Raw genomic sequence first — 69853 nt, 5'->3', positions numbered from 1 at the left:
AATTGTCCAGGTTGTGGTGGGGATTTGGGGACAGGAGGCACCTCACTGCCTCTTGTCTCCCAAAGAGTTCTTCCCCTCCTGATGGGATTTCTGATAAAACACAGCGAGAGCCTCTCCTCTCTAAGCCCATAAATCCTCCCCTAACCCGAAAGGAGCACCTGGGGAATCTTATTATTAAAAAAACCACCTTATGAATGAGTTCCCAGCCCCTCAGCTCCAGAAAACCTGGAGCCTTTCAAGGCTGGCTCTGTGCAGTGGGGAATCTCAGCTCCCCGAGCCCAGGGCTGGGGCTGAATACAAATCAGCTCTGAAGGGCTCCAGCTCTGCTGTCAGCCTTAAACGCAGTAAATCTCAGGCTGGAGATGTCTATTAGCCTCGTTTATTAGAGTTGGGAGAGAAAGGGAAGAAGGAAAAGCTCTCAGAAATTGTGTTTTTAGGACTCTCGCCGTGCCTGAGAACCCAAAATGATAAAATGCTGCTTTGGGAGGCACCTTTGGGCTGAGGTTTTAATAGGAATAATCCAAAACCAGCAGATGATTCCTTTTCTTTCTTACTTACTTTCTCCTTTCCTTTCCTTTCCTTTCCTTTCCTTTCCTTTCCTTTCCTTTCCTTTCCTTTCCTTTCCTTTCCTTTCCTTTCCTTTCCTTTCCTTTCCTTTCCTTTCCTTTCCTTTCCTTTCCTTTCCTTTCCTTTCCTTTCCTTTCCTTTCCTTTCCTTTCCTTTCCTTTCCTTTCCTTTCCTTTCCTTTCCTTTCCTTTCCTTTCCTTTCCTTTCCTTTCCTTTCCTTTCCTTTCCTTTCCTTTCCTTTCCTTTCCTTTCCTTTCCTTTCCTTTCCTTATTACTGATGCTCCAGTCAGACCCACACAGGTGTTAAAGGCCTGGGGTTTTGGGTAGAGCAAACCAAGGCTCTAAAAGTGTTTGTAAAGATATTTTTGATCATTTTAATGAGCTTTTTTTGCCCCTAAACATCTCCTGCAAGCAGGAGAGGGTCACCAACCCCACGTTTGTCCTGCATCCTGCCCTGGCTGATGGTGCACACCAAACCCTGTGGTGCTCACAACCCCAGTTCCTGCTCAAACCCACCCAAAAAGGAGGGCTCATCTTCTGAGCTGCAAAGAGGAGGATAAAAAAGCCCCTTTCCCTGATGTTTCCCCTCACAACCTCTGGGTTTGGTCCCCCCCTTTCTCCTGGGGTGGCTGAATTTCCCTGGTTTTTCAGCTCCCAGGAAAATCTCACCCAGCTGAGCAGGGCTGGGGGAACACCCACAGCTCCCACAGCTTTGGGAGCTCAAGAAAACTGTTTATTATGGATTTTTTTTTCTCCCAAATGGGCCCCTCAGAGGTGTTTTTCCCAAAGTTTTCCACTCTCCCACCTTCCCTCTGGAGCAGAGGGAGAAGGTTGCCAGTGCAGCACTTCATTTACAACATAAAATGAGAGTAAAATCCTGTCCTCAGGCTTGTGAAGTCCTGTCAGAGACTGAATTGAAATACAGAGACTGAATTGAAATACAGAGCCCCAAGTCCCTCTTTTCTTTTTTTTTAGTATTTAATTAAGGTCTTTCATTCATCATTTACATCCCCCCATCCTCAGTAATTTATGAAGAAAGAGGGAAATCAAGTTTCTGGCAAAGATGCTGATAAGTGTTTTCTGAAGGCAACAGATTCTTCTGACAGCTCCATCTCTGTTGAAGATTTCCTTAACCCATTTTTTTTTTTTTAATGACACAGCCACTTTTTATTTGCTTTTTACTAAAGGGAGTCCTGCCAAGTTTATTAGAAATAAAGGATGTTCTGCACCCCATTGTGCCAAAGTCTCCCTGCTGCTCCTGACTCTGGTGCCCAGTTCTTTGAGGGGGACAGAGAGATGGGTTTTGTTAAATTTTTGGCCAAAAATAAAAGAAAACCAGTGAGGAAGAGACAAGTGTGGAGTCCCTGTGGTGGCTCTGGAGTCTTTCAAGCCTGGCTGTGGCAGTGCTGGTGTGCACCAAGCTTTGGGTTCCATAAGGATTCCTGTCCTGGGTTACAGTGTAGGATGTGCACACAGTATTTATTCCATCCCCATCCCCATGAGCTGTTGGAACCAGGTGGGGCAGTGTTTTCCCAGGCCCCTCCTTTGGGCTCTTCTGCTCATGGCCCATCAATGCCTTGCCCAGGACTCACAGGGAACTCCCTCCAGGAGCTCTCTCTGTTTAATGGGCCATCAAGGAGCCACTGCACGACTCCTCATCCCATTGGGAGATGCTCCCAATGCCCAGGGGGAGGAGCCAAGCATTCCCACCTGGAGAGAATCTGGGATTTGGGACAGGACAAGCAGCCCTGAGCCACTGGATTCCCAGAGGAGCAGAGCTCCCAGACCTTTCTGTGGGATCACTGCTTCAGGAAGAGCCCCTCACCTGGACTGCTCCCCCCACCCTGCTCAGGGTGTGTTCTGACTCTGGCAGTGCTCCTTTGTGTTATTGCATTGATTTTATTTTATTTTTATTTACTTTTTTTTCCTTTCTTCTTATTAAATTGTATCTCTGACTTGGAGTCTCTCACTTGTTTTGCTTTCAAACCATGACAATTCCTTCTAAAAAGGGATTTATAACTCTGCTCCCACCTCTCCTCTGGTCACCAGAACCAATTATCTCCATGCAGATAATTTAAAAAGGCACCCCCAGGAAGGGTGGGGAAAAGGGAAGGAACCAGCTCAGGTGCAGCCAGGCCTGCCCACTCCCCTGTTTTACCCCTTGAACCTCCACACACTCGGGGAGAATCATCTTTGGAAGGTGATGAATCGCATCCCCTCCCCTTTGTTTGTCTTCCCGGGAGAGAATCCGAGCGTTTGTGCGGCTGTGAGAGCGAGGGGGAGGCTCTGAGCCCTTCTCAGGGTGTCACATCCCTCCAGGCTCAGCTTTGACAAACCCTCCATCCCCACCCGCCTGGATCCCTTTTCCTTTACAAAATCTCATCCCCATCGCTCCTGATCCTCTCTGCTGTTTGTCTCCCCTGCCCTGCCTTCCCCAGAGAGGACCCTGGTGCTGGCTGGGGAAAATCCAGGGGTATCCATCACTGTCAGAAAACTGGGATATCCATCACAGTCAGAAGATCCAGGGGTATCCATCACCATCAGCAGGGAGGTGCTGGGGTTTTCACAACTCCCTATACACGTTTTTGGGCACCCTCCTTGAAAGTGAACCTCGTTTTTCACGCTCCTGCTTTTCCACAGCCTCAGATCCGGGTCCGTGATGTGCCCCGGCCTCCCCAGAGCTGCAGCACGGCCATGGTGTCTCTGAGCTGCCTCCCTGCTGCTCTCATCCCTCCCAACAATCCACTACTGAATCCTCCCTGCTCTCATCCCTCCCAACAATCCATTAGTGGAGGAATTAAATCTGAAGTGTGTATGTGACCGTCCTCCCGATTTGCAGGGGCTTGGCAGGAATAAATAGAAGCTCCTACTCCGGGCTTGTGGGTAGTGTGGCCATCATCCCAACCTGCCCTGACAGCTCTTATCAATTATTTGAGCCTCTATCAAGGAGAAGAAGCTCTGTGCCCTGATGGCAGGTGTGCTGGTGCCCAGCCTGAGGGCTCAGAGCCACAATCCTGCGTCCCCTGTGCCAGCTCTGCTGAATTCTCTCCTCTGTGTCACCAGCAGAATTCCTTATCCAGCCCCGCTCCAGGAGTTCTCCACAGTCACCACAGCTGTGCCTTGTTGGTGGTGGCAGGATAAAGGGGATGAGGGAGGAGGGGACAGTTCTCTCCCCTGGGCACGGGGAACAGAAGATGCTCTTCCCTCCCTCTCCCTGTTTAACCTCCTGCTGCTTTTGGCTCTGCCCAGGCTCCCGTTGTGCAGCTGGGGAGGAGAGAACAGGGGGAGGAGATGGGGGAGGCTGCCGCATCCTTGGGCAGTAATAACTTATTTATTTCCAGATTTGAAAGGTGTGTTGGCTCCGTGGTGGGTCTGAACACACGTGGGGTGGTGAGGGCTGGAGAGGAGGAAAAAACCTGCATTTTCTGGCTGGGTTTGGGAAACACAGTTAAAATGGTGAAAGGGGGATGTTTAGAACAAGAAAACAAGGCTGGAAATACAAACTTCTGGTTCTGCAGCGTTGCTGCAAAGCCCAGCTCAAATTGAGAGAGAATTAAGCCAAATTTATGACTTTTGGGAGGCTCTGCTCAGCCCAGCTGGGCTGGAGCTGCAGCTCCCCTGCCCCAGGTTGAAGGTCTCAAGAGAACCCATGGAAAAAAAAATAAATAAAAAAAGAAGAAGAAAAAAGCCATTTGTGTTATTTATGATGAGCTGCATGGATTCAGTAGCCGGGCTGTGAGACTCAAGTTCCCCTCTATCTCTGCAGATTGTCCTCCAGGGCTGGGCTGGGGGAAGCACAGCAGCTTTTATGGCTGCTTGGCTGAATGTACCTGTTCAGGAGATGAATAAAAGGCCACTTTTCTCCACTGCTGTCAGCCAGGCTCCTTTTACCAGCGAGTTTTTTTGCTCATTTTTGTCCTGACACTTAATAAGAGCTTTAGCAGGCAGAAACCTTGTCGTGCATTTGCTGAAATAAGCTCCTGCTCAGTAAAGCCTGAGTGTTAAGGCAGCACTTAAACCAAGACAGAGGTTTACGTGAATTTTGGAGCAAAATGCTCCAAGATCCCCAGCCAGGCTCTGTCTCACAATAAAGCACTGCAATTCCCTGCTTTGGAGAGGTGGTTACATCTCACTTTGTGTAATTCAGTTTCCCTGCAGTTGTGCCATAAAATGTTCCCCCTGTTGTTAATGGGCTCCACAATTTACCCACCTGAAATGGGCTCATTTTGGGGGGATGAAACAGTGGATTTTGTTCTTGTTGCTTGTTTTGTGCTTTGATTTTCGGTGTCCTTGGGGCATCCTTTGAGCTCTCAGTGATCACAGCCAGGCCCTGCTGGGAGGGACAGGGGGTGAGCCAGGGCAGGGAGGGCTCTGAGCATCCCCTGGCACTGGGATTTGCTCCCAGCAGTGATGGATGGAGGGAAAATGCTGGGAAAAGGGCAGCAGGAGAATTTGCCTTCCCTCAGTGCCTCGTCGAGGTGAACTCACTGCTCCTTTACCTGGGGCAGGAGTGGTTTTACCCTGGGAAAGGTGGGAGCTGAACCTCAGGGTGTCTCAGGGAGGAAGGAGCTGTGGTGTGGAGCTCCTGGAGCAGGTCCAGCAGAGCCTGAAGATGATTTAGGGCCTGGAGCATCTCTGACAAAGAAAGGCTGAGGGATTTGGGACTGTTCAGCCTCTAGAGGGGACTCATCCCTGCCTGCCCCTGCCTGCAGAGCTCGCTGGGTTTAATTGAGCTCAGGCTCTCATTGGTTCCCTTTTTCCATTTTTTTTTTTTTTTTTTTTTTGGTACCTCATTACCCAGCAAGTCATTTTAATTAACACCATCTAATATGGGTTGAGATGTGTTTTGCAAATGTCAGCACTCTTTTTTTATTTATTTTTTTTTCTTCCCTCCTTTCCCCCCGCAGGCTGAATGCAGAAAGTTCCGAGTTCCAGAAACGATTCCAGTTGATTTAGCAGTGGTAAAGCAAGTCGTTAGCAAAGTGCTTTATGGAGCCATAAAGGTCCCTCCTGAGCCCTTTATGGGGTTCTTGGGGAAACTCTCTTTGTCACAGGGGGTTTTCCACTGCACTGCTCCTCGTCAGGTGAGGAAATGGGCCAGAGAAGGTTTGGGATTTGTGTTGGGGAAATCCTCCCCAAAACAGAGGCAAGGCTGATCCTGGTGCTCCATGGCCCCATGTCCTGGTGCTCCATGGCCCCATACCCTGGTGCTCCATGGCCCCACACCCTGGTGCTCCATGGCCCCGTATCCTGGTGCTCCATGGCCCCACACCCTGGTGCTCCATGGCCCCATACCCTGGTGCTCCATGGCCCCACACCCTGGTGCTCCATGGCCCCACACCCTGGTGCTCCATGGCCCCATGCCCTGGTGCTGCATGGCCCCACGTCCTGGTGCTCCATGGCCCCGTATCCTGGTGCTCCATGGCCCCACACCCTGGTGCTCCATGGCCCCGTATCCTGGTGCTCCATGGCCCCGTATCCTGGTGCTCCATGGCCCCACGTCCTGGTGCTGCATGGCCCCATGTCCTGGTGCTCCATGGCCCCACACCCTGGTGCTCCATGGCCCCACATCCTGGTGCTCCATGGCCCCATGTCCTGGTGCTCCATGGCCCCACACCCTGGTGCTCCATGGCCCCGTATCCAGTGCTCCATGGCCCCATGTCCTGGTGCTCCATGGCCCCACACCCTGGTGCTCCATGGCCCCATGTCCTGGTGCTCCATGGCCCCATGTCCTGGTGCTCCATGGCCCCATACCCTGGTGCTCCATGGCCCCATACCCTGGTGCTCCATGGCCCCATATCCTGGTGCTCCATGGCCCCACACCCTGGTGCTCCATGGCCCCTTGTCCTGGTGCTCCATGGCCCCATATCCTGGTGCTCCATGGCCCCATACCCTGGTGCTCCATGGCCCCGTATCCTGGTGCTCCATGGCCCCATGTCCTGCTCAGCCCAGGGTAGGAAACCCTCATTCCAGGGTAGGAAACTCCTGTGAGCACAGGGACCCCTCGAGTGTGAGATCAGTCCCTGACAGGAGCGAGGCCAGCTCTTCTCAACCCCACTGGGAATCTGATAAATCTGGCAAAGTCACTGGCAAAGCTCTTGGTGATCCCAGTTCCGTCTGACAAAGCTCCAGGAGCAACCTGAGCCAGTCTTACCACGAAATCCTCTCTGCTGAGCTGCACCAGTGCAGGGCACTGACACTTGTACACTACAACAACACAGGCTTGGAATTAAGAGGGCTGAAAAATATTTTTTTTATTATTTTTGGAACGTGTTTCTTTTATATCCTTTTTTACACAGACTAATTTAATTAGGAACAAAAAGACAAACGTCTTCAATTACGTTAGTCAAACTAAAAAGACATCAAAAAGAAATCCCTCCTAAAAAAAAAAAAACAAACAAACATAGTACAGTGATAAAAGCACTTCTCTTGTTTACAAAAAATTCTCTAGAAAAAAATTCTCAAAAAAACCCAAACATCTCAAACACAAAGCCAAAATTACAGGACAGCACCAGTTTGGAGGGACAGGAGGCATTTGCTGCTTGTCACCCATGGGCTCAGCCCTCAGAGGGTGAACATCAGGGACAAACCAGCCTGAAATCCTGATCAACCCCTCAAAACCCACACCAGTGTTGCCTGGAGTGATGGGAAGGTGTTTGAATGCTAAAAATTTAGATTTAAGATTTTAGTGTCTAGTAATACGTGTGAGTCAAGGTGGAGGATTTGGAGCATTGTCTGAGTCCTTCCTCTTCACCTTCTTCCTTCTTCTTCATGGGTTTAGGTGGTTTGGGTGAAGAAGGTCCACATTGCAGGCCTTGGGAGGTCATTATTGGGTCAAAAATATAAATAATACAGGTGTCACCTCGTTATTGGGTAATTAGCACTTAAATAACCTTGGGAAGAGTTAGAAGCTCTCCATTTTACCTCTGTTCTCTGACCTGCTGGTTAGTGCTCACACCTTGTGAGTCTGTAAATACTGTAAATAGATAAGAAATAATAAACATCCAAGCCCAAACTCAATCCTTCATTTCCCGTGTCTTCATCCTGATCTTGGCAGAGTAAGAAAAGGAGACAAAACCATCACAGGATTTTGGGTGTTGTCTGAAACTTTCTTCTTTCTTCTTCTTCATGCGTTTGGGTGGTTTTCTGTAATTGGGTGAAGAAGGTCCACACTGCAGGTCTTGGGTGGTCATTATTGGGTCAAAAACATAAATAAAACAGGTGTCACTTCGTTATTGGGTAATTATCTCTTAAATAACTTTGGGAAGAGTTAGAAGCTCTCCATTTCACCTCATTTCTCTAATTTGCTACTTAGTGCTCACACCTTGTGAGTCTGTAAATATTGTAAATAGATAAAAATAAACATCCAAGCCCAAACTCGATTCCTCATTTCCCGTATTTTTATCCTCATCCTGGCAGAGGAAGAAAAGGAGCCAAAACCATCAGTGGAAAAGGGGATCCGGCGAGTTCCAGCTGTCTGTGCACAGGGATGGGTGAACAGCCTCTCCTCCTGTCCCTGGCAATGCTGCACCTCCCTTTCTCCTGGTGTTCACAGGGGGAAAGGAAAATCATAACATGGAATATCTCCATCAGAAAGCTGCTCTGAAATGGGCCAGGTGCTCCCAGAAGTGCAGATAAAACCCTGCCAGGGGCCCAGAGCTCCTGAAGCAGTGCCCAGGGAGAGGCTGGCTCCTCGGGGTTTATTTAGGTCACTTTTGGAGCCAGTGTAGTGAATGATTTGCTGCTTCCAAATCCCTCCCAGAGCTGCCAGATCCAGGCTGATAAAGAGCAGTCAAGCTCCGTGGATAAAGTCCCCATTCATAAATCAGTAAAGGATCCTCCTCCTGACAGGGGTTTGCTGTGCCAGCCCACGGAGGGGTTTGCTGTGACATCTCTCCTGTTTAACGTGTGCACAGCTATGATTTCCAGCCTATTTTCCTGGGATTTCCAGAATCCTGGGCCTTTCAGCATCCTGAAATCCAGCAGGTGCTGCACTCAGTATTGTTGCCTCTCATCACCCAGAGGTGTGAAATTATCTGTCATATTTAATATTCATTCAGCAGAAAAGGTTTAATGCAGGCTTAAAGCACAAGGACTAGGATTTTCTTGATGTGTTTTGGAGTTTTGGGGTTTTTTTCCCCCTCTCTTTTGCCTTTGTACAACTTCCTTGGTTTCAGTTCAAGCTTCTTTAGGAGCAGACTCTTCCCCAGCACGGGTGAGGATTGAGGCTCAGGGTTTGCAGGATTCCTCCTTCCCCTCCAAGCTCATCCTGCACCATCATTTTGGATTCGTGGCTTGTAAATATTCCCTCCAAGGGAAGTGGTGGCTAAACATTCCCCTGTGCTGCTGGGGGTTATAGTTAAATTGGGAGGGTGCTGTGCCCACAGCCTTGAGCTTTCACCTCTAATTCTCATTTTTTAAAAGTGAGAATGATGAAATATGTCTCTCATTCATCTCTGACCTCCCTTTCATGGAATGGCAGAATTATTTGGGTTGGAAAAGATTTAAAACTCATCCCCTCCCACCCCCTGCCATGGGCAGGGACCTTCCACTATCCCAGGCTGCTTCAAGCCCCATCCAACCTGGCCTGGGACACTTCCAGGGATCACAGCCACAGCTGCTCTGGGCACCTGTGCCAGGGCCTCGTCACCATCACAGGGAACAATTCCTTCCCAATATCCCATCTATCCCTGCCCTCTGGCACTTTAAACCCTTTGACTGTTCCTGCCCCAGTTCTACAGCTCCAGGCCAGAGCATTGCAGTTGATATTTTAATGGGCTCTGGCTCTGATTCATCTAGAACTCATCAATCCCTGACCAAAGGTTTCCTGAGCATGAGCCAAGCTCAGTTCGGGAGTAGATAAACCCTGGGAGTGATGAGGAGGAAATCTCAGAGATGTTTCCCATCCCAAAGGGTGCCTGCCCAAGGCTCCCAATCCTACTCATCCCCCCCAAGGAGAAAAGGAGAAGAGCATCCACAATTCTTCTCTTTTTTTCCCCCTCCAGCCCAGCACCAGCTGCTGGGGGTTAAACCACAGCACTCTGTGAGAGCAGACAATGAGATAAAAGGGAAATCTGAGCAACTTTCTCCCAGCCTCAGCACTCTGAGAGTCGTGAGGGAGAATGTGCAAATGAGATTGATTTGGTTTTTTACAGGGGACTTGGATGATTTAATTCACTCCCCAGCCTTGCTGGAGCTCTCCCATAAAGCTGTGCTGAAAGCTCTGCTCGTGGGGAGGTCAGAGCAGGGAATTTTCACTATTTCCTCACCATCCACAGCATTCCTGGGGCTGCATCCCTCCCTCCCTCATCTGCAGCATTCCTGCTTTCCTGGCAATCCTGGTGATGCCTTGGGGAGGTTGAGCTGGAACAGAGACTGGACAGAGCTGGAGAATAAAGGAGAGATTTATTGAAAGGCCTTTAGGATACACCTTGGGCAGGACAAGACCCTGGCCAGGGCTGCACCCAAGGTGGACCAAAAATGGCCAAAAAATGGACACAAAATGGACACAAAATGATCAAATGGTCACAAGGTCTCACACTTTTATAGGTTTTGGTCCATTTGCACATTGGGGTTGAATTGTCCAATCCCAGCTCCAGGCTGTGAGGTCCCATCCTTCTCGTCCCTCCCTCCAGCCCAGCCTTGTTTGTGCTTTTGGGGCTGAAAGTTGTCCTTGGTGTGCAGCAGGAAAAGGATTTGTTTTGTGTCCCTGCTGTGTGCAGAGCTGAGTGACACTGACTGTGAGCTCAGAGCTGCACCCCTGGGCACCACAGAACCTGAAATACATGAAAGATAAAACTCAAGACATCAGTGGGAAACAGCAGAGCAGCAAAGGGCCCTGACTTGATGCTTTCCTGACTCTGCAGGCTCCTGTTTCCCCCCAAACCCTGGTGTGTGGGAAGCTGGTGTGAGGTTGCCACGATCCCAGGGACTTGTTGACACTATCTCTGGCTCCGTGGGGGTTTTTGTGCTTTTTGGAAAGAACAGTTTTTCTCCCTTGTGCAAATCCCAACCTTGACTCATCCTGCAAGACTTCCTCCTGTTTTTTCCATCTGCTGCTGCTCAGGTAGTTGGAATCGGCCCTGCTGCTTCCCTTTTTCCTCCCCCCATTCCTGGTGCTCAGGAATACTCAGAATCAGGCAAGGGAAAACTTGTAATTATGGGGGAAAAAAATCAAATTTCACAAATTCTCCTTGGATTCCACTCCCTTTCCTTCTTTTCTTTGTTCCTGAGCCATTAGCTGTGGCACTGCTCATGTTTTTCCACTCTAAAGGCCAACATGAAAAGCTTTTATTTTTTTTGAAGTGAAACGTGTGATTCCCAGGTAACAGCCCAGCCTTGAAGCTGTGGGTTTAAGAAAAACACTGAATACCTCATAAATCACGATTAAAACCCTGCCAGGGATCAAAGCAGCTTGGGCAGATTATTTAACCTTGAAGAAAGGGAAGTTTGGGAAATGTATTGAGGAAAAATTCCAGGTGGGAGAGAGGAATGGCTGGCAGGAGATGGGACTGATTCCATGTGCCCAGGGCAGGGAATAAAATCCCTTTGCCTCCTTTATTTTAGTGTTGGGATGGTTTTTTACTCTGTGTATGCGAGATGAGGGGTAACACTGGATTTACTGCTACTACTACTAAACTATTTATATACTACTACTACTACTACTAATAATAATAATAATAACAACAACAATAATAGTAATAATAATAAAAATAATAAAAAATAGGATTGGCAGTTCTCCAAAGCAAAATGGAGTCCAAACCTCTGGTTGAAAAATTCAGGAGCCCCCAAGGCTGAGTTTTGGGGTCTCCCAACCCCACTGAGCTGCTCTCCATCCTAAATAAACCTGTGAGGAGCTGGTGAGGGCTGTGCTGCTCCTGTCCCCATCAGCAGCAAATTCCCAGGAGCTGCTTCTTCCCCAGTTCCCTGTCAGACCCCTGGGCCTGGCTGATGAGCAGAGGCAGCAGGAGCTCAGCAAACTGGGAAAACTCCTCCTGGCAAAGCCTGATGTCTCTGGGTCACCTTGTTCACACGTTCAGCCTCAGAACCTGTTGGGTTTTTGCCATAAAAACCCAGGAAAATACAAAAGAGGGGCCAGTCCCCGAGGCCTGGGCTTGATTTAACACTCGTGGCTGCAAATATCCCAACTCTGGCCGGGGCTGCTTTTAATTGAAATGACAAAATAGGGCAACCACAGGGATGAATTACTGAAGGAAAAATGTTATATTTGCCTGCAGCCTGTTTAATTAAGAAAGGCAATGCATCAGGCCTGAAGGGTCCTGTCCCCTGTGCCAAGGCAGGAGGGGCAGGGCTGTGTCACCCTCTGTCACCCTCTGTCACCGAGGCCACTCTGCCAGGGACAGAATCCCCTCCAGCGCCTCCACTTGGCCTCGTCTGCTGCAGCTTTTCCCCTCGCTGCCCTTTTCTCTGGATAAACTCCTGCCTTCCCCCAGGCCCGGCCACCTGAGATGCTGCAAAAGGAGAAGGGGCAGCAGGCAGTGATCCCTCTGTCCTGCTCCTGGCCTTGCTGTCCTTATCACTCACCTGCTGGGTTATCTAAGATCTAAGGGACAGGACAGGTTGTCATTTTGGTGCTAGAGGTCTCCTGGATCTGCATTTGAAGGAGCTGAGGGTTGTTGGCTTTTCTTCCTGCACTGGGCCAGCACAAAGCAGCTCTCAGCAAGCAGCAGGAGGATTGAAAAGCAGATTTTTTTCATCCTGTTTGAATTTGACTTCTCCATCACCTCCAAGCTGGCAGGAGCATTTCCAGCCCCAAACTCATTGGGGTTTCCTAGATGCTTTTTTTCCCCCCCTGCTTGGTGGTAGAGTCCCATGGTTTCTTCCCAAGGGAATTTTCTGACTCTTGTTTTGGAGCAGGACAGTTTCTCTGAATAAACAATTCTTGACCTGCAGCTTGAAACGTCGCTTCAGCTGAACCCCAGTGCACGAGCCTGAGCTCCCCAGGGCCACCTCTCCTTTTTAAAAACACCATTTTCACATCTACCTTTAGCTCTGAACTGCCAGGATCACCCCGTTAAAGGCAGCACATCCCATTCCTGCTCCCCTGGCTCCACAGCCAGAGCTCCTGGGTGTTCCCTCAGCCCTGACACTTTTTGGTGGTTTATCTGAAGTTTTATCTCCCATGTATTTGATGTGTCTGTGGTGCCCAGGGGTGCAGCTCTGAGCTCACAGTCAGTGTCACTCAGCTCTGCACACAGCAGGGACACAAAACAAACCCTTTTCCTGCTGCACACCAAGGACAACTCTCAGGCCCAAAAGCACAAACAAGGGTGGGCTGGAGGGAGGGACAAGAAGGATGGGACCTCACAGCCTGGAGCTGGAACTGGACAATTAAACCCCAATATGCAAATGGACCAAAACTTATCAAAGTGTGAGACCTCGTGACCAGACAGCCACTTTATGACTATTTTGTGACCATTTTGGGTCTATTTTTTTAACATTTTATAACCATTTTGTGTCCATTTTGTGACTATTTTGTGACCATTTTCGACTATTTTGTGACCATTTGGCGTTCATTTTGTGACCATTTTGGGTCCACCTTGTGTGTAGCCCTGGCCAGGCTCTTGTCCTGCCCAAGGTGTACCTTAAAGGCCTTTTAATAAATCTCTGCTTTATTCTCCAGCTCTGCCCGGTCTCTGTTTCAGGTCAGCCTTCCCAAAGCATCACATTCATCATTAATTTCCATCCATGCTGGCAGCCCAGCAGCTCTCTCAAGGTGAGGGTTGGCAGGGCTCAGCTCTCTCGGGGTGTCTCGTGGCTCCTGCACCACGCTGGAGGATGAACTCATCCTCTGAGTCAGGCCAGGCGTGGCTGGTGCGGCTGCCAGCGCTCTGCAACCATGGTTACAAGGCGTGGAGGTGCTGGGATATTTGGGGCAGCCTGTAATTTTGGCATCTCCAAGAGATGAAAGGGGCGATCTGCTGGGAAATGCTCTCCTTCCTTGAGGTGTTTGGGAGAGGGAAGGTGTTGGGGTTTGTGGTGACAAAAATCTGCAAGTGGCGCCTTCACGCTCAGCGTAATTTGATTTTTTAATTCATTTATCACCTTTAAACAAAGAAGAAATACCCAAGAGAGGATTTTTCCTGCTGAATATGGGCTGTGGTGGGGAATGACACCCAAATGACCCACTTGGAGCCTTACTGGGTTCATCATCATCATCATCCACATCAAACCCATCCCTGAGTGACACAAAACCCCACTTGGCACAGAGGGCGAGGGAAGCTGCTCCTGGAGGTGCCTGGAGCTGGGAATTCTGTGCCACCAGTTGATTCAGCCACGCTGAGCCAGGTCGATAAAGGAGCCAGGCTCCAAAAATGGAATTAAATAATTATTCTCACTTTCTTTGACTCCGGGAAGATCCTATTAGAGCAAAGAGCCTGGATTACTGGCTGGCTGACATTTTCCTCTGAGCCTGTCTCCAGATTGGATTTAGCTCTTTTATCTCCTAATCCCCAGAGCTTTTTAATGTAGGAAGTAATGGCATCCAAAGGCAAATTTAATTTTGACAAGTAATCTGACTTCCTCTCCTTTTCTGGAGCGGGCTGTTAATCCTGTTTGCTGTCTGAAGCTGCATTATGTGGATGTATTTCAAATCCTCACCGCTCCGAGATCTTTCAGAGAGGGAGAAAAATAAGGGGAACTGCAAAGCTGGGAGCAAGGAGCAGTTCCTTATCAAACATTTCAAACATTTCAAATTGCTGCTGCTTTTATTAACCCCTGCAGCGCCCTTCAGCTGGGCTCTGTGCTTCCTTCTTTTGGCTCCATTGAAAGGGTTGGAATCACTCGGGGAGTGGGAATTGCAGGTTTTCTCCAGCTCTGCTGTTTGTGTTGTTGGGTTGGGGGTGGCCCATGAGTGCAGAGGGCTGTGACCCCTCAGGGGATGTCCCCCTGCCACCAAAACACCCCAGGATCCTTCTTTGGGCATCATCCAATGCCAAAACATCCCCAAACCCAATTCCCAGGCAGAGGAGGGGCAAAGGAGTTTCAAAGCCACTGATGTCAGCAGAGAAAACAGATTTTTTTTTGCTGTTATTCCATTTCTCAGGTGCCAGAGGAGCAGCAAGCAATTGAACTGATCATTGGGTAATTCCAACATTCCCACACCTCACAAATTCACACCACCCCACAACTATTTGAAAATCTCAGCCTTAAATAGGGTCTTGTCCTCCTGAAAAAAACTTTTTTTTATTGCCTGGGCCTGTCCATAATGTCCCTGTCCCTCTGCAGGCCTCAGCTGATTCCAGCACAGAAACACCAAAACCCAAACGTGCAGCTGGAAAATGAGATGAAATCTGTCTCCTTCCCACCTGCTTTAAACAAAAACACCTCAGCAAAAGCAGGGACTGAGAGTAAATGCAGAGTTTTGTAAATGTCAGCCTCAGAAACAAGGGGGAGAACTCGGGAGCCTGGCAGGGATGGGGAGGGATTGGTTTTCTACAGTGAGGTCAGGAACAAATGGGGTTTGCTGTGGGGTTTTTGGTGATGGAGAAAATCAGGAGAGTCAAATCACGGCCCAGGTGCCAGCACATTCCATCAGGCCTCAGAGCAGAGAGCAAGTGTACAACAGCTTCAGTTAGCAAGGGCTGGAGCAGTAAAACCACTGCCTTTTGCAGCTCCTGAGGGAATTTTCTCCCCTCTTTCCTAAGTCACCGATCCATCTTGTTCAGGTCCTGCCGCGGGAAATGGATGGTGGTGTAAAGGATTAGCAGCGCTCCAGGGAGGCAGGAGCCAGGGAAGGACACTTGGGCAGGACTTTTGTTTCCACCTGAGCTCTCTGGATTCAACGGAGCTTTCCCAACCTCTTATTTTTTCCTATGGAAAACCCCACCTTGGCCACCTCAAAGGGCATAAAGTGAAGGGCTCCTGCTGTGGAGCTGAGTGGAAGAGAAAATGAGAAGCTGCTGCCCTGGTGCAGCTGTAACCACCCCAAACTTGATGGCCAGGCCAAAATCTCCATCATGGACCAGGAATTTGGGGTCTATCATTGCTCTGTTGCTCTTTGGTCATTCCCAAAGAAAAGGGAAAAGCAGGAGCTGCACCCACAAAGATGCTCTGCCCTGGAGCTGAGGGAATCACAGCCAGATCCTGAGATTTCTGAGCCAAAATCAGAATCAAGGCACTAAAATCCCTCATTTATCAGCTCCCACCTTGGCTCCTCCAGCACCAGCTCTGCTCCTAGAGCCAGCAAAAAAAAGGGAATCCACTGGGATGCCTCCAGCAGCTGTGCCTGGTGCACAGGGCTCTGCACATCGGGGTTGGTGACAACCATGAGCCCTGGAAATGTGTCTCATCAGGAGATAAGGAGCAGCTGAGCCCAAACACCATGTAAGCCTCATTTCTCTCACAAGGCAGATTGCTCAGGCGTGAAATATCTCCACAATTCCCCCCTGGATGAGTGACTCCAGCCCTGACCCAGCACTAGGCAGCAAACACGGCTCCTCAGGAAATGATCTGAGCAGTCCAGAGCAGGCAGGGAGGAGAGGAGGGAAAACACTGGTTTTCCAGTGTCGCTGGGTGAGATTAATGGGGTTTTTCACCCTTGTTTTGGATCCACAGCCCCGTGGTGGGTGTGACATTTCCCTCCAGCTCACGTGTGGAGCCTGGGGATGATTCACCTCAGTCCCAAATCCCTTTTGTCACAATCAACCCAGCCCCCAGATTTTAGGACTGTTTCTCCAAAGCTTTTCCAAGTGTTCTTCAGTGCAGGACCAAACTCTTTCCCTGTGTTCATCCCTGATGGTCCCTCTCTGTGAGTGTTGGGAGTGACAGAGCTGGGGAGCACCAAAAAACCACAATAAACACAAAAAAATCAGTGCTTTTCTTTTTGATTACAGCATTTCAAACCTGCAACAGTCCAATCCAGTGTTAGAAATAACATATTTGTTTATTTGTTATTTCAAAGCCACTGATGTCAGCAGAGAAAACAGATTTTTTTGTTGTTATTCCATTTCTCAGGTGCCAGAGGAGCAGCAATCAATTGAACTGATCATTGGGTATTTCCAGCATTCCCACACCTCACCCCTCACAAATTCACACCACCCCACGTTTATTTAAAAATCTCAGTTGTAAATGGGGTCTCATCCTCCTTGTTTATCTGTAATAGATGAGGGTCATTGTAAACTGTTTATTTTCTGTCTTTGTTTGCTTTATCAAAACACAGAGCTCCTAAAACACCTCTGACTGTGGTATCCATGGACATCATGAGGGTGTTCCCCTTCCCTGGGAGGGTGGGGAGGCCCTGGCTGCCCAGGGAATCTTTGGCTGCCCCTGGCAGTGTCCCAGGCCAGGCTGGAGCACCCTGGGCCAGTGGAAGGTGTCCCTGCCCATGGCAGGGGTAGAATGAGGTGTTTTTAAGGTCCCTTCCAAGCCAAACCATTCCATGATTGCATTAATTCAGTAAAGATGAAAATGGTAACTGGGGTGACAATCCTGCCTTACACCCCCTGGTTTGTATTTTCAGGACAGGGTGTGAAGCTGGGTCAGGATTTCAATCCATGGGCAGTAAATAGAGATTTCAGCTGGACAGGTCAGTGCCAAGCATCTACAGAGGACAAGCTGAGAGAACCAAGGGTCCTGGAGGAAATGGATAAGAAATACAAATATTTTACAATGGCAGGAGTGAAAAGCAGAGAATAACCCCCCAAATCATTCCTGATCCAGGAACTGTTTCCCATCAGTGCATGAGCAGTGGGGGCCTGTCCCAGGGCAGGACAGGAGGTTCCTGGGCAGGGGTTGATTCCTGCCCTGGTTGGGATATCTGACACTTCCCCAGCTGTGAAATAACCTCTGTAGTGGCCCAGAACCAGCCAGCCCCAATGCCTGCCAGGGAAAAGAGCTTATCCAGGGCTGGAATGGCAAAGGCAGGAATCCTTCAGTGCAGGGCTGTGAAAAGGAGAGGCCGCTGCCTTTGGGGACAGATGGAGAGGAAAGGGAGACAGCAGGAAAAACCCACAGCTCCAGCCAAGCCATATGTCCAGTTACCCAGCCTCCTCCCCCTGAGATCAAGGCAATAACAGCACGTTCTTTGGAGCTGAGAAACCTCCTCCCAGGGCTGGGATTTCATCCTGTGCACTCTGCAGGGTGAGTGGCACACTGAGACACGTGTGACAGACAGCAGAGCCTGTCCCCATCCTCCCAGCCCTGCAGGGAGCACTCACAGCAACCTGCCTCTCTCTCTCTCTCTCTCTCTCTCTCTCTCTCTCTCTCTCTCTCCTTTAATCACTCGAGACTCAGGTGGTTTGGAGTCTCTTGCCTGTCACCCTGATCCTTTAGCCCTCTGATGATTGTTTACATATTTCTACTGGAGATTCTCACGCATGGAACATAAACAAGTGGATTGTTTCCTCATCTCTCTCTGTGACACATTGCTGGTTTGACCACTGGGGTCAGAGGAGTGTTCCTCTCATCTCCCAGTCCTTGATCAAATTCCAAATCCTATTTAAACTCCAAATTGTAGGAGCATCTGTGGACGTTGGGGACAAGGAACTTTGCAGAGCTGAGATATTCTAGAAACACGTGGGTTTATTACAAGGGTGGTGGGTAAAGAGGGCTTTGCCTTCAGCCACCAGCCTGGGCTGGAGGGAACCTCAAAAGAGAAAAGGGAGAGAGAGAGAGGGTAGAAGAGAGCTCAGGGGTAGAAACGGGGTAAGAGTAGGGAGAAGAGAGCAAGCAAGAGAATAGGGGAAAAGAGGGTGGAAAGAGAGCAAGGACCTTGTTACAATCCATTCTATCTCTTTTTGTGTTGAATATTCTAATTTACAGTGACCAACCCGTGCAGGATACAAAACCTACAAACTTTGCATGCAGCCTATAAGAACTACTACATTACCATATAATTTTATATTCTAAACTCTAAAGACTACTTTTCTTATGTACTTGTTCCCTGATGCTTTGGCAGGGTGGAAAGGCAACATTCCTGACTCCTTTTGTTTTCCTGTCCTTCAACCCATCTCCAGCTCATCACCGTTTTCCTGTTTCCCATGCCTCATCTCAAAGCTGGCTTTCATTTCTATTTCACTCACAGGTTTTACATCTGCAGTATTTCTTACCAGGCAATCATATCCATAAGTCCTTCCTGTCCCAACTTTCCCAACACCAAATCATAATAAACTGTCCTTCTTCTTCTTTTCCTCACTCCAGCCTGATGGTGAGTGTGGTTATTTCGTGCCGTGGAACAGCAACACTTTCCCTCTGGAAAGCCCCGAGCCAGACACAAGAATAAAGCAGAGTTGTCACTGTTAGGGACACGAAAGAACCACACACTCACCGTCAGGTTGAAGTGAGGAAAGAAGAAGAAGGAAGTTTATTATGATTTGGGGTTTAAATAGGATTTGGAATTTGGTCAAGGATTGGTAGATGAGAGGAACACCTCGCTGAGCTCAGTGGTCCATTCAGAAGTCCATCACAGAGAGGGATGAGAAAACAATCTACTTGTTGATGTTCCATATGTGAGAAACTCCAGCTCAAGGATGTAAACAACCAGAAGGCTAAAGGATCAAAGCAACACAGAGTCTTCAAGTTCACTTTTCTCAAGGTTCCTTGCTTTGTTTATTATTTATCTCACAATTTTCTCTGTGCCCAGCCAAGGTCTGTCCAGCAGCTCGGGCAGTGGGGACTCCTCTGGTGGGATGTCACTGCCCTTCATACCAAATATTACATGTCCCTTGTCTACAATTACACACCAACACCTATCGCCTGTACTGAACAGGGCATCTCTACTCTGACCCAATCTCCCTGAACTACTTTGTGCCACCGTCACAGCAGAAGATGGAGATGAAGGAGAACAAGAAGAACCCAGGGCACCTCCCAAAATTCTCCATCTTGCTCTCATTCACTTTCATTATAAAAACCCAAAACGACAGAATTTTCCACCCTGCGATAAACTAAAGTACTGTTTTCACACCTTTGTGGCTTGCAATTCCTGTCTCAGTGTTGGAAGCCTTTGGGCTGAAACCACAGAGTCTTCCTGGGCTCTGTGCCAGGGTCTCCAACCCCCCAGCACAGACCCCACAACTCCTGTCCAGGTCTCAAACCCTCCTGCTCATGTCCCAGACATCTCTGCCGAGGTCTGGGACCCTCCAGGGTGACCAAAGGGATGCCCTGGACTCCCACACTCTCTACCTTCTCCTCACCTGTGATGGTTTGGGTTTGCTGACCCCAGTCACGGCACCACTGATGTGGTGGTCTCTGAGTTTTGCCTCTTTTTGTTGTTAGTAGAAAATGAACAGTTTGTAGTAGGAGAAAGGGTTGGTTTTAGAAATTAATTTGTGTTGGTTTTTTTTTTCTTTTTCTTTGCTTCTGTTAGTGTATGTTAATAAAATCTATCTGTTTCTTAATTCTGAGCTGAGCCTGCTTTTGCCTTTTCCTCCCAAAATCTCATCTCTCCCAGTCAGCAAACAAATTCAGCACATTTAAAACCACCACATCACCTCTTCTATTTTTTTATTTTTTTTTTTTTAATGACTAAAAATATCCCCATTTGCCTTCTGTGAGTGCCTCCAAAGGCAGGCTGAGCCCGGGCTCTTCCAAATTTCCCCGGGAATCTCTCGGGAGCAGCGAGAGCCTCTGAAGAAGCAATATTTGGATGGGAAACTTATGTCCTCCAAGCTGGCGAGTCCCAGCACTGACACACACACACACACATTTCCTCCGAGCTGCAAAGCTCTCTGGAGAAAGGGAAACTCCCCCCTGCCTTCTCCTCCTGCTCCCCCCTCGCTGTTATTTAACAACTGGCCATGATTTACACGGTTCATTAATGTGGCACTAACACTGCCACAGCCATCCCCAAACAAGCCGGGAGGTTCAAATTTGACCTGGGCCCTCTGCTCGCTGCAGATGCCCCAGAGGATTTGAAAAACAGTGATTTGAAGTGATTGCATCGGGTAAGGACATTACTCAGTGCAAACACAACTGGATGTGAGCGTTTAATTTTTAAAAAACACGGCTCTTGCGGTGCCTTTGAGGCAGTGAAAACAACAGTTTAGCTCCCTTGGTGGCCTTGGCTCTTTATGCCCCCCGAGGACAGGGAAGGGAACCAGCCCTGTGTCAGACTGGAGAGGTTTTGGCAGGTGGCTTGGCTGGGGCTGCTCTGAAATGACCTCCAGGGCCTCTCAGGTCCCACCCTGGGGACTGGCACCTGGGGAAGGCTGGCAGCAGAAATTTGGGGTGACCCTGGGCTGCTCCCCCTGCGCAGGCAGTGCAGAGAAGCTGTGATGCTGCCATGAACATTTCCACCAGCAGGAAATCAGGGATGAACCATACAGGGAATTATTTGTCCCCCTCAGGTTGGTTTTTTTCTTGCTCCATTTGGGTTATTGGGGAAAGATATCAGGCCCAGGGATGAACCATGCAGGGAATTATTTTTCCCCCTCAGGTCAGATTTTTCTTGCTCCATTTGGGTTATTGGGGAAAAAAATCAGGCCCAGGGATAATTCCATAGAGAGAATTATTTGTCCCCCTCAGGTTGGATTATTTTACTCAATTTGGGTCATTGGGGAAAGAAATCAGGCCCAGGGGTGAACCATACAGGGAATTATTTGTCCCCCTCAGGTTGGATTTTTCTTGCTCCATTTGGGTCACTGGGGAGTGAGGGCAAGAGAAAAAGGAGAAGGTTTAAAGCAATGATTGCACAATAAACAGCAGCAGTTCCCAGCTGAAGGTCACAGGTTGGCTTTGATGAGGGACATCACCTTCCCCTTCCTGCCCCTTTCCAGGCAAGGAAAATTCAGGGAGCTGGAGCACCAAACCCACCAGTCCTGGGACAGCAGGAGGGGAGGGAGGGATGCCCAGGGAGGCTCAGGAATGGGATGGAGTGAAAGAAATCCTGTACAGACAGCAGGAACAGGAGCCAGGATTGCTGGACACACAAGGGAACAGTGAGAACATTCCCAAATTCTCCTAAAGATTCCCTGACACACCTTGGGTGTCTCTGAGGAAACATCTCCTTCTGCAAAGTTTATTCAAGAGACTCTCAAAAGCACCAGGACAGGGACAGATCCTTTGGGGACATAAACAGCTCTGCTTCAATCTATTCAGGCATTTTCTTTGCCTTTTTCACCCCAAACAAGAGCTGGACGCCAACAATTTGAATCCCCCAAAATCCAGAATCAGTTTCTTTGCATCCTACAGCCACTCCCACATTAATCCTTCTCACACCCCCTCAATCCTTCAGTGATCACACAGCTCTCCCCATCTGGGCATCTCCCCATTATTTCCACACAAACCTCATCACTCCAGTTTGTGTTTCTGGCTCCCCAGGCTGCAGGAACCATGGCTGGCTGCTTTGGCAGGCAGGACTTTCCTGGGGAAGGAGGACAAGGAGCCACCTCTCCTCTGTGCCAGCCCCAACCCCAGGAACCCTGGCACCATCCCAACTGGAGAGGGATTTTGAGGTTATTTCCTAAAAAAAAAAAAAAAAAAAAAAAAAAACAAAAAAAAAACAAAAAACAAACCAAAAAACTTTGGGGTTGGATTTAAAGACCCAAGTGAAAGGCTCCAGTCTTTGAGCACCTAAAGGTGCAGCCTGGTTGTGCACACCAAGGGATTTTCCAGGCTTGGGATGGCAAAAGGCTTCTCTGAGGAAACTCCTTCATGAGGAAATGAGCTGGGAGGAGTGGAGCCAGCTGTCCCTGCTCCCCCTTGTAACCCCCGGAGCTGTCAGCAGCCCTGGGAGGATGTGAGCAGGAGGAGAAAGGCAGATCCTGCTGGGTGTCCACAGGGAATGAGCTCGGGATTATCCCCAGCAGCTTTTGGCTGGCTCTGAAAGGCAGCCCTGAGCCCACTGCAAAGGGCTGCAGACACAGGAACGCTCCTCCCAACACCCCAGTGGACCTATTAATTGCAATATTGGATCTTCCTCCTCTTCCAGCAGGTTCCCAGCAGCGGGCACGGGGCCAGCTTGGCTGTGGGGTTGTTTATTTTCCAGCTAATGGAGCAGCAGGAGCAGTTCCAGAGAAGGGAAGTGGGAATGTCAGGAAAGCTCTGTCCAGTTCCCACAGATAATTTGTGACAGGCACCTGGTAGACAGTCGTTAGTGCTGTAATTAATCCAGCTCCGTGGCTGGATCATGGAAAACCTCAGCAGCAGGAAAGCCCTAAAAGCACATTTGCCCCGTGGATTATCCCTGGCAGCTGCCTGGATGGGAAGATGGCACTTGGAAAGAGGGGGCACAACAAAACACACAAAAATTCAGGGCTGGAGGTGACATCGGTGTGTGGTGTCCCTGAGTTCAGAGCGTGACAGCCCAAATGGAGCCACCAGCGTTTGTCACCAGCCCCCATCAAGCTGTGAGCAGCTCATCCCTGGCTGGTGACACAGAGCGACACAGAGTGACACAGAGTGACACAGAGCCAGGCTCTGGCACACAGAGAGAGCAGGAGCTGCCAAAATCCCACCACTCACACCTGCAGCCACAGCCCTGCCCCTGCTCTGGGAGGAAAAACGACCAAAATCTGTAGGGGTAAAAAAAAATGGGGCAGGAATAGGCCAAGACTGAACTAAAATGGATCTTAAAATCCACAGATTTTGCCATTTCCTGTAGCTTGGATGGGGTTTCAGCAGGTGCCACCTTGGTGGGGTCTGCAGGGCAGCCCTCGCCTTGCACCGACTCCTCCCTTCCATCTCCTCGCCTCCCTCTTATTTTTAAATATGCAAATGCATCAGAGGAGCCTTTCAAACCCCTGACTGCAAATAGATCTGAAGGGCTTTTGAGCTTCTGCGAGGCTCCTCATCCTAACCAAATAACAGCCACAAATCCATGGATGTCCTGCATCCCCTGGATCTGGGTCAGCCCAGCCCTGGCTCCAGCAGCTCCTTTGCCCCCCCAGCATCACCTGCCAGGGTTGTGGGGAATCCTCTGGGCTGCAGAGCAGGGAGGTTCCCCTTTCTATCCCTGTCCAGGATGGGATCAGCCCCGTTTCAGGAGAGGTTTTGAGGAGGAAAAGGTTGGGATGATGAGCAGAGGGAAGGCGAGGTTTTCACTTGACAACACCGAGCGTGAGTCATAATTCCTCCCCTCCCCAAAAAATGGAACAAATAACAACTCCACGCCAGCTGGGAAGCACAGGGGTTCTGAAAATCTCTGATTGGCTCTGATTGAAGCATTCAACAGCACAGGGACTGCTGGAAAATCCTGAATGAAGGCGCTGAGGCCCGGATTTGGCTGAGCACACTGAGCTGAGCCTTAGGGGCACCCAGCACCATAGGGGGACAAACCCACAGCAGCAGAACTGCCTGGAGGAAACCCCAAAAACCAAGTGGTTCCTGTTATTCCTGATATTTCATTTTTCCCTGCATTTACCACCTCAGCCAGCTTTTGTTCACCGATCCTGTGGCTGTTTTGCACTTTGCTGTAGATGCTGGGAAATCGAGGCTCAGGGGGAATTTGTGCCTTGGGAAGGTCCCTGTGCTCAGCCTTGCCCACCCCTCCCCTCCCTGCCTCAAATTCCCTATTTATGGCACTCTGTTTAGCACTAGAAACCTTAAAAAGTGCTAAATGCTTCCAAGGTTTCAGCTCAGATTTGATCCCCGGGGTGACCTGTGGTGTACAGTTAAATAAGGCTGGGTTATGTATGCTGCACCCTAAATCTAAAGGTCAAGGGTTTGGTGGCCATAAATATTCAAACCTCACAGGCTGGGTCTTTTCAACCCCCTCTTAAATATTTATGACGGTGCTTCCATGGCTGCAGGAGAATGTTATAATAGTATTAAGAGGGAAAAGGAGAAAAAAAAAAAATAAAAAGTAGAGCTCTTCTCCATCTAAAAGCTCAGCATGAGCCATTTTCATATATTATGCATCTCTAAGTGCTGTTTATGGCCGGTTTTTGGCACTGGATCCCGGCAGAGTTCATGAATCTGGGGCTGGGCAGGGCTCGGGGTGTTGGCACCAGCTGAGCTCCTGCAGGGTTCCCTCTTGCTCTGCCACAAACCCACAAAAACCTTCCCTAAACTTTGCCCCAAGCCCTGGAGATCAGTGGAGTGAGGATGTCCCTTAAACAAGGACCAAGCCCCAGTTTGTGGCAGCTGTGGGGTGGCTGTGCCTCTGCTCTGGGGATTTTTGGCTCTGAAGCATCAGGGGAGGGCAGAGCCCCGTCAGCACCAGCTGCAGGAATTCTGCTCCAGCCCAGCTGTGCCCTGGCACAGCTCTGCTGACCCCTGGAAATGGGCTGGGTGGAGGCAAACCCGGGGTTAAAGAACAAATCCCGGGATTTGGGATTGCCCGGGAGCTGCAGCACCATCACTGGTGTCCGTGGGATGAGCTGGGAGGCAGAGGATGAGCCAGCAGGGAGGTCAGCAAAGCTGAAATCCCTCCTAGACTTTAATCAGCTCCTAATTAAAACTGAGATGGGCTTTCGTCCTTGGGTAGAGCAGAATTCAGCCTGAGTTTTGGTGCTCCCTACCCTTATCTCTCTCATTTCCAGGGGAAAGTGCTGGGTCAGCTCAATTTCCCCAGACTCATGAACTTGTATTGTAAATTAATCTCCCACACAAAGTCATTTGAGGAGGGAAGAAAACTGGATTTTTTCCCCTATTCCATTGAAATGGATTGAAAAATTCCATTTTTCAGACCCTGGAGCTCTGAAAAAAAAAAAAAATAGGAGAATGATGGCCAAGTAAATGGACACCCAGCATCCATGGGCATCCATCCAGAGTGGGATGTCACAGGCTTCATTTCCTTAGGAAATCAGGTTGCAAATTAAGGCTAATCAGAGTTAAAAAACACTGCAGTTCCCCCAGCCCAAACGGTGCTTGATGTGCTCAGTATTTTACATCCTCAACAGCAAAGCAGCATCTGCTCCATAAAATGAAATGTGTGTGTCACCATATGCAGGCAGCATAATGTGGGCTCAAATTAAATAAAAACATGTCGGGGTATATGGTCCAATCTGCAATCTGGGCCCTGGGAATGGCTGAGATTTACTCCAAGGCTCTCAGCAGGTGCTGAAAAGCTGAACCCAAACCAGGGCAGACTTGGGGTTTCATCAGCAGGAGCTGCTCTCTGCTCTTTCCTCCCTTTGAGCCAACGGCACTTCTGGAAATTCAGCAATTATTGGTCATGTTTCACATTTTTTTAATATTTTCTTCTCTTTTTGATCTGTGGCCTTTTGCACCTTTCCACTGCTTGAAGAATCTCTGAGGTGGCAGTAAATCCCCCTTTCCACCCCAGAGCTGCCCTCCAGAACCACAGTGGGAACTCGGAGAGCAGGGCAGGCACTCAGCCTCTTACCTGAGCACCGCAGACAAAGAGCTGAACTCTGCCAAACCACTCGAGTCTCACCCTTCCCACCTCTTTTTTTCCCCACTGAAATCTCTCCCAAGCAAGGGAGATGCTATTTTAGAAGAGATCAGGCAGCTGAGCTGGCTGATCTTGGTCACATCCCTGACATCCCTGGGTGACCTGGGCTCTCTCAGGCTCTGCCGTCAGTTCTGATCCTCCTTGACCCCATTTGTTGATACAAAAATCCCCTCCAGGTGCCCAAAACACGGGGAATTCGCTGGGCTGCAGAGTTTGTTATGGTGATGATGATCCTTGTGCTCCTTCAGGGCTGCTGGGAAGCTGCAAACCCTTTAAAAGCAGCTAATGTGGAATTCGTTTGCTTTCCAAGGCACAAAAAAACCCCCACCAACTTTAAAGTGCCAGGCAGAGGAGGGGATGTTTGCAAAGGAACTGCCTCAGACAGTTCAGCTCTGCCTTGGTGTGGGGTTTTATCTCCTTTGCTCAGCTCCTTGAATTATTTGGATAATGGAAAAGCCCAGGAAAAAGCAGCGTTTTGCTCTTCAGAAGCAGCAAAAAACCAAAATTTCCAGCTGTGAGGCTCAGAGTGAAGAGTTTGATGAGGGGAGAAAAGCACGAGTGTGTCAGAGAGCAAAGGAAAACACAGCAGCGCTGATGGAACTGGCTGTAAAACCACCTGGAAATCTGAGATACACCCGGGAAGAGCTGGGAAGTCACTGGGATAAAAGGAAGGATCTGTTTGCACCAGGAAAAAGAGAATTCCAGGTAAATGACAGGGGTGTGACAGACCTGTCCCTGCCCGGGCACTGCTGCTGGGAGAAGGGGGTGGCCAAGGCTTTGTGTGGCAAAGGGAAAGGATTTGGCAGCTCCCAAAAATCCTTGGCTGCAGTGCCAGGGCTGGGTGTCACCAAGGTTGGCTGTCACCAGGACTGGATGCCACCAAATCTGGATGTCACCAAGGCTGGATGTTACCAAAGCTGGATGCCACTAAATCCAGGGGTCACCAAGGCTGGGTGTCACCAAGACTGGATGCCACCAAAGCTGGATGTAACCAAAGCTGGGTGTCACCAAGGCTGAGTGTCACCAAGGCTGGATGTCACCAAAGCTGGATGCCACCAAATCTGGATGTCACCAAGGTTGGGTGTCACCAGGGCTGGGTGTCACCAATGCTGGATGTCACCAAAGCTGGGTGTCACCAGGGCTGGATGTCACCAAAGCTGGGTGTCACCAAAGCTGGGTGTCATCAAGGCTGGGTGTCACCAAGGCTCGACTATCCTCAAGGCTGGATGTCACCAAATCTGGGTGCCACCAAAGCTGGATGTGACCAAAGCTGTGTGTCACCAAATCTGGGTGTCACCACGGCTGGATGTCACCAAAGCTGGGTGCCACCAAATCTGGATTGTCACCAAGACTGGATGTCACCAAGGCTGGGTGTCACCAACACTGGATGTCACCAGGGCTGTCACACCCCCCCATCCTCCTCCCCTGCTCTGTCCCAGTGCAGCAAACAGAGCCCACTCCTCACCAAACCAGCCTGGCTGGGGTTGGGGTTTCTCCCTCTTTAGTTCTGCTGTTTCCCGTTCCCCTCCTGCCCCTCCCCATCCCCGTGTCATTCCCGTTACCATTCCTGGTGCACACTCCTGGATCCTGACCTGCCCTCCCTGAAGCTTTTGTGGATGAACTGAAGTCTGGCAGTGTCTGCTCCTCAGCCCACTCCCGAGCAGGGAGGTGAACAGCTGCAAAGAATGAGAGATGTTGGCTTTAAAATAAAACCCTTCCCGTGTTTTCAGATCTGTGTCTGAACCTTCCTTCTCACCCCCATCCCCTCTGGCCTTTGGGGGCAGTTTGAATTCCCAGTGCTGAGGGATTGGGTGAAAATGCAGGGAAGTGGCTTTGTCTGACTCCAAACCAAGAAATCAAGTCCTAAGGGAAGATGATAAATCCAGGGAATTCACCTGAAATCAGCTGGAATTGCTGATTTTCAGGGTACGGCTGGATCCTGAGGCAGCTTTGCCTCGGGTCCTTCCTTGCTAACAACTCTCTTTGGGAGCTGGGGGAGTTGTCACCTTCCTGCCTCGGCTAATCCAGGACTGTTCCGTGTTCTCTGCATGGCCAGAGGCTGTCCTGGGGTGGTGAAGGTGAGCAGGGACAACCCCAGGAGGGCTCTGGCGGTGAAAACAGCCCCCAGGAGCAGAGAGAGAGCTCAGCACAGGGAGATCTGCCATTTCTGTGCTCATTTCTGAGCCTGCCTGCACAGAACGGGCTGCTGGGGAGGATCACACAGCTCTGAATCCCTCTGGGATGCATTTCCCAGTCCCTCAGGATCAGATTGATTGCCAAACCATTCCCGTGTGTGGGATGAGAGCTCCCAGGGGCACAAATCCTCCTGTCACACAGCCTGAAGCCCCACGACAGAGATCCTCCTGTCTGACACCCCTGACACATCTCTGACAGAGGAATCGATGGTTTGGGTCTGTTTGGAACATCAGTTCAGCTCTGGGCAGCCCTTGAAGGAATTCCATCAAAATATCAGGCGAGGCAGAGGTCCCGGGAGGAGACAAAATCCATCTGGGCTCACTGATGGTGCAGGAGTGATGAGCAGGGGAGGCTCTGCAGGTGCCTTTTCTTTCCAGCACAGAGGAGGGGCTGCCTGCTGTCCCTGCCACTCCTGCTGTCCCTGCCATCCCCTGCTGTCCCCTGCCATCCCCTGATGTGCCCTGCCATCCCCTGCTGTCCCTGCCATCCCCTGCCGTCCCCTAATGTCCCCTGCCATCCCCTGCTGTCCCTGCCATCCCCTAATGTCCCCTGCCATCCCCTGCCGTCCCTGCCATCCCCTGCTGTCCCCTGCCATCCCCTGATGTCCTCTGCCCTTCCCTGCCATCCCCTGGTGTCCCCTGACATTTCCTGGTGTCCCCTGCCCTTCCCTGCTGTCTCCTCCCATCCCCTGATGTCCCTTGTCCTTCTCTGCCATCCCTTGCAGAGGGATGTCCCCTGCCCTCCCCGATGTCCCCTGCTCTCCCCAATGTCCCCTGCCACCCCTGATGTCCCCTGCCATCCCCTGCCCCCCCCTGCAGTCCATCCCTGGCAGCTGTTCAGAGGACAGCAGGATCTGCAGAGCCAAGCCCTGGCCTCCATCTCCTCCCATCCATCAAGAAGAGGAAGCAGATGTGGTTTTGTCTCCTCTGCTCCATCACACAGCCGGAGTTCCAGGGAACAGAACCTCTGCTCTCCTCTCTGGAGGAGCAGGGAGCAGCTCTTGGCTGTGGTTTCACTGGTGCCCAGGGCACGGTGCCTTCAGCTGAATTATTTCACAGCCTGATTATCTTCCCCTGAGCGGAAAAAGAAGAAGAAACCAGGCCCTATTTCTACTCCAAACTGTGGACTCTTGCTTTGCCTTTTTTTTTTTTTTTTTTTTTTTTTTAAGAAGATAAAAGAGTCTTCATGTACAGAAAGCTTCCCTGGGGCAGCCTCCTCCCAGCCCTCCCTTTTCCTGGGGAAAAAGCTGGAGCCTCTTCAGCCTCACTCCACGGGCAGAGGTGCTCCAGACCTTGAACTCCTTCCAAATTTCGAGGAGGTGTTTTTCAAAGTCTGAGCAAAGACACTGTGGGAATCAAAAGATCTGAGCTGCGTTTCCCATTGGGTGATTTTTATTTTATTTTATTTTCCCTTTTTTATTTCTGGTGGTTTCTGTGATTTCTGTCCTGGGAGTGGAGCTCCCAGAGAGCAGGACCATGCAGGGCCTCCTCCTCTGGAGCTCCAGTTCAATCAGGAGGCTGATTTTAATATTATTTAAATATTGGTATTTGGTTGATATTAATTCAGAAATACTTTTCTGAAATTAATATCAACAGAATACCAATATTTTGATATTTTTGAAATACTGTTGATATTAATTCAGAAATACTTTTCTGAAATTAATACTTTACAGAAATACTGTTGATATTAACTCAGAACTACTTTTCTGATATTAATTCAGAACCACTTCAAAAGAGGAAGGAATTAAACCAATTGCAGGGCTGATGCTTTTGCCCACATACAAACCATGAAGGTCAATAAAACTGGATGTGTATAAAACCAAAGGATAGGGGGAAAAAAATATTTGGTGTCCTGAAAAAAGGCCATTTCAGAGCCTTGTCTGTGTAAAACAAGCTGAGGTTTCTTCTCTGAACTATGAACCAAACTGAAATCACCCTCCATGGGTGCAGCAACTTTCCAGGTGAAGCTGAGCTGGTTTGTTGAATATTTTTTGTGTGTGGAAGCAGCTCTCATTGCTGGCTCTGCCTCTCCCCAATCCATTTTAAGCCCTGGGAGCTCCAGCTGCACCTGGAGCCTCCTGAGCTGCACCAAGGCCCTGCTGCCTGTGCCTTGTGGTGCCCAGGGAGGATGAGGAGCTGCTCAGGGGGGTTTGGAAGGAGCTTTAAACAGTGAAAAAAACCCACAGAGCCACGTGGAACTCGCTTCTCCTCCTCTTCCCTCTGAACTTGGGGGTTATTTTTTGCCCTGCTGTGATCCCTGCCAGGGGGAAGGTGGTGCCTGTGGGGATCAAACACCTCCCGGGGCACCAGGGGAGGAGGTGTTCAAACCCTGGAGCTCCACTGGTGCTCTCGGCCTCCTCCTCGTGCTGCTCTCCATAAAGTCAAGAGGAGTTTAATGCTTTTTTTTAGCTTTTATGAGCTCTAAAGCACTGACTTTAAAGGCAGGAGCTGAGGGAAGTATCTCAGGAGGGATCTCTGTGGGATATTCCAGATATCCCAGCCGCTCCCTGGGCTGCCTTTTCCAAGCTCACCTGAAAGGGATGGGATGATTCCCTGTCTGGAGCTGCTAAAACCCTCCTAAAAGGGCTGGGACAACTTTCCCTTCAATATCTGCTGATAGAAACACACAGAAAGCTCTTTTTTTCCCCAGTTTGTTCTCAGCTTTTTGTCCCCACAGAGGCTCAGCCACAGCACTGCAAATTTCCTGCTGAATTCAGAAAATTCCATTCCAATGCAGGAATTCTGATCCCAGAAGTGGGAAAGCATCAGCTCATATCCCCACACAGATCCCATGTCCTGCTCCATTTCCAAAGGCTCCAGGTAAAGAAACTCTGGAGCAATCAAGGGGGGGATAACCCTAATTGTGGACCAGGAATTTCTGCCGTGGTGTTAAATAATCACCAAGAGATGATCCCTGGAGCAAGGGGCGGGTGATGCTTTTCACCTGCAGCGCCACACACTAAAATATTCCAAATATTTATGAGGTCCTGGAAGAACCTGGGGTTGGGAGAGCATTTAGGGGGTGCCTGAGAGAGAGAAATGAGGGGCAGGAGCTGACGGGGTGGGGTGGGCACTGCAGGTCAGAAGGTGACAAAAGGATCTTCACATCCTCCTGCTGCCTCCTGGAATTCCTGGGGAGCCGAGCCTGGCACAGGAAGGAGCTCGGAGCCTTCCCGGGGGGGCTGGTTTGGGGTTTGGGGTTTTTAGGGGGATCAGATCCCTGAGCATCCCCCCCTTGCCCCGAGGGATGCCCAGAGATCAGGGCCGCGCAGGGAGGGGCTCAGGGTGGGAATTTAGGATGGGGTTCAGGATGGGAATTAAGGAGGGGGTTAATGAGGGGAATTAAGGAGGGGGTTCAGGATGGGAATTAAGGAGGGGGTTAATGAGGGGAATTAAGGAGGGGGTTCAGGATGGGAATTGAGGAGGGGGTTCAGGATGGGAATTGAGGAGGGGGTTCAGGATGGGAATTGAGGAGGGGGCTCAGGGTGGGAATTTAGGATGGGGTTAAGGGTGGGAATTAAGGAGGGGCTCAGGATGGGAATTGAGGAGGGGGTTCAGGATGGGAATTAAGGAGGGGGCTCAGGATGGGTTTAACCCCCTCCTCCCCGCAGGGTCCCCGCAGCCTCACTCTCGCTCCCGCGGCTGCTTTTCCCCCTCTCCCTCAGCCGTGTTTAGTTAAATTTCCCCCGCCTTACTTGATGTCACATCCTGTTCCACAGCCATCCCCTGCTAGTAGCCAGCCCTACCAATTCCTTTCTTTTTTTTTTTCCTTTTTTTTTTTTTTCTTTTTTTTTTTTTTTTTTTTTTTTAATCCCTGTCCTCTCCCCATCACCCCCCTTTTCCAGGCAAACTTTTGGCAATAGCGGAGAGATAATCGCTGCGTGCTCCGCTGAATTTCTCTTCGCAAATGTCTTTGGAGCAGGGGAGCCATTAAAAAAAAAAAAAAAAAAAAAAAAATTAAATAAATTACCAGACAGCCAGCACCGAGAGCAGAGGAGAGAAACTGGGATCCCAATAAATATGCAAAGTGAAGGCTCTGCTGAGCAGATTTCTGGCATCGCTTCCCGAGGGTGCTGAGAGCCACCCGCAAAACCAGCCTGGGGTTTATTTTTTGTTGTTGTTTGATTATTTTTAATTTTTTTTAAATCGCGTTTTGTTGTCCATCTTTTTTTAATTTTTTTTTAAAATATAAATTCAAATCTTACAAAGAATAAAGGAGCGAGGAGGCAGCTCGGCTCGGGGACGGCGCAGGGAGCTCGCCCGGCGGTGATCTGTATGCGAGCTGCCTAGAGCGGGGCTGCGAGAGAATGCGACCGGCAAGCAAGCTGCTGACCCTCTGCTTCCTCATCCTCATGGGCACAGAACTCACCCAAGTAGGTCCAGCTCTTCCTTTTCCCCATTCCCCAATCCTCCCGCGCTCTCTCCCGTTTTTCTCCCCAACGCCATTTTCTGCTAAACCTCGAGAGCAGCGAGGGGAGAACAGAGGGAGATGCTGCACCTGCCCCTTTTCCCCCCCGGGCATCACCTGTGCCCTGCCCGCCGCACCTGGCACAGGTGATGGGGATGGTGGGGATGGGCTGGGCTGGGCTGGGGGCACACAGGGGTGGGCACACAAGGGGTGCCCCATGCTGAGGTGATGGGGGCATCTCCCTGCTGGAGTTGTGGGCTTGAGGAGGGGTCACGGGGAATTTGGGGACCCCCCTGTGCGGGGTTCGGGCTCGGCCAAGTTGGGCAATGCCGGGGATGGTGTGAGGGGCTGTCCCGGGTGGGGACAGGGACAGGGACAGGGGGAGAGCTGGCCCTCCCTGTCACCCCGCCGGCTCCTGGGTGGGGGTAGCTCTGCTGGCTTTAGGTGACATTTAAATGTCCCTTGGTGTTCCCATCTGTGACAGCCTGCTGGGAGACAGGGGCAGGTTATTTATGCCCACTCCACCTGCTTTTGTTTAAATTATTTTTTTTTCCTGGATTTTCATGCTTTTCCTTCCTATCCCAGCCCCTGGGCTGAGTGAGCTGTGGGGTTGTGGGGTGAGGAAAAGAGGCACCCAAATCCCTCCTGCAAGTGGAAATGAAACTCCATTTGACTTCCAGAGGCAAGCAGGGTGATTGCCTTTTGGGGTGTTTTTTTGGGGGGGTTTTGTTGGTTTTTGTTTTTTTTTTCACCAGTCGCTGAAGAAAGGAAGAAAAAAAAGTAATTGCAAGAGGATGCTCTAGATTGTGGGGTTAATTGTGGCGCTGCCTGGAAGCACCAAAAAAAAAAAAAAAAAAAAAAAAAAAAAAAAAAAAAAAAGGAAGAAAAAGCAGCTATAAATAGGAAGGGAATGGAGGCTTCTTAGTGTAGGAGCAATTAGCAGCTGGGCTCTCATCCTGGATGCTCCATGGAGATCATTCCTCCCTTTCTCCCAGTGACAAAGCCCTCCCTGTCCCTGTCACTGTCCCCACTGCTGAAGTTTGAGCCGCCGGAGCCTTTTTTGGCTTTGCCCCCTCTGAGCATTTCCCCTGCCCCTCCAGCAAGGAGAGCTGCCTAAACCACCCAGAATCTGTGGCAGGGGAGGGGAGGGAGCAGACAAAGCCAGGGTGTGTGTGTGAGGATGAGGAGGGAGGGGAGCAGACAGACCCAGGGTGTGTGTGTGAGGATGAGGAGGGTGGGGAGCAGACAGACCCAGGGTGTGTGTGTGAGGATGAGGAGGGAGGGGAGCAGACAGACCCAGGGTGTGTGTGTGAGGATGAGGAGGGTGGGGAGCAGACAGACCCAGGGTGTGTGTGTGAGGATGAGGAGGGTGGGGAGCAGACAGACCCAGGGGGTGTGTGTGAGGATGAGGAGGGAGGGGAGCAGACAGACCCAGGGTGTGTGTGTGAGAATGAGGAGGGAGGGGAGCAGCAGCAGGAGCCCATTGTGTGTGAGCAGGGGAGGCCATGCGCATGCGCCGCGCCGGACAAAGAGCCACGACCGCCAGGACACGGCTGGGGATGGTCACTGTGACAGGGAGGGATGTCATTTGTCACCCCAGCTGCCCCAGGGGTCACAGCCACAGCCTGGGCAGAGGGGTGTTGTCACCCCCTGATCGGCCTTGTCAGCATCGCTCTGCTCCGGGGGGTTTCCATGGGAAAAGCATGGGAAAAGGATGGAAAAAGCAAGGGAAAAGGATGGGAATAGCATGGGAAAAGCCAGGCTGCTGCCCTGCCTGCCTGCTCTCCCCTCTCCTCACCCCCTCAGTGACTGCAGCACCTCAACTTTGGCAGCAGACTCCAGCCCGGGGTGGGCACAGGGAGCCCAAAGCCGCCCTGGGCTGGGGCTGGGGCTGGTCCCGGGCACTGTGCCCTGCCCTTGGGGCCGGTGGGAGCTCTGAGCCCCCGCTAAAGCCTGGCTTAGCCCAGCCCAGCCCTGCCGGGGGTGGCTCAGCCCTGCAGTGCCCACCGGGGCAGGTGGCCGTGTCCCTGGGGCTCTGCCGGCGCTGCGGAGCCCTCCCGGAGTTCAGTGCCAGGTGCATCCCCAAATCCCCTCCCAGCCCCGGCACCGCCCAGTCTGTGCCTGCCCTGCCTCTCCCCGGCCCTACAGACACCCCACAGCCGGGGGGGAGGTTTGGGGCACGGAGGGGCTGATTTCAGCTTTCCCCGCTGATGCGGGAGGTGCTGCTGTCCCCTCCAGTCCCTGGCTGCAGTGACGGGCCAGCTCACAGGGAGGGAGGGATGGGCAGAGCTGGCTCTTAAACGGGCTTGGAAGGGTTTCTGAAGGGAAGGGAGGTGTCTGCGAGGTGTGGGGGCTGCAGCACCCTGGGGTGTCCCCCCGGGGGGCAGGAAGGGTGCTGGGGTGATGCTGCACAGGGTTCTGGGGTGGTGCTGCACAGGGTGCTGGGTGATGCTGTACAGGGTGCTGGGTGATGCTGTACAGGGGTGATGCTGCACAGGGTGCTGGGTGATGCTGTACAGGGGTGATGCTGCACAGGGTGCTGGGTGATGCTGTACAGGAGTGATGCTGCACAGGGTGCTAGGTGATGCTGTACAGGAGTGATGCTGCACAGGGTGCTGGGTGATGCTGTACAGGAGTGATGCTGCACAGGGTGCTGGGTGATGCTGCACAGGGTGCTGGGTGATGCTGTACAGGGTGCTGGGGTGGTGCTGTACAGGGTGCTGGGGTGATGCTGTACAGGGTGCTGGGGTGGTGCTGCACAGGGTGCTGGGTGATGCTGCACAGGGTGCTGGGTGATGCTGCACAGGGTGCTGGGGTGATGCTGCACAGGGTGCTGGGTGATGCTGCACAGGGTGCTGGGTGATGCTGCACAGGGTGCTGGGGTGATGCTGCACAGGGTGCTGGGTGATGCTGTACAGGGGTGATGCTGCACAGGGTGCTGGGTGATGCTGCACAGGCTGAGGGCTGCACCCCTGCCTTGCTGGGGGCTTGGAGACCTGCCTGAGGTGGATGGAGTTTTCCCCTAAATCCCACCCGGTTCTTTGTCCTGTCCCTCGATCCCCGCGTGGGCTTGGGGGGAGTGGCAGGAGCCCACAGCCAGCCCTGCACGAGGCTCTGGGCTTTCCTCTCTCTCTGAGCTGCTTTTTGTGCCTTGCCAGGGTCACAATCCAGCCCTGAAATGCCCCATTTTTGGCTGGGTGCTGGGATGGGGAGGCAGAGGTGCTCTGGGCACCCTGGGGTGCAGCTCTGGGCCCTCCTGGGCAAAGTGTGGGGTTCCTGTCCTTGTCCTCCTCTTGGGGACACCCAGGACAGCTCTCCTGGTGTCCCTGCAGGAGCAGAGCCAAGTTCTGCTCTCCAAGGATCTGCCAGGGGGACAAATCTCAATCCTGCTGTGGGACAGGCAGGACTATCAGCAGAGGGGGGCTGGGATGCTCTGTCTGTGTGTCTGTGTGTCTGTCTGTCTGACCTGTCCTTTGGTCCTTTGCTGGGATATTTCACTGAAAACCTCCTGCTATCCCTCAAAGTTGCTCCCACATCCCCCACCTCAGTAATGATGGGAACCACACAGGAAGCAACACCTTGCTGGAGCAGGCAGATAGGAAACGTTTAGGGCTTCTGCAAGAGGAGAAAAAAAATAATAAAAAAATTAATTATATTAATTATATTAACTTTCCCGTTGATTTTCCTAAAAGAACCTCAGGTTTGGGGGAAGGGAGAGCCCTGGCAGGGCTCAGCAATGCCCAGCCCAGCTCCCTTCTGCCCATGGAGAAGTTCCCAGTGCCCAGTTTGGTGCCCAGGCTCTTCCTCCCCCTGCCAGGGGAGCCACGTGGAGAAGGGTGAGGATTAAGCTGCAAATCTGCAGCCTGGAACAGGAGGCAGCTGTCTCATAAACCAATTTGTGCCTCGTCTGGCTAACTCCAGCTCGAACCAATAAAAAAAAAAAAGAGAGAGGTAATTTCCAGCCCTGGGTCGTATTTATTGCTCGAGTTATCAGTCCTTGTAATCAGTATTAGCATCATACGTAATACAAAGCTAATTACTATCAGAGGGAATTAAAGAGAGGAGCTGGCAGTGGGGGAAGCTCCTGGAGCTGAGAGGGGGAAATGTGGCCTTTGCTCTGCTCTGCTGGAGCTGGGGACAAAAGGGGACAAGGCTGGGACACCCCAGGAGTGGGATTTGGGGCTTTTTGGGATACCTGAGAGGATGGCCCAGGCAGGCTGGGGAAGGTGGATTGGAGAAGCAGAGACACAGAGATGTGCCCTGGCACCAGCAAATCCCAAATGTGGGGAGAGAGCAGCTGGAAATCCTGATTTTCCTGCTTTTGGAGGCTGGAGCTGTTGGTTGTTACAGCTCTGCTGGAGCTGAGCCCTGCTGCCAGTCAGACTGACTTCACCTGGAGCCCTGACCCCTTTTCCCTGCTCAGGGACCCTTTATCTCTGCTCAGGGACCCCTTTTCTGTGCTCATGGACCTCTTTTCCCTGCCCATGGATCCTTTTTCTCTGCTCAGGGACCCTTTTCCCATGCTCAGGGATCCTTTCTCCCCACTCATGGACCCTTTTTCCTTGCTCAGGAGCCCCTTTTCCCTGCTCAGGACCCTTTTTCTCTGCTAAGGGACCCCTTTTTCTCTTCTCAGGATCCTTTTTCCCCTGCTTAGGGACCCCTTTTCCCTGCTCAGGGACCATTTTTGTCTTCTCTGGACCCTTTTTCTCTACTCAGGGACCCTTTTTCTGTGCTCCTGGACCCCTTTTTCCCTTCTCAGGGACCCTTTTTCCCTTCTCAGGGCCCCTTTTTCCCTGCTCAGGACCCCAGTCCTGTTCCCAGCCCATGCTGGAAGGACACCAGGGGTACAATATCAGGATTCATCCCCAGGCCAGGAGCAGAGCTGTGTTTGTTAGAAAGCAGCACAGGGAGCAATTCTTCCCTGGGAAAGTCACTCTGGGGCTGGAGGTGTGTGCCTGACCCAGGGAAACGTGCCAAAAAAATCCTCCTCCCCAACCAGAGCACTCAAAACCAGGAACCTGGGGAGCCTGGGCTGCGTTTAAGGGGTTCTGGTCTGGCCCAGAGGCTCTGACAGCTCTTGGCACTGCTGGGACATCCTGGGCTCAGTGACAAGGGCGGCTGTGGCTAAACACAGGTTTAGACTCGTGAAGGGGAGGTTTCCTTGCAGAGTTCTCTCTCCTGAAGGAAAGGAGAGGATTCAGTGTTTTTCATGCAGTTGCAGGGAGTGTCCAGAGCTGGGAGTTCATTGTCTTGCAGCTTGGGCTGCCTGAGCCCAAAATGTGGCTGTCCCTGGAGTCACCTCAATTTTCACACAGAGCTGGTGTCCTGGTCACTCTTTGGGGTATTAAATTGACACTTTCTTTCCTTCCTTCACTTTTATTTGGGCAAAGGGTTTGTCCCCTCGGGAGGGTGTGGCTGCCCCCCAGGTGAATTTTGGATACCTCAAAACAAGGGAAGGGAAGGGAAGGGAAGGGAAGGGAAGGGAAGGGAAGGGAAGGGAAGGGAAGGGAAGGGAAGGGAAGGGAAGGGAAGGGAAGGGAAGGAAAGGAAAGGAAAGGAAAGGAAAGGAAAGGAAAGGAAAGGAAAGGAAAGGAAAGGAAAGGAAAGGAAAGGAAAGGAAAGGAAAGGAAAGGAAAGGAAAGGAAAGGAAGAGAATTGTTGAGAGAGGGATGAGAATTGTTGAGAGAGGGATGAGAAACCTCCTCCTCCTGCCCAGAGCAGAGTCCAGGCCTGTCTCTGTGGCTCTGAGGTGCTGGGCAGAGGGCACAGGGTGGGCTCAGAGCCCTGGGCTGGCATCTCTGTGTCCTCAGCAGCCACAGGAGCCATGTGGTGCCAGGGGGCACAGCCCCCCAGCCCGGTTTTTAGGGTTTTTGGGGGTTCTCTCCTGCCCACAGCTCTCCTACCCCACCTTGGGGCAGGGGTGCATCACAGGGGCAGCCTGGCCTGGGTCAGGGATCCAGGAGGGGTGGAAGGAGTCACTGGAGGCAGCAAAGGGATGGATCAGAGCCCCTCCATCAGCTGCAGGAGGGAGGAAAATCTCAGTCCAGGCTTTCCACAAGGCTCCCTGAAATTCCACAGCCAAGCCCTTCCAGAGAGGACAGACCCCAGAGCGTCCAGCCCATCCCACAGAATTCCAGGAGGGAGAGGAGGAGCTGGAAGGAGCAGGATTGGGGCTCATCCCACACCCCAACCCTCAGAATTCCCCAGTCCTGCCCTGCCAGGCCAGGAGCTGCCAGCTGGGAAAGGAGGTTTGAGCCCAGGTGGGATCCAGGGCAAGGCACAGGAGGGATTTTTGTCCCACTGAATCCAGAATAAAAGCGCAGGAGAGGTTCTTACCCCCATTTAAATACTGAAGTATCCTCAGGACTGATTCCTGTGTGTGTGTCTGGGGCAGAGAAATGCGAGGGATAAACTTCATGGACAAATTCCCTTCCCAAAGTGTCCCCTGAGGTGTCCCCGAGGCAGCAGCGAGGTTTGGGGCGGTGAAAATCCATGTTTGGAGCAGCTAAATCTGGTACTGAATAGGAATTCTCTGCCCTGGGCATCATCCCCAGCAAAAACTTGGTAACGAGAGGAATTTGGGCACCTCTTCTGGAAGCAGCCAGGAGAGGGAGACAGTGACCGCCGTGTCCCCGCTGCCACCCGGGGATTGTCCCCCTGCACACCCTGACCCTGTCCGGGCACAGAGCCCGCTCTGCCTCAGCCCTTCCCGCCACTGGAGGAGTTTTCCACCCGGGAGCTGTTCCGGAAGACCCCGTTCTGTGGTTTTATCTCCCGTTGCTGTTTTTTCTCTGCTTGGAATGGATGAATGACAAAAAAAAAAAAAAAAAAAAAAAAAAAAAAAAAAAAAAAAAAAAAAGAGAAAAAAACAAAAAAAAAGAAAAAAAAAAAAGAAAAAAGAGAAAAAAGAGAAAAAATCAAAGAACAAAAGAGAAAAAGGAGAAAAAAAGGAAAAAAAGGAAAAAAACCCCAAATAAAAAAGAGATAAAGAGCAAAAAAAAAAAAAAAGGAGAAAAAAACCACAAAGAAACCCCCCCAAAAAAACCCAAACAAAACAAAACAAACAAAAAAAAAAAAAAAAGAAAAAACAAAACAAAAAAGGAAGAAAAAAGAAAAAAAATAAAACAAACAAACAAACAAACCCAAAAAGGATCTTTTGTTCCTTGTGCAATTGGCTCACTGCTGACAGCAGGAGGGGAATAGACAGGGCAGTCCTGGAATTCCTCTTTATTTTATTTTTGGGAGCACCCCCTGCTCTGATGGGACACAGTGACAGCAGAAGGGTTTTCTTTTGCAAAACCTCCAAAGTGACCAGAAGGGTGAGCTCCAGCAGTCCAGGGAGTCCTGCAGGTGTGGTGGTGGAAAATTTGCTTTTTAAGGACCAGGAGGAAGGTGAACTGCACCAGTCCAGGGGTTCCTGCAGATGTGGCGGTGGAAAACTCACTTTTTAAGGAGCAGCATCCAGCTGTGCTCTGGAAAGCCCCATCAGGGAATGCCAAAAGCTCAGACAGGGCCACCTGAGTTTTTTCCCTACTGGTTTCTCTCTTGTGCTCCAGCCTGAGGAAAGGCAGGTCTCCCTTTGCCTTTCATTGGAAAATTCGTTGGATTTTTGGTCAGGGTTTTTTTGTTTGGGGTTTCTTTTTGTTTTGGTTTGGTTTTGGTGGTTTGTTGTTTTGTTTGTTTGTTTTGTGGTTGTGGGGTGTATTTTGGTTTGAGGTGGTGTTTTTTTGGCCATGCTGGGCTTTTAAAGCCAGGCAGATGATGAGGGTGAGGCAGAGTTTCTGTGTCAGGCACCAAGTGACAAAAGTCATTGTCCTGCTGGGTCCACCTCATCACACACCAGCAGCCACCAGCTCCTCCCTCTGCACAGCCCTACAAAAGGGAAACAGCAGCTCCTGGGAGCCTCTTTGTCCATCTGCTTTGGGGCACCTGGAGTGGGTTCAGCTTCCTTGGGGAAGAGTTGTGACCCAAGAATTAATTAATGCATGGAGAAGTCTCTGAAAAGGTCTGGAACAACATTTTGATGTCCCTTCCTTAACTCCATTAATCTTGGCAGCAATGAAAAAAACCAAATAAAACCCCCCATAAGTGCTGCTTTTGATTCTTTCATAAACACTGAAAGCAGGAGAAAGAAAGAAAAACCCCCAGGATTTCTCTTTCCCCCCATTATTCCAGGTACAGCTCCTCTTTCAACTGACATGAAGGGTTTTTTTCCAGGGAAACAGAACAGTTCTGCCTCCCTCCCCCTGCTCAAACCCCGGGAAATGATTCCCAGTAATGGGAATCCTTAGTAGGGATCTGTGGCTCCTCTTTCTGTGCTCTGCTCACCCTGTTTGGAGGAGCTTTAATCATGGCAGAGCATTGCAAGGGGATATGAATGGAACCAGCTGCAGGCACAGCTGGGAAATGAGGTTTGAGCCCAGGTGGGATCCAGGGCAAGGCACAGGAGTGATTTTTGTCCCATTGAATCCAGAATAAAAGCGCAGGAGAGGTTCTTACCCCCATTTAAATACTGAAGTATCCTCAGGACTGAATCCTGTGTGTGTGTGTCTGGGGCAGAGAAATGCGAGGGATAAACTTCATGGGCAAATTCCGCTCCCAAAGGAAGGTTGGGATGATTTAAGTGCAGTACTCAAGGGTTTGATATGATGGGAAATCAGAGGAGCAATCAAGGCCTGGGCTGCCACAGTGCTGAGCACAGCAGAAGATCCCTGGGAGAACAGGGATTCCTGCTAAAAGGTGGAAGACAGCCAAGCTTTGGGGTTTTTTTTTGCCTGGGGAAGCTGTTCCTGCACCCCCAGCCTGAGGCAGCTGCTGATCCCACCCTGCCCCCCCAGCAGCAGGGATGGGAAGGGATGCAGATGCCTTTCTCCTTTAGTTTCCCAATTTTTTCTGGGCTGGGAGAAGCTGATTCCATGGGGTGGAGGCAGTTTGTGTATCCCCAAAGCAGGGCAGGGTGGGGTTCAGAGGGCAGCAGGGTTTCCTTGTTATTGCAGCAGCTGCCTCAGCTGGAGTGGAGCTGGGAAGGGGGACATGGATGGGAGGTGCTGGGAAGGGATCCCAGCTGCTGCAGCCTGGCACAGAGCAGCTGGCAGTGCCCTGCTGTGCCTCGGGTTTGTCACAGGGACAGGATCAGGCCTGGCACCAGCACTGCTGCTCAAACTCATCTCCAGTCCTCCACCTGCTGGAACTGCTGAATGTGGAAATGCTTCATTTCTGAGAGCTCCCTGCAGGAACAGCTCCACTGGGCTGTGCTGGGCCTGTCCCAGCCCTGTCTCATCCCTGTCCCATCCCTGTCCCAGTCCTGTCCCATCCCTGTCCCATCTCTGTCCCAGCCCTGTCCCTCTCCCATTCCTGTCCCAGCCCGGCCCCTGTCCCGTCCCTGTCCCAGCCCTGTCCCTGTCCTAGCCCTGTCCCAGTTGTGTCCCAGCCCTGTCCCAGCCCTGCTCCCTCTGCCCCACCCGGCTGTGCTGGGTTAATCCCACACCAATAGCCCCATCCCCAGCCAGGGACAAGGTCCTGGTGAGGTGGGACAGGCCAGCTCAGCAGGGATGGCATTTTGGGGCTTCCTGGGTCGAGGTTTTGGGGCAGCAAAACCTCCACCCCAAGAATCCACCCCATGGGAACAGCAGCTCTGGGGGGGCCAGACTCCCGTGGAAATGTGGTGGCTCCCAGGGCCAGGTTACGGGACAGCTGAGGCTCTTCCTGCATTAATGTCAAGGCTGGGGCAGTGCCACAGGGCAGGGGATGTCACTGCTGTCCCTGCAGAGGGACGGGGGGGTCATTGCTGTGTCAGCTCCAAGGTCCTCTCAGGGAAGGATGTGGAGGGACTGTGGAGTTCTGCTGATCGGAGATTTTGGTTCTGAAGTCACTGGGGCAGCTCTGCAAATGGCCTGGGGACACCTGAGAGGTGCCCAAGGCCAGGGGACATCCCGGGCTGGCAGCAGGGACAGGCCGTGTGCCCTCTGCCCCCTCGGCAGGGAATGGGTGGGAGCAGGACGGGGCGGGCAGGGAGGTTCGGCTCATCCCTGGGGCTGAGGAGGCGCTGCGGTGGCGGGACGTGCCGAGGTGACAGTGGGGGCTGTGGGGATGCTGTGACAGCCCGCCCGGACCCGGCCACCACAGGGGACCCGCGGGGCTCCCCAAACCCGCGGCTCTGTGCGGGTCACCCCGGGCTGAACTGCGCCGGCTCCCCTTGGTCCTGGCCCGGCTCTGCTGTGTCCCCGCGGTGTCCCCGCTGTGTCCCCGCTGTGTCCCCGCTCTGTCCCCGCGACCACCGAGCGACCCCGGCCCGCAGCGCCGCCCGCAGCCGCCAGAGGGCGCCCCAGCGCCGCAGCGGGGGAGCCGCGACCCCCAAAATCCCCCCCCGCTCCCCAAAATCCCTTCCACAGCCTCTCCAAAATCCCCTCCTGCTCCCTAAAATCTCCTCCTGCTTCCCCAAAATCCCCTCCACCTCCTCCCCAAAATCCCTTCCTCCTGCTCCCCAAACCCCTTTCCACCTCCTCCCCCATCTTCTCACTCTCCTCATTCCTGTCCCCCACTCAATTTATCTCCTCAATTCTTCTTCCCTCTCCCCAAACCTTTTCCTCCCCTCCCCACGCCTGTTTGCCTCTGCTCAGTCTCTCCTCTTCTCCCCAATTCTTTCCCTTCTCCCCAGACCTTTTCTCCCTAATTCTTTTACCTCTCCCCAAACCTCTTCTCCAGAAACCTTTTCTCCCCATTTTCCCCCCTCTCTGCAAATCTTTTCTCCACAATTCTTCTCCCCAAATATTTTCTGCCCATAATTTTTTTTCTTTTCTTTCCTTTGCTCCCCTTTCCCCAAATCATTTCTCCCGATTTTTTTTCTCCTTCCCACCACTTCCCTGTCCCTAAATCTTTCCTCCCCATAATTTTTCTCCTCTTCTTCCCTTCTCTCCTCCTTCCCCAGACCTTTTACCCCCAGATCCTTCACCCCCAAACCTTCCACCTGCAAACCTTTTCTCCCCACACCTCTCCCTCCCTCCCTCCCTCCCTCCCTCCCTCCCTCCATCCCTCCATCCCTCCATCCCTCCATCCATCCATCCATCCATCCATCCCTCCATCCATCCATCCATCCATCCATCCATCCATCCATCCATCCATCCATCCATCCATCCATCCATCCATCCCTCCATCCATCCATCCATCCATCCATCCATCCATCCATCCATCCCTCCCTCCATCCCTCCACTCCCCTTTCCCCGAGCCTCCCCTCCCACTCTCTTCTCCCCAAACCTTTCCTCCCCTCTCCCCAGCCCTCCCTCCCCCGCTGCACTGTCAGTCCCCTCCCTCTCTCCCCCGCTCGCCCACCGCAGTGTCCGCGGCTGGTTTGGGCTGTGCCCGCCCCTCCCGCTCGGGTCCCGCCCCGGTTCCGCCTCCTGCAGCCGCTGGCTCCGGCTGGGGCGCGCCCGGCGGCGGCGGGCGCAGGGAGCCAGCCCGGCTCGGCTCCGGCTGCGGGCACAGCGGGGACACACAGCGCCCAGGGAGAGGAGGAGGAAGGAAGGAAGGAGGACGATGGGCCGGCGGCGAGCGGCGGCGGCGGAGGGGCGGCTGGCGCAGCCCGAAGGCAGCGGCATGGAGCCCGGCGCCGGTGCAGAATGAAGGGTGCCTGCCGCCCCCCCCCGCAGACATGTCTGTGCCTTTACTCAAGATTGGAGTCGTCCTCAGCACCATGGCCATGATCACCAACTGGATGTCGCAGACGCTGCCCTCCCTCGTGGGGCTCAACACCACCAAACTCACGGCGGCCACGGGCGGCACCTTGGACCGCAGCACGGGAGTAAGTGCGGGGGGACACGGGGAGGGCTGCCCGGAGCGGCCCGGAGCGTCCTGGAGCATCCGGGAGCATCCAGGAGCGTCCCGGAGCATTCCCGCATCCCGGAGCATCCCCGGAGCATCCCCGGAGTGTCCCCGCATCCCGGAGCGTCCCTGCGGCTGCTCCCCGCCGCCGCCCAGTCCCTCCCCGCCCCGGTGTCCCCCGGGCTGTCCCATCCCATCTCTCCTCGCCCGGGCTGTCCCCTGGCGGGCAGGGTGGGGCAGCGTCCCCTCGGCACAGAGTCCCCGCCGCGCTGCGGGAGCGGGGATGGGGCGCTGGGGGACAGGGGGTGATTTATTAAAAAACTATGGACATTGATCTAATACCAATATCCAACTATGACGGACAAAGACTCTCTAACAGTTTAAAGTTAGAAAGTGTATGTTTATTACGACGCCGGGCAGCGTGTGGGATAGCTCCCAGAAACACACGCGCAATTTACAGATCATCACAGGGGCTTTTATCTACAGGAGTATTGAATACACAAACTACAAATGCATATTCATAGCTTTGATACCTCTCATTCTCTGCTTTGTATGGTAATTAGCCCAAAAAGCCACCAAGCATGCGTAGTTTGTTCTTTGAAATGGGTCGGTGGTCTTTTTAATGGGGTGGGGTCCCAAAATGATGAAGTAAGATTGTCTTCTTCAGCTTTGACTTTTTAATCTTTACTGTTTGTGACAGCTAAATCCTGTTTTTCCCAGGACTGTTTGATTTATGATTGTATTGTGTTCATAGGGCCTATTGATTATTCAGGATGCAGAAGCTCTAGTTTGACAGTTCTCATGATTTATCAGTTCCTTATCAGTTTCTTTAGTCTGCCTTCTGTTAGCAAAAGGGAAGTCTTAGCTACATTATCTCAGCACTATCTATTTTGACTACAGTCTTCAATGCCTCAGGGGGTGCGGGCAGGGGATGGGGGTGACGGTGCAGGGAGCGCCTCTCCTCCTCTCCTCTCCTCTCCTCTCCTCTCCTCTCCTCTCCTCTCCTCTCCTCTCCTCTCCTCTCCTCTCCTCTCCTCTCCTCTCCTCTCCTCTCCTCTCCTCTCCTCTCCCCATCATACTCACGGCTGGGGGGACCCCGGTGTCCCCCGCACGGTCCCCGCAGCCGAAGGGATGCGAACTTTCCCTGGTGGCCTCTGCAGACCCCGCGGGGAGCGGCTGCGGGTCCGGGGGCTCCGCTGCGCTCCCTCCGCGATCCGCGCCCGCCGCGATGGGGATGGGGATGGGCATGGGGATGGGGATGGGGATGGGGATGGGGATGGGGATGTGGCCGGGAATTCGCCGTGTGCGGGGCTGGACGTGCCCTGTCCCTGCTCTGCTGCGGGGCTGGGGCTGTGCCTGAGCTTCCCACTTGGGGAATGGCTGGGAGAATCATCCCAGTCCGTCTGTCTGTGTGTCTGTCTGTGTTCCCGAGCAGGGAGAGCGAGCACCTTTCCCCTGCAAGCTGCCCGCTCCTGTGCCTCCTGCCGGAGCTCCGCTACTGCAGCTCTGCTCTTCCCAGGCAATTCCGTGCGCCGCTTGTGCTGCTGACTGAATGAAGCTGGGAATTTTATTTCATTTTTTCCCACGTTGTCAGGCTTTATGAGATCCGTTTTATTTTTTTCCTCCCTCGGTTGTTTTAGCCAGGGAATCCAATTTTTGTGCGTCTGTCAGCGTGGGCATTTGCAGGGTGATCTGTTCTGTGGCAAAGCCGTGCAAAGATTGCTTTGGGGACACGGTGACAAAGTGCTCCGAGCCTGGGCTGGGATTGAATGATGGTGAGAGCAAAGGCGAATGAAGAGCGGGGAGGTTTGGGGGGCACAGGGGAACGAGCCGTGTTTGAGGCAGGGCTCCCTCCCTGGCGTGTCCTGCAGGCTCAGGCGCTGCTGGAATCCCCTCCCCGCTGGAATTCTGCACAGGGCTGCGCTCCGGGCTCTCCCTGCCCGCAGTGGAGGGAGCTGGGTGTGTGGGGATGCTCCTGGTCCCCGGGGAATCCGGCAGGGAAAAGGGGGAAGGAGACTCGCCGTGTGGTGCGCTGAGCACAGTGACCTGCCGCCGGCTCCGGGAGGGCTCTGCAGAGCACAGAGCGGTGCTCAGCCCTGGGCAGGGCGCTGTGCCCGCCCTGGGGGCTCGGCCACGTCCCTGTCGCGGTGTTAGGGACAAGCCAAGCGCTGTCCCCTCAGCAGGGCAGGGGGCCCCCAGCGCTGTCCTGCTCCTGCAATTCTCACTGTTGGTGCCTTTCCGTGTCTCCACTCTTTCCCACTTGCGCTGCCTTCGTGTTTTCAGCTCTTGCTCTCCTTTTTCAGACCCTCCTTTCATTCGTCCCCGATCCATATTTTTGCATTCCAAGTGCAATGTTGCCAGCTGGGCCCTCGGAGGAGCCTCCAGCACAGCTCCACGTCCCCCCTGCCCTCCTTCCCCTTCACCCCCACAGCCCCTGTTTAATTAACCCACCTCTCCCTGTGTTAATTAGGTGTTGCCTACCAACCCAGAGGAAAGCTGGCAGGTGTACAGCTCTGCCCAGGACAGCGAGGGCCGGTGTATATGCACAGTGGTGGCACCTCAGCAGACGATGTGCTCGCGCGACGCCAGGACAAAGCAGCTGAGACAACTCCTAGAAAAGGTAAAAAAGTGCTCGGCCCCTTCTGGCCAAAGTGTGGTTTGGTGGGGTAAAAAACCTTGAGCTGAGCTTTGGTTTTGAGGGAGAACCCCTTGGGAGGGCTTTGCCGTGCTGTAGTTTGTGTGTAGTGGGGAATGATCAGCTGCAGGCAGGAGGAGAAATCTCTTCAGTGTTTCCTGAGAGGAAAGCCTGGCCTAAGGTCCAGGGAAAACTGCTGAGATCAAAGCACCAATATTGAACTGTATCTCAAAAAAAAAAAAATTAAAAAAAAAATCCCCTTTTTTCATTCTGTTGGCACAAGCAGTTTCAAAGCAGACTCAGCAACAGGAGAGGAGAGAGAATTAAAAGCCCAAAGCCAAGCTCTCCTGGGCAAGGTGGTATTAAAAAGGTCAAGTAAAACCCTGCGCAGCTGTCTCCAGCAGGTAGCACAGAGATGACACCCAGTGGTTTTCTTCCTAACGTTGACATCCCCTTGATTAGTTTTTAATAGTCTGCTGTCCAAAAAGATCAAAGAATCTCATTAGGGAAACATCCCCAATAACAAGAAATTTTCCAGATAATAGATTTCAGTGAAGTAATGCTGTTTCATGTGAAATTGTGCTCTTCTCTTGCAAATCTGAGCTGGCTCCTGTGCTGGATGTATAATTAAACCCCAGCCCCTAATGCTGGATTGGCCTGTGCCGTGCATGACAAAAGAATTTTCCTCCTGCTGCTTTGGGGGGAAGCTGCTGTATTAATTCCCTCTAACAATATTAAACTTCCACTTAACTGATTTCCCCATGTGCTGAGGACAATAAAAAGCCAGCCAGGAAACGTTCAGCCCCTAAAACAATTCTTTGGGTTGTCAGAGGCTGCTAAAAATAATCCCAACTGGAGCTTTTCTCTCTGGCAGCCATAACGCCCTGGGTTTGCTCCTGAGGGGCAGCAGGATTTCTGAGCAGCTCAGAAAGTGTTCCCAGAACTCTTCATCCACTCTGAACAACCAGGGTTTGACCCAATGCCCTCTGCTGATGGGCAGGAGTTGGGAATGGGAGACCTGGGATAACACCAGGAGGGTGGAAGTGCTCAGTGGGGTTTTTTGGGGTGGTTTTTTTTTTTTTTTTTAATGCAGCTCTCCGGCTGCCAATGGATAAAAAGTGAGGGAGGAGCAGGATTTCTGGGCATGTGTTGTGGGAGATGTTACCTGCCTGCAAATCTGGCTGCATCTCACTCCCACGCTAACTTATATGAAAAAAAACCCCAAAATAAGGCATAGGCTCTTAGTGCCAGACATCTGATCCTGATGGAGGCTGAACTGATAATCCCTGGAGGTGCAAACAACTGCAGAGCAGAGCCCCCAGCTTCCCAGGAAGGATTTCAATCCTGAAAACTCCTTCCCTCGGCTGGCATTCTAACCCCAGCTTTGTGATGGAGGGAAATTGCAGCTCCTGGTTCCTCCCTGGCAGCAGAGGGACGTGTCAGGGAGGTAATTGTGTGTTTGGATTTTCCAAGGAGCAGGCGTGGAATTCACCTATGGAAATGATGAGGTGTTGGCAAGGCATCAGCTGCATTTGTGTGTACACAAAGCAATTACAGCCTCTTCAGGGGAAATCAATCTCCAGGAGGAATCTTTGGGAGTTTTTGAGGTTCAGAGCTGCCATCCATCCCTGCCCAGCTCATGGGGATGAGGATCTGTGTAGGAACTGCAGTTCCTGTGGCTGGGGATGAGTGCTGGGAGTCCTGACAGGTTAAAGAGGGGAGGGGAGGGCTGCTCAGGCTGCACAGAGTGTTCAGCCCGTGGTTTGACACTCGAGGTGTCTGAGCTCATCCTTGGCTGGGGTACACGGAGTCCTTCCAGCCTTACATGTGTGCTGAGCCCAGAGCTTGGACTGCACCCAAACCAAGGCATCACCTCAGCCCTGCTCGTCATCGGATCGTGTTTGATCTCCAAACAGATTTTTATTTATTTCTTCATTCATTTATTTGTTCTGGCCCCGTTATCGGGGACGACTTCCTCCTCTGATGGTGAAACCATTCCTGGTTTCCTGCCAATCCTTCCTCTCAGCCAGAGCTGATTTCCAGATTGAACAGTTCCTTCTGTCCCTCTGATGGTCACTCCAGGTGTGGACAGGGGGACAGTGACATCTCAGCCATCACTGCCTCCTCCTCCTCATCAGATGAACTTTTCATATCCTGAACCATCAGCTGAGTCCATTTCTCTGCTGATTTTTTCCCCCAGACCTTGAAAATCTCCCTCAAGATTCCTCTTGCTGTTGCTCCCTTGGTTTGTGCAGCCCCCAAGGCTAAAGGTTCACCCCAGAGCTGGGCTCAGAACAGCCCTTTTGGAGCCAGAAAAGGCTGACCCACAGAGAAGCTTGAGCAGGGCTTAAACCATGGATCTGACCTTATAAACCCCCCTGAGGTCATCAGGCCAGTATTGACTCCCCGTTGCTCTGCTTTAATTGTGAATCAGCTCGTCAAACAGGATGACAAGAGCAGCACTGGAAGCTTCATTTGTATTAATTTCCTATTTCAGCTGCTAAAAATAACTCCTTTTCCCCCAGACAGCCACAGGTACCTGTCTCACATTATCTTGGTGAAAATGAGGTTTCGGGCTGAGGCAGAGGAGGCAAGAAGCGTTTTCAGGCGATGTTTGAGGACTGCAGCTGATGGATGGAGCTGAGGGAATTGAAGAGGCACTAGCCTTGGGCCCGAGTTCATTAGAGCACTTCTGTACATGCTTCAGCCCCAGCTCCAACAGGCTCATTGAAACCTAATCATGTGCCAAAGTACTTTGCTTTGGATCAAGGGCATAATATGCTAATGAGGGGAAACAAGCAGCTCCTCCAGCAGCTGCTGGAGCACTCGGGGCTGTCAGGGATCTCAGACTCGCTCCTGCAAATCTGGCCCGGATCTCGCCTGGTGGAAAACAACACGGGCAACAAACCCCCACCGTGGGCTTGTAAAAGCCACCCCAGAATAGCACAGCTGCTAATTTTAGTCATCTCTGTGCAGAGGCACATGAGGAGGTTATTTTCCTTCCAGGGCTGTTTGAGGGCAGCAGCCTGGGCGAGATGCTCTGAGAGCAGAATGTGCCTCTCCCTCCCCACCAGCAGAGAAAGAGCCTAAGGAGCCCCCCAAAATCATCCTCAGCACGCACAGATATTGGTCTGTCATCACAAAAAAGCTCTTTTCTGATTATTTGCAGCTGGAGTTAGGCACTAGAGGAATAAATGGGATTAATTTTGCATGAGCCCTACGAGTCATCCCTCCCTCTGCTCCTTGGAGCAATTCTCTGCTCCACTCGAAGGATAACTGGAATAAAAGTAGTTTGGCAGCCCAGCCATGCTTGTCTAAGGCTTCCCTTCTCCTGCCTCAGGGCACAGAGAGGTCTTCAAACTCCTCCACATCCAGCCCAGGTGAATTAACACCCACTGAGAGCTCCATTCCCTGCGGGAGGAACAGCTTAATGGGAGCTGACCAGGCTTGGGCTGAGCTCAGGTTTGCTCTTTTCTCCTCCAAACCTTGTGCTGCACTTCCCTGCTCCTCACACCTCCCTGAGCAGCTCCTGGAGGGGATCAGGGTGATGCTGGTTCATCTCTGACGCTCAGAGACTGCAAATAGCTTCACCTTTGCTGAGGAACACTCTGGCCCTTGGAGCAGTTGTACAGAACGCTCCAAAGCCTGCTGGCCTTTGCCGTCCAGGTCATCCATCCATTTTTAACAATAGTTTCGGTGCCATCCTGCAGGAGCAGCAGGCACTGGGATGGTTTTTCCAAGCTGGAGCTGCCACGGTTGGCATTTGCCTGGTGCAGGTGTCCTGCTGTGCCCTGGCTCTGCCACTCCAGGTAAGTCCCAGTCCCCACAGTGGTGATGAAATAGAGACTGGACAGAGCTAGAGAATAAAGCAGGTTTTTATTGAAAGGCCTCTAGGATCCACCTTGGGCAGGACAGGAGCCTGGCCAGGGCTACACCCAAAGTGGACCCAAAATGGTCACAAAATGTCTGACCAGTGAAGATGTTACATTTTTATAAGTTTTGGTCCATTTACATATTGGGGTTTAATTGTCCAATTCCAGCTCCAGGCTGTGAGGTCCCATCCTTCTTGTCCCTCCCTCCAGCCACCCTTATTTGTGCTTTTGGGGCTGAGAGTTGTCCTTGGTGTGCAGCAGGAAAAGGGTTTGTTTTGTGTCCCTGCTGTGTGCAGAGCTGAGTGACACTGACTGTGAGCTCAGAGCTGCACCCCTGGCCACCACAGACACATGAAATACATGGGAGATAAAACTTCAGGCATCACTAGGATTTGCCAGAGGAAATGTGGCATTTGCTCCACTCCTTCCTTGGGGACACAGCCAGGAGGGGAGGTGGCACCTGGGGATCGGATCCGGGGACAGGGCTGGCTCCCGCTGGGGTTTGGCTCAGCCACCCTCAGCTGAGCAGGCTGAGAGCTGCTCCAGGCTAGCTGTGGAGCGAGGCCCTGACGCAGCAGCAGCAGCAGCAGCAGGCTGGGAGCCTGATTCACTTTCCCCACGGACGTCATCGCGGCGGTGGCAGGAGCAGCGCCCGTGGGCTGAGCCCCGTCACGTCCCCGCCGTGGGACAGACACGTCCGGCCCCGCCGCAGAGCCCCCAGACAGGGCTCACTGCTAAAGAGGAGCTGACGTCAGAGCCCCGCTCTTCCCCCACTTCTCCCCAGCCTGGAAAACAGGAGGGAATATCTTAATAAATCAGATGGCAGCCAACCTTCAAAAATCAGGTCAGCCTCGCTGGCATTTCCCTCCCCTCCTCACACCTCCAGCTCGTTTTCTCACTGTGAGCCCAGCCAAAGCTCCTTGCATCATTCCCCTGGCGAGGCCAGATGGGCTGGGAGCAGGAGGAGCAGGAATGCAGCACAGCTCGGCTCTGGGAGCTGAACCTCCCGAGTAGGAGGGCACCAGTGGGGTACCAACCGTGCCCCGGTGCTTCCCGGCCTCAGGATGCCCTCCCTGCTGCTGGAGTCCTTGTGGAAGGTGCTGTGTGAGCAGGCTGGGTGGATAATGAAGTTCTGCTGGCAGGGAGTGAGGTTTGGGCTCACGAGAAGGTGGAAATGCCTGGGCAGAAGCTTTTCCTCCCGGCCAGGTGTGCTGCTGTCAGCTCTGAGCTATCCCTGTGCCACAGCAGGTGCCTGTCACAGAGGCCAGCCTGGGTAATGCATTCTAACCTCACCTCCACCCCTCATTTCCATGTCAGGTTGCTGAATTCTTCTCTGCAGCCCAGCAGAAAAAAAAAAAAATCGTTTACAAAACCATTTTTGCAGTGTTTTAGAGCACGGGGTGGTAATCGGGGAGCTGCTGTTGATGAAGCAGTAAATAATGCATGGGCTGATTGCCCTTTTAGCTGTGCTGAGTGTGTGGAAAAGGTCAGCCTTGGGATGCAAGGGGGGCTGCCTCGCTGCTGGCAGCACCTTCTTAATGAGCCCCTTCTCGTCTGACAGGTGCAAAACATGTCCCAGTCGATAGAGGTGTTGGACAGGAGGACTCAGAGAGACCTACAGTACGTGGAGAAGATGGAAAACCAGATGAGGGGACTGGAATCCAAATTTAAGCAAGTGGAAGAAAGCCACAAGCAGCACCTGGCAAGGCAGTTTAAGGTAGGTGTGATTTCCCAACTGCTACGGGAGCTTTTGGCCAGGGAATTGTTGGGATGGGCACGGCACCGTGGCCCTGGTTGCCATCAGGGCACCAGCTCTGGGCTCCTTCCTGTCCAAAGCACAGCCAGATCCAGGTTATGGCCTCAAATCCTCAGCCCTGCATCTTGTCATAGAGTAAAAGCACAAATCTGTGTGTTCCCATCTCTGCCTGGGTGCCCTAAATAGGGCAGTGCAGGGTGAACCCATCAGGGGGGTCTGCAGGGTGACACCCGAGCTCTGGGTGAGCTCTGGGTGAGCTCTGGGTGAGGTGGGTTCCCACCCAGCTTCCCCATTCCATGCCCAGCACCCATTTCTTGGGGCAAACCCAGGGACTGGGGCTCTCTTTCCTCTCCTGCAGCACGTGGCAAACCACAGCGGGCAGTCACCAAACCACATCTCCCCTGGGGGTGGCTGGAGAAAGGAGCTCATCAATCAAACATTACCTTCCCTTGAAAAAAAAAAAACCCAAAATGCAATTATTACAGCTGTCCTCATGCTGGCAAGCTGCACATCCCCAGGATTTTGTCCAGTTTTGGGTGTTGGCAGCAGAGGCAGCACCTTGTGATGGGTTTTGTGTGGTGGGCAGAGGGGCAGTGGAGCTGCAGCCTCTGGAATGCAGCTGGCACTGGGAGCAGTGGCCAAACCCTCAGGAAGGTGCTTGAGGACGGATGAAATTGCCAAAAAGGTGTTCTGAGCAATACTGGAATTCTAAATTTCAGCCGTGCTGTGGGTTAATAGATACAAAAAAAATCAAAGGGAAAAGATTTCTGGTGGAATTTGGGGACTTTTCTGATCAGCCACCCAGCTGATTCCCACCCTCGTTTGCAGGCAGCTGGCTGGTATTTTAAAGCAGATTTTTTTTTAATGCTAAATACCGAAATACCACAATTATCTCATAAAAAACTGGGAAGATGGTTCCTAAAACTTTTCACCAACTCCACCTCCTCCGCTCCCCATCTCCAGTTACTGCAGGACCCTAAATTTAGCTCTGCAGTCTGGATGGAAAGACTTGAGCATAAGTTTCTTTTATTTAATTATTTCTTTATTTCACTTATTATTGGGTTTTTCCCACACCCCCCCCACTCACCATTCTGATGAGCTCAACCCTCCCCATTGCCTGCCAGGGAACTTTAAATGAAATAAAATTAAAACATTCCCCACATGCAAAGCACAGGAGGGAAAAAAAAAGCTGGTGGCTGAATTAGGAGGGGATGGATGGGCAGGAGGCTGAGGAGGAATCCCTGATCCCGTTCAGCCCCAAAAAAGCTCCAGGACACAGGCAGATGTCACAGCCCTGGGTGCTGGGAGCTTGGCCACTGTAAATTGAGCAGCACCAGGGATTTTGGGTGTTCTAACACGCTTCATTAACGGGTAGGTGCATGCATATTAATGTCTGTACTCATTAGCTGCTGGAGCAAAGCATCTGCAACAAAATGCTGCATTCTGAGCCTTTAAATGAGAGAGAAAAAAAAAAAAAAAGAAAAAAAGAAAAAAAGTCATTTCTGCACAATCAGTCTGATAATGAATTTTATTTTTCTCGTTTGAAACCAGTGAGGAATTTTTGTCTAATTTGCTGCCAAAGCAGCATTTGAAAGAACAGCCACAGCATTTTGTTCCTGCTAATGCCAGCATTAAACTGTGAGTGCTTTGCAGCTCTTGTGTTGGGTTTTTTTTCTCTCTTTAGTGCCGTAAGAGTATTTGTCTATGAATGGCTATCTATATATAAGGCAGGTTAGTGAGCTAGATCCTCAACAGTATTTCATTTTCTTGCTTACAGGGCTAACTAAAAAGCAAGTTTTTTCAATGCTGCAGTGACTGAAGAAGCAGTTCACTCCCATGTAACCATGAAAAGAGGGCCACAGAGCATTTTGCACCATGCATTGATTTTTCTTTTTGTTTTTTTTTTTATTATTTTCCAAATTAGCACCATATCTCACTAAGGAACCTTGAACCACACAACCGAGATCTTCCTTTGCATGCAATTGTAGATGCATTTCATGAATAGTTTGAAACCCTTGTCAATGCATATATATCTTATTTTCTTTTATTTTTCTTTTTGGAAAGAAAAAAAGAAAAAAAAAAACAACAACAACAACTCTTTGTGTATGTGATCTGAAGCATGTAACCCTAAGATGTTGCATTCTAAAAATGACAAATAAAGGCCTTTCCCAAATATTTTGGTGTTCTGCAGCCTGTTTAATATGTTCTTGCCAAGACATCATTTGGACCAAAAAAAAAAAAAAAAAAAAAAAATTGATCTAATTTTAATGCTAATAATTGTGGGATATGTGAACATTTCGCTCCCATAGGAAGCACCCAGGTCAAGGCAGAGTGTTGCAGATTTTTGCACGCATAGCACTGAACCGAGCTTATTTTAACCTTGCAGGCAATAAAAGCGAAAATGGAGGAACTTAGGCCTTTGATACCAGTGTTGGAAGAGTACAAAGCCGATGCCAAATTGGTATTGCAGTTTAAAGAGGAGGTCCAGAATCTGACGTCAGTTCTAAACGAACTCCAGGAGGAGATTGGCGCCTATGACTACGAAGAGCTTCAGAACAGAGTGTCAAATCTTGAAGAAAGGCTTCGTGCATGCATGCAAAAATTAGGTAGGCTCAGAACCCGCCATGGTGGGCCTGGCCCCGGCGCCGCCGGTCACTCCTCCCGGCCGGAGGCAGAGATGCCCCGCTGGACATCTGGTGCCGTGCTCCATCCACACAGCCAGGGGCGATCCTGCCAAGGGTTCTGTCCCCGGGAGCGCTCCTCTTGGCAGTAGTCCTGCCCAGGATTGCTGACAGGAGCGACGCTGCCGGTGGTGGGAGCGCTTCAGGATCCCTCCCCACCTCTGCAGGGCAGAGCGGGCGTGTGGCCGGCGCTTGCATAAGTGGGCAGCTCACGCTTATGCAAAGCCAACACTTTTGCACCCCCCCTTTTTTTGCTTCTGCATCCCTGGACCTGGCCCGTCAGCCAAAGGGCTCTGCTCGTGGTGGGGGGTGTGGGGCTGTGCCTCGGTTTCCCTCGGTTTCTTTTTTATTTTTATTTTTATTTTGTTGTTGTTGCATCTTGCCGATCCCCCCGGAGCAGAGCATGACGGTGCGCGGCGTGGTCCTGCACCTGTGCGGGGTGTCGATCCTCCCTGCCCCGTCCCCTGAGGGAGCAGGGGAGCCATTTCCATCAGGCTGCTGCTAAAACCACCAGGGATTCATCTCTGACCTCATCCAGAGGGTTGGAATTGACTGGAACTCGTGGGGCTGATGTGGGGAGGCTCAGCTGTCGCCAAACCCAACATGCGACCCCAAAGCCAGGGGGAAGGAGGAGGGCCCTGCCTTCCACAGCTCCAAGGACTCTCTGCACCATTTGTTGGGCCAGCTCTGGCTTGATTTAATTTCTCCTTCCATTATTGACTTTCTTGCCACGCCATTTAGATAATCCAAACACATTAACTGCTCTGCAGTCTATTTTGGTAGCACATACGAAATTACACTCTCAGGTAACTTCATGGAAGATCAGATCTCTTCTGAGCACTTTATATCCTTGGCAAGGTAACGCTTTGTTTCTCTCTTGGCCCCGCTGCTGGGGTTGCTTTTGCTTGTTTCCAGATGCCTCCACCCTGTGAGCAGCCACCTCCCCTCCATTCCCTCTGCATTTCCATCCTCTGGTCCCTTGGACATCCCTTGTAGGCTCCATCTCACTCAGAGAGTAAAATTCCCATTTAAATGTGGGTGCTCAGAGTATTTGAACAAGTTGGGCACCAAGGTGCCCTTGGGACAGGTAAAACCTCCCTGGCCAGGAGAGATCAGAGTTTGATTTCTCATGAATTAATGAGTGCTGGTGGCCCAGGTTTGGTTTGAGAGCAGGACAGGCTGGGGCTCTCTGTCCCTTTCTGTTGTCCCTCCCTTCCCTCACCCTGTGATGGTCACAGGGAGGGCAGCAGGGTTGGCATGGAGGGAAATTCTGGAGGCAAATTCATGGAGGGGAATTCTGACCTTGCCCTCACCCTCTTGAACTTCCCCCTGAAAATCTGATGGGGACAGGAATGAACAGGGCTGGGATCACTTGGTCCCTGATTCCTGGAGCTTTAGCAGGTGCAGGGGGAAGATAAGGAAGGATGAACAGATAAGAAAAGAAGATAAGAAAGGCGAACAGGCCCAGCAGGGTGGGGCAGACCAAGGGCACACAGAGACCTCCTGGCAGCCCCACATCCCCAGCAAGGGCAGCTCTGCCCTGGGAATGGAGCCCCTCATCCCTCCCCTGCTGAAGGCAGAGAATGTGCCCGAGGAGGGGTCCCCTTGCTGCACCCAGAGCCTTCAGCCCATCCCTGGAGGATGAGGATGAGCTGTGGGTCACAGGGAGAGGGGGCAGCAGCAGGAGCAGGGATTTCAGACTCTAAACTCAGGGACAATTCTTTAAACAAAGCCATCCTGGCCCCCACAGCCTCTCTCCAGCCATGGAAGCTGGGACACTCCTCCCACTGACCCTGGGCAGGCTTTAAGGAGTAGCTCCCAAACCATTCAGGGCTCAAAAAAAAAAAAAAAAATAGGATTTGGTCTTGGGCCATTAACCCTTTCTGCTCATTCCATCCCCTCATGCTCAGGTCCAGCTGGGAGCAGTAGCCCAGGTAAGAATGAGGCAGGTTGGGATGCTGAGCTCTTGCAGGTAACCTTGTCTAGAAATTTCTGGGTGTTTTTTTTTTAATCTTTTCGAGTCTTTAGCTGAGTTTTTTGACTTCTTCCTACCCTTGCTCTCTCTCTCTGGGGTCAGGGCAGCTCTTTTGCAGCAGCCCTGGGTGCTCACAGAGATGGATTCTGTGCCTCCCAAAGGTTCATCCCAGAGGATTTGCTGCTCGCTCAGGAGGGTGATTTATTTGGTCACTTAAAAGCAACAGCACGGATTGAATTTCCAATGCTGTTTATCTCTCCGGCGTGTAAACCACTGGAAATGGTTGTTAATTGAGTTAAATTCAGATAACAGCCTTACAAATGCTGTGCTGCCACACAAAGCGGCCCTGATTGCTGCGGATTTCACTTTTCTGCTCAGTTGGGCTCGCTGATGTCTCAAGGAGAAGGTTTTAGCTGGGATTTGCTGCTCCCTTGGACTGTGAGCACCCCAAACAGGGTCAGGGAGCTGCTGCAACCAGCACAGGCCAAAGGGAAGGGAGGGATGTGCCACATTCCCAGCCAATTCACCTCTCCAGGAAGCTCTGAGCCCTGACAGCCTTTCCCTGAGCCAAGGTCCTGTTTTGCATTTCGGGTTTCCTAAGCATTATTGATGGATCAATAGTGAAAACACTTCCTGACCCCGGCATGCGTGTGGAGGGGGAAAAAAAGAAATCAATGATGGCAGCTTCAATCTGTGTTTCTGTTTACACTCCCAAAGATCCCTATTTATACAGGGATTTCAGCCTTTCCCATTAATTTTCCTAAGAGGAAGCGTAGGACTTGTCACTCCTTGGATCAAGGGGGAATTTAAATCAGGCAGGACAAGATTTCCTTGGGGAAAAATCCTGGGTACGGGGATGGAGCCCCATCCCTGATGGTTTTGGGACGTTCCCAACCGGGCAAGAGAGGCAAGATCCATCCAGGCTCAGCTCAGCTGCCACAGCCCCATCCCTGCTGTGAAGGGCTGGGATTGGCGTGGGGGGATCAATCCTTGGTTTCTGGGAAGCAGGAGCAGGGAAAGATCCCGGCTGTAGCAGCAGAGCCCAGAAGGAGCTGGTGGCTGTGCGTTGGTGGAGGAGCTGCTGGGAGCTGCCAAGCAGGACTTGGTGGGCAGGATCCGAGATCTGGAGCGGAGGTGTTGGATCCTGGGAGGAGGGGAGCACCCGGCCCTGCTGGAAAATTCCTGCTGCAGCTGAAGGAAGGGGCTGTGGGGGGATGTATTTCATGGCAGGGGGCAGGTGGATGGAGAGACCCTCAGAAGAGGTTGATTTGTGTCCAGGGAAAAGCACCTGAACAGTGCTGGGCAAAGAGGAGTGACAGCAGCTCCTAAAATCTGTGAGGCCCTAAAATCTTCTCCTGACAGTTTTCCCCTGTCCTGCCCCCCTGGGCGAGCTTTTATGGGCACATTTGTAAGTGTCACACATTTCCCCTGTCCTGGCCTCCTGGGTGAGCACCAGGATGTGTTTTTCTGTGGCACAGTTGTCCCTGAGTGACCTGGAATGGCCAGAGCATCCCGTACTCCTGCCATCCCAATAGGAACGGGGGTTTGCAAAAGGCTCAGCTGCTGATATGCCAAGTGTGGATCCTCAGGTGGGTGAGGATCCCACGGCTGGAGTTGTCCATGTCTGGATGGCAAAGACAGCTCAGGATCCTAAAGAATCCGTGTTAAATTCCCCCCAGCAGCTGAGCCTGGGCTGGGTTTACACCAGGAGAGAGAACACGCTGCCCTGTGTGAGAACAACCCCCTTGCATTGCTGAGTGTGCCTCTAGCTAAACGTGTAGGAGATGTTGCAAACAACACTGGTTTACCCTTATCAGCTGCTGCTGCCTGGTTTTTTTTAACTGTTTTTCTTCAATCAATGAGCTTTTATACCATTCTCCTCTCCAGGGAAAAGGGAGGAAGAGATAAAGTGACAGCAATGTGGGGCTGTGATAATGGAAGGCAGAGCTGAGCAGATCTGGGATTAGGGGAAGGCTGGACCCCTGCAAGACACTAAAATTTGTTATTTTAACCCATTGCATCTCTTTTCCAGCACTTTGCTGTCCCCCTGAGCTGAGAGGTTTGGAGTGCAGCAAGGCAGGAGGGTGAATTCCTGTGTCTCAGGAAAGCTCTGTTTTTTGGTGGCATCTCCCTTTATCTGCCTGGTCTGGAGGCTGTGGGAGCACTGATGGTGCCCTTGGTCATGTCCTGCACGTCAGGAAAATCTCATTCTCTTTCCTGCCCTGGGCCAAGGGGATCCCTTTGGCCACAGCTCAGAGCTGAGGCAGGTGGATGTGTCTGACCAGGCATTCAAATGCAGGTGAGAACAGGCCAAGGAGAGAGGCAGCTGAGAGGGATTGCAGAGTTCTGGAAATGCTCGGGCTGTCAAATCCATGATTCTATGAAGGTCAGGTTGGACAGAGCTCTGAGCAACCTGATCTGGCTGGAGACATCCCTGCTCATTGCAGGGGGGCTGGACTGAACGACCTTTGATGGTCCCTAATAACAAACCATCCTATGATTTTCCGTGGTGATTTGGAGCAGGGTGACCTTGTCCTGAGCTGCCAGAGCTCTGCCTGTGCTCCAGCAGCACCTGCAGGGGCTCCCACCTGCAGCCCAGCCCTGGGCACTGCTGAGCAGGCACTGCTGCAGTGCAGCACCCAGAGCAGCTCCTGCACCCCAGCACTGCCACCCTCCCCTTCCCCAGCCTGCCAGATCCCCCCACATCAAAAAGGAGAACTCAGGAAACACCTCCTGAGCTCCAGGTGGTGGCTGTCCCCCGTTGGCTCTGCCCTGGATGTGTCTGGGTTTTAAATGAGCTCTCCCTGCCTGACAGGACATCCCCCACCAGCCCCAAATCCCTCCCGAGGCGCCTTCACCTCCTCACCTGTCACTCCTCTCTGCACACACGTTAAAGTGTTGGTGGGGCAGGGAACCAGAGCAGCAGCTTGGCTGAAACTTGGGGACATTGTTGGGAAAAGGAACTTGGATGTGGCTGAGCCTTCTGTGCTGAGGCTGCAGCATCCCATGTCCATGGAGGGGCTGGGGATGGAGCCAGGGCTGGGAAATGAGCTGGAGCTGCTTCCCCTCGTGTTTAGGGCTTGGAAATCCAGCAAGGGGCTGAAGTGGCTCCCTGAATTGAGCAGGTTTGGAGCCCCAGCTGGCTCACAGCCCTGTGCCCGTGCCCATCCCTGTGCTGGTGAGCCTGAGCTGGGCAGGATTCCCGGGGCAGCTCCTGAGGGATCCTGGGGATGCTCCCACCTTCACCCTGCTGCGTTTGGGTTCCTGTCCCAGAAAGGCTGGAGGATCTATCAGCGTCTCCTGAGTGTGAAACACGAGAGGGAACGGGGAAAGCGGCCGGCAAATGATCTTGGCAGGGAGGAGATTCACATCGTGTGCCATTTTCCACCTTCCTCTTTTTTCTCCTCTGCATAACCCGTAACAAACGCGCGTTTCCAGCAGGGCTGGAATAGCCACGGCCGCCTTTTTATCTTGGCTGCAGCCGCTGGATCAGAGCAGCCCTTCAGCTCCTTCCTGCACCTGCCTGCTGCTCCCATTCTCAATGCTGTGCCATCCGCAGCTCGGGGCTCCAGCAGAGCTCCTTTTCTCGGGGACAGCCGTGAGGACAATTGTCATCAGAGGCGTGAAACAAACAAAAAGCATCCGACACTTGTTCCTGCCCCAATTCCCCGTAATTAAAGCGACCCAGGGCAGGGAGGGGCGGCTGGGACTGGTGCGGCGGTGCTCACCGGCCTTCCCCTCTTTTCCAGCCTGCGGGAAGCTGACGGGAATAAGTGACCCGATCACAATTAAAACCTCGGGCTCCCGCTTTGGGTCGTGGATGACGGATCCTCTGGCTCCCGAGGGAGAAAACAAGGTAAGAGTGTGACAGCATCATTCCTGTGTCCCGGCAGCGCGGCTGAGGACAGAGAATATTCCTCACAGCTCAGACTGAGCCCTGGGAAAGCTGGGGAATGTCCCCATTTATCCCACAGGGCTCTGCTGGCAGCGGGAGGGGGCTGAGCATCCCCAGGGAGGGAGGATGAGGAGGAGTGGAGCAGCCCCTGCACTGCTCCCTTTCCTGGGAAGGTGAAACTCCTCACAGTGAGAAGAGTCCATGGGCCCAGAATTGTCACCACAAGGTTTGGGTGGGGATTAAAACCCCAAATATTGGGTTTCTAATCTGTGTTTGGCAGCCAGGAGGGCGCTGGGGCTGAGCAGAGGGACCCGTGGTCCTGCTGCTCTTCTGCTGCCAGCACCTCTGATAATGTCATCTACCTGCCTTTGCCCTCCGTCCTCCACCTCCATTGTTGTGAGGAATTAACTGACTGCAGCCAGAGAGAGAGAGAGATTTGTTTTGCTTTGTTTTGGCCTCTCTTTTTTTTTTTTTCTTTTCCCATTCCGACCATTCAATTTTGATCCCAGGGAGGTAGGAGGCCAATAACTGGCTGAAAATCAATCCCGGCTCCCCATGACTGATGGAATGGAAAATATCTCGAGTGTTTGCCGAGGATTTGCAGGCGGCAAAACAAAACAAAAAAGGCACAAAGCTTGGCTGCCTGTAATTCCCTCCTGCATGCAGCATCCTTCAAAGGATAAAGGCACCAGCAAGGGCTGGATCAGGGCACCTATTTTGGGATCTGTGCCCTGGCATCAGCTCTGCAGCTCAGAGAGGACAAGGGATGCTCCGGAGAAGTGGGATGCTTTGAAGGTGACTTGAGTTGTCAGGCTCTTTCCCTCCAGCAGCCAACTGGTTGGCACTGGTTCCCCAATTCAGCACCTCCATATTTTACAGTTATTAAGCAAAATCTCACCTCCAGCCCCAATAAAACCCTGCTTGGAGGTGAGATGGGAAGGTTTGACCCACAGCACGTCTCGTTTTGCTCAAGAGAGGGGACAGAATTGTCCCCTTCAGGCTGTTTGCTGCTTCCCTTGGCACTAAGGCAATTTTCAGCTGAAGTGGGTGGTTCAGATGCTGAGGATCCTCTCGTGTCTTCAGAGAGTTTTGTCTCAAACTGCTATTTTTTGATATTTTTTTTAGCCATGCCTTTTTCTGTAGTATATTTTTATTGTACAAGTAGCTGCAAAACTGGAGCTGGAGCTTCCCAAGCCTCTCTGTGTGTTTAATATAGAAAACCTGCTGGGAGTTTTATTAGGAACACACCATTAAGTGAACTTCACTGGCTGCTCAGCGAAGTGGGAAAGTGAGGATGGGCAGTTTATCATCCCCAGCTCCTCTCCCCCAGCCCCAGGAGGGGTTTGGTGCTCATGTGATCATTTGTTCATGTCATGAAACCACGGAACACAGCTGGGGGAGATTTGTGAGTCCTGTGGGAGCAGCAGGTGGATGCTGAGAGCTGGGATTGCTGTGGATGGACAGGAGGAGGTTGCTCAGAGCCAGCTGCTGTGGTGGGATATCATTCATCCATCAATATCAGCTTTTCCAGAATGGAAATGCTGGGAATTTGGAATGCTGTTGGGTCCTGCAGTCCCAGCATGGCAACACAGGGCTCTGCTGGGCTTTAGAAACTGAGCACAACGCGTTTGCATGTTGAATTTTTAATACCAGATAATGAAATGGGAGCAGCCAAGAGAGAGTCGTGTTTTGGATGTTTTTCCCCCTATAATTTCCCAAACTGGTTCAGCTGAAAGTTTCATTTCCAGCTCTGAGTGTTCTCTGGTGCTTTTGCAACCACCCCAAGCCCACCAAGGTTTGGGGCTGAGGGTCAGAGCCAGTATGCCACACATTCATCCCCCACCTCTGCAGGCTTTCCAGGGAAGCTGAAATTCCCTCAGAAGTTTTTGGAGACCCCAGTTGACTTCCCAAAGGCAGCAACCAAATGTTGGGCTGCCCTTCTCAAAGACTGATGATCACACTCCAGGCACAGAGCTGTCAGATTTTTGCAAGGGGTTTGCAGAAGAAATCTGCACTATATCATCCAAATCTGCAGCCTTAAAGGCTTCCCTCTTGCTAAATTTACCTTTTCTCCTTCCTAAATTTACCTTTTCTCCTTCCTAAATATACTTTTTCTCCTTCCTAAATTTACCTTTTCTCCTTCCTAAATGGCTCTTTACAGAAAGCAAGCAGCTCTCTCATTTTCAGGCAGCAACTGCATCCAGAATGTCAGTGGCTGGCTGGATATTTCTTGTGGATATTAACTGCACAGCTTGGTCATTTGCCTCGGAATTGGTTTCATGTAACAAAAGGGTTTTTTTGGTGTTGTTTTTTTTTTTTTTTTAAGGAGTCTAGACAGTGTCCCCAGTGAACTGGCACTTAAATGATGATCTAAAATCTCTCCCCAATCTACCCAGAGCAAGATTTAGATGTCTTTGCCTCTTATATTTCAGCAGCCTCGCTTTAAGCTGTTGATGCAGCAGTGTATGATTTTTAAACCAATATGGACTTTTTGCCTGAATTTGCCTGACAATGAGTGATTGCATCCCTCGCTCCCGCATTCCAAATTAATGGAGTTGTGCACAGCAGCTGCTGTAATTTACTGAGTGCTACCGCGGGAAGCAAAAGCAGCAGCGACAGAAAATGCTGGGTTTTTTAGCCAGGGAAAAGCGGCTAATTGCCCTCGGGGAGGGAGGGTGGTGCCAGGGGAGCACTCAAGGCAAGGAGATAGCAGGTTATCCCCCAGGGAAAGCTTTGCTCTTACCGTTGATTTCTCGGCTGATTTGGGGCTCCAGAAATTTGGGTTATTTTTCTGGATGTAGGTGGCAGATGTTGGCTGGGTTCAAGGCCAGATTGGACGGGATTTGGAGCAGCCTGGTCTGGTGGAAGGTGTCCTTGGCAGGGATGAGTTTTAAGCTCCATCCCAAACCCATTTATGACAATTCCACCATCCCTGGCTGCAGGTTTCTCTCCCAGCCCAGTTCCTGAAGCGATCCCTTGCAGGAGATCTGGACATCTGTAGGACCAACCAATATGACTGAGCAGAAGCCAAATTTATTGTTTGAGCTACAGTTATAGACTCTAAGCTGTGTGTTCATGTGTTCACACATCATTTGATTGTTTCCCTCACCTTGTCCAAGTGGTGAGCACGGATCCTTCAGGACACCTAATTAGTCAGAGTCCATCATCACGCTGTGCCTCCTTTATCTAAGTTTTGCATCCTTGTAGTCACTTTCTCAGGCTCTTCTCTTATTTTAGCCCTGTTTTGCTCAGCAACCTGGATGAATTCCTGAGTGTTCTGATAACAAAACCACAGGTGGTTTGGTAGGATTGATTCCAAATGGTTTGGCTGGTTCAGGGAATGGCCTAAGTTACATGTCAAGTACAATTCAGGACGGCCAAGTAACAACACATGGAACTCTGATTTCTTCAGAGGGCATTATAGCAAAGTTTATTGAGAGACAGATTCTTTTTGCACAGTGTTTTGGTACAAGGTATAGGATTGGTCCTTAAGAGCAACACCTCTTGACCGTCTTCTTACAAGTAAAAAACAAGTTTGAAAAACACCAGGTGTCAGGGGATGGTATCTGTAAGGATTGGTTGGGTTCCTCCTCATGATTTCCCAGGCCAGACTGGGAGAGTTCTGTACTTGGCTTTCCCACAGGCTTCAAGCTTCTGCCTGGAGCCTGAGAATCCATGTTCTGACCACTGTCAGTTCCCAGTTACACAAATGTCGTGATAGGACACGAATAAAGATTCTTTATTTTTTATTCTTTATTCTTTCCTGACTCCAATCAGGAGGCAGTAGAAATCAGAAGGTTTTATTTACAATTCATTCAGCCCTTTTATAACATGCTGCTCTAAAAGTCATGTTATTGGTCCATAGGACTGACATCTCTCCCATTGGCTCAGTAACAGAAATAGCAAACAACTCCTGTTGTTATGGGGAAGGAATGTTGTTCACACAAGGTTGTTTTGGGACAAAGAAAACTGTTGAAAAGTGCCCAGGTTCCCTCACCCCTGCGGTCCAGCCCTGGCCAGCAATGGACCTCAGGGGAAAGTCTGGACAAGGACGTAGATAAAAGACAAAAAGGCGTTCTTAATCCTCATGGGACACAGTCCTACAGTTTTAATGTAGAACCTACCCTTGGAGCCCAAGAGGAGAAAAGAGACCAAGACCCCCTGTGCGGGGAGTTTTAAGCCCTAGGGAAGAGGGGGAGGAGAGGGGGCCTGTTGACCAATGGGGACTGACCCCGGGGGAGGTGAGACAGGGGGTGTCAGGTGAGGGAGATGCAAAGGTACACGGGAAGGCACAACCAATATTTTGGGTATACATATAACAAAAACACCCAGTGCAATATAACAAAGTGAACTAACTCCTCAGTGCAGTACAACAGAAAAGTTTCTCTTGAGAAGAACTAGCTCAGAAAATATCAAGCCCACACACAAACACAGGGCCACAATCCCTAACCCATCCACGTTTGTGCCCGTGCAGGTCTGGTACATGGACAGCTACCACAACAACCGCTTCGTCCGCGAGTACAAATCCATGGCGGACTTCATGAACACCGACAACTTCACCTCACACCGCCTGCCCCACCCGTGGTCGGGCACGGGCCAGGTGGTCTACAACGGCTCCATCTACTTCAACAAATACCAAAGCCACATCATCATCAGGTTCGACTTGAAGACGGAGACCATCCTCAAGACGCGCAGCCTGGACTACGCCGGCTACAACAACATGTACCACTACGCCTGGGGCGGCCACTCGGACATCGACCTGATGGTGGACGAGAACGGGCTCTGGGCCGTCTACGCCACCAACCAGAACGCCGGCAACATCGTCATCAGCAAGTTGGACCCCAACACCCTGCAGAGCCTGCAGACCTGGAACACCAGCTACCCGAAGCGCAGCGCCGGCGAGGCCTTCATCATCTGCGGCACGCTCTACGTCACCAACGGCTACTCGGGAGGCACCAAGGTGCACTACGCCTACCAGACCAACGCCTCCACCTACGAGTACATCGACATCCCCTTCCAGAACAAGTATTCCCACATCTCCATGTTGGACTACAACCCCAAGGATCGGGCTCTCTATGCCTGGAACAACGGGCACCAGATCCTGTACAACGTCACCCTCTTCCACGTCATCCGCTCTGATGAGTTGTAGCCCGGGCCTTGGTTAGAAAACTGGGTTTAGGGGAGGGGGGGAAATAAATAAATAAATGAATGAATAAATGAATAAAATAAAAGCAAAAATTATAAAAAAAAATAAATGAGAAAAAGGAGAAAAAAGGGAGAAACTAATTTTAAAAAAAAAAAGCTAATAAGGAAACATACTCTAAATAAGTAAACATATAAACAGCTGCCAAAATTAAGACCAGTGTCATGGAGGATTATTCAGCATAAATCTGACAGATCAGCATTACCTCTACATTTCTAGAAGTCTGGCCCTGTGTTATAGACTCACGAGTAACCGTGTACTTGCAGCTGGAACTGCACTCCGAGAACCACTTCAGTTTGGGGTTTTGTTTCATTTCTGTTCTGATAGCAAACCTAGAGAACATCCTCAAGCAGTAAGGCAATGACTGTTGGAAGTTCACCCTCGGGAGCCTCGCTCTCCTCCGTGTGTGGGTTGCATGGACATTCCCCCGGCGTCACGGGCAGCTGTGATGGATGTGTGGAGAGGAAAAGCAGGAGAAGCTGACCCGTGAGGAGCTCTGGCTGTCTCAACAAGACCTATCACAGGTTAGTTTTCTTTGCCTTCCATTGCAGCTACTGTCTCTCTCAACTGTGTTCCTGTCACTTAGATTAACTGTGCTGAGACCTGAAGTAGCTCATGGATCTGTGTCTTAGTAACTTATTAAACACGATGGTTTAAGTATGTATTTATGAACAAGTTGTTGTACCCATATTGTTTGAACTTATGTATTCAGCAACTATATTGTATAATGTATGTCTGTTATTTACCAGAGGTGGCAAAACTTTGTATGTCCAGTTTATGCAATGAATGTTGTAAATGCAATGACGTAGTTTGGATTTAATAAATGATGGGTTTTTTCGTTTCTAAAAAGGCAAAAAATAATAAAAAAAAAAGAAGTCAGTGTTCACCCTTATACACAGGTAACCAATTTCATGTTGATAATTACAGGAATATTCTCTTACTGTTATACTATCTACATAGCATTATGGTGGTTGGAAATCGCTTCCGTGGAGGTTCTGTGGCAGCAGATTCCCATGGGAAGCTTTGTTTATGGAAGTGTGAAGGTAATTAATTTTTTTTTTTAAGAGGAAAACTTTGTACTATCCACAGTTATCTAAGGAACAATAAAACTATTAGGAGACTTCCCTGCTCTGTTTGTTGTCTTCTCTGTGTGAGCGAGAGAGTGCAGGAGAGGGAGGACAGGAATTTTGGGGGTAAATTCTGAGCATACATTCTGAGTTTCCTTCCAGGGAATATTTCCTGATGTGTAGCTGGGGCTGGGAGGGTGGAGGGTTGGCTCTCTGCTCTGTAGGGATTCCCTTCCCATTCTCATCTGGAACAGGCACTGCTTCAAGGAGATAAAACCAGGAGGAAATCTCATAATCTGCCATCTTTATTGGAGCTGCAGGCACTGCTTTGGACCACTGAGGGCAACTGGATCCCATTCATTCTTGGATTCTTAGAGTGTTTCCCACCCTGAGTTTGTTTCAGCCTTGTGCAGGTAAAAATCTCCTTTATTTGACTTGTACTAAAGAGTGACTATCACTGCTGGGGGCTGACCCCCAGCACAATCAGCCCTCCTGGTTCTGCCAAAGCAGGGCCCTCACAGGGGTGCAGGATGCTCATCTCCCCCAGGTGTGAGATGTGGGGTCTCATCTCTCTCTGCAGTGAGATTTTGGGTCCCATCTCTCTGGTCTGTGAGATATGAAGTCCCATATTTCTCTGGTGTGAAATTTGGGGTCTCATCTCTCTCTGTGTGAGGTTTGGGGTCCCACCTCTCTGTGAGGTTTGGAGTCCCATCTCTGTGTGAGTTTTGGGGTCTCATCTCTCTCTGATGTGAAATTTGGCATCCCATCTCTCTGCTGTGAGATGTGGAGTCCCATCTCTCTCTGGTGTGAAATTTGGGGTCTCATTTCTCTCTCTCTGTGAGGTTTGGTGTCCCATCTCTCTCTGCTGTGAGATGTGGGGTCCCTTCTCTCCCCTGCACCCCCAAAAGAACAATATTCAGCAATTCCCACCCCAGCCAGCTCCAGGTGAAGGGACAGCACCTTTCCCACCCATCCAGGGAGCCCCCAGGGCTGGATCTGGAGGGCAGCTGGGCATGGTCAGAGGGCTGGCTGGGGGGGCATCAGGTCTTCATTGCCTCTTCCCCCACAGATTGGCCACGTTCAGCACCACCAGGAATGACAATTTTCCAGCCAAGTGGCCCAGTGAGGCTCAGCCTTTGGGCTCAGCAGATGGATGGTTTAGGGCCCTGGGAAGGAGCAGGGCTCACCAAGGTCAGGAAACTGAATATCAGCAATTGGTGTTTGCTGCAAGCTACACGTACAGATTTCAGCCTCTCAGCCTTCACTGCAGTTCCCTGCTGGGCTCTTCAACAGGAGGAGGGAAAAGGAAAAAAAACAAAAAAACAAAAAAACAAAAAAAAACAAAAAAAAAAAAAAAAAAAAAACAAAAAAAAAAAAAAAAAAAAAAAAAAAAAAACAAAAAAAAAAAAAACACCAAAACAGTGTAATGTGGTTTCTCAGAGCTGGATTAAACCACAAGCACTGAGCAGTCCTCTCCATGAAGATGTTCCAGGCAGTTCCACGGGGCTGAGGCTGCCCTGTGTCAGCACTGCTGCTCTCACTGAAGCCTTGGCTGGATGCAGAATGGGGACAGCTCTCTGAGGACTCATTCCTCTGCTGCACTCTGTGATTCCAGCTCTCTGGGCTGCCAGGTTTGTGGGGAACTTCACTATTTAGCAGTGGTTTTCCCTCCAAGAAGCTCAAAAAGGGGGGCTGGAGACCCAGGGTGTAATTGGCAGCTGTATTGATCCTCAGTGTGCAGGAGAAATCTGTTAAGCCAAAAAGCAGGAAGGCACCTGCAGTCATTTCTGTTTAATTAATGCATTCCTTCAGGGCAAACTCATCGAAGGGCAGCACACTGTTGTTGTGAGGGTTAGAGTTGGGTGCAGGGGTGCTGCAATCCATGGCACAGAGGATGATGATGGCACCAGGGCTGGGCTTTGCACTGGAACTGCTCCTGCCCAGCTCCTCCAGCGCTTCAGGGTGGAAAAATGGGTGGGAATCCTGGCTGTAACCCATACTGGATTGCTTTTTGGTGTGGTTCATTGTCCCAGCAGCCAGCCTTTGTCTCCTCCATCCTAGAAGGTGTTCTGATGAGGAGGTGGTTCCTCTCCAAGACTTCAGAGACACAGCAGAGAGAGATGAGACCCAAATCTCACACACAGAGAGATGGGACCCTAAATCCCACACAGAGAGAGATGAGACCCCAAACCTCACAGCAGAGAGAGATGGGACCCCAAACCTCACAGCAGAGAGAGATGGGACCCCAAACTTCACAGCAGAGAGAGAGAGGAGCCCACATCTCACAGCAGAGAGAGATGGGACCCTAAATCTCACACCAGAGAGAGATAGGACACCAAACCTCACACAGAGAGGGATGGGACCCCAAACCTCACAGAACAGAGAGATGAGGCCCCAAACCTCACAGCAGAGGGAAATGGGACCTCCCATCTTACCGCAAGACCTCTGCAGGTGTTGACAGAGTCTGCCC

The 69853-nt window shown here is 51.4% G+C and overlaps 1 protein-coding gene across 2 annotated transcripts; it reads left to right on the top strand.

The window, feature by feature from the left end:
* Positions 1-31625: 31625 nt before the first annotated feature.
* On the top strand, positions 31626-67440 carry OLFM1 (olfactomedin 1). 2 transcript variants are annotated; one of them, XM_083875948.1, is made up of 6 exons: positions 31626-32447; positions 46770-46919; positions 52368-52523; positions 54949-55168; positions 60968-61074; positions 65588-67440. In XM_083875948.1, the coding sequence occupies exons 1-6, from the start codon at positions 32382-32384 to the stop codon at positions 66260-66262; spliced, it is 1374 nt and encodes a 457-aa protein (XP_083732074.1). In that variant the 5' UTR covers positions 31626-32381; the 3' UTR covers positions 66263-67440. The 2 variants fall into 2 exon arrangements, with proteins under 2 accessions (XP_083732074.1, XP_083732073.1); XM_083875947.1 differs by lacking the exon at positions 31626-32447 and adding an exon at positions 44040-44279.
* Positions 67441-69853: the final 2413 nt, after the last annotated feature.

This window comes from Zosterops lateralis, assembly GCF_965231275.1.
Source record: "Zosterops lateralis genome assembly, chromosome: 20".
NCBI classification, from domain to species: Eukaryota; Metazoa; Chordata; class Aves; order Passeriformes; family Zosteropidae; genus Zosterops; species Zosterops lateralis.
This window is presented reverse-complemented; position numbering and strand designations above follow the sequence as displayed.

Coding starts and splice junctions, on each gene's coding strand:
- OLFM1 (XM_083875947.1), top strand. CDS start 44,130: ATGTCTGTGCCTTTACTCAAGATTGGAGTCGTCCTCAGCACCATGGCC. Junction 44,280..46,769: donor CCTTGGACCGCAGCACGGGA/GTAAGTGCGGGG, acceptor TGTGTTAATTAG/GTGTTGCCTACCAACCCAGA. Junction 61,075..65,587: donor CTCCCGAGGGAGAAAACAAG/GTAAGAGTGTGA, acceptor GTGCCCGTGCAG/GTCTGGTACATGGACAGCTA.